Consider the following 72,089-nt stretch of genomic DNA (forward strand, 5'->3'; position numbering starts at 1 on the left):
GCAGCTGAAAGAGGCAGACACTCATATGTCCCTTAACAAAGGGACTGAGCATAACCTGCCTTGATAGCAAGCAGGGAGCAGAGGAGCCCGAAGGAGTGCTGTTGAGCCCAAGAAAGAAAGAGCAGTGATCTCCCTAAGTGTGTAAACGTGTGTGCTTTTCTCGTTTTGTTTCCCAATATCTTAATCAGTATTTATATATTAATTTTAATTACCAATTAATTTAGTTAAATTCCCCAAGTCAAATCTGTTTTGCCTGTGACATCAACTGATCAGTGATTATTTTGACCTGTTAGTCTTGCCTGTCTCATTCTCCCTATGTCTTGCAGGGATGGGTGTGACAGGAGTTTGTTTGGGTGCTTGGCTGCCAGCTGAGGTCAGCCCACCACATTTAGAGTCAGCTATACTTATGGTTTTACATGACTAGATAAATATACATATATACCTAAAACTTTGAATATTGATATAAACTCTAAGCAAGAAGTTTAAACCTCACTGTTAAGTTGTCATGAGTCCTGGTCTTCTGGCCATTTTTGCCAACTTGAAAGTTCTGGTTCAAAGCAGCATAGGCTCCTCTTTTTAATATGGTGTAATTTTTATATTCCCCCAGTCAAATGGAAATTTGTAAGATCCACTGAGAGCATTTCTGAAGCCATAAAATGTTGTTAGTTCAGCACTTCAGTTTCAGCCCCTTGTGAAAATATAAATGTTTAGAATTGAGATGTGAATTGAAACTCCAGCATTAAAAATATTGGGTGAAATCCTAGGGTCACTGAAATCAGGATCAAACTTACTCCACAGAGGCAGCATTTCATGTCTGAAGCTTTACAGCATTTTGCTATTTGCTTAATATAGGATAATGAACCAAAACATTCTGAAATGTCTTCAGTTCAGTTACAGATAAGTTCAAGAGCCAATGGTAATACAACTGATACTAGTGAGGCAAAACTTTCACCACATTCAAGTGAAACCACTGCAAAAGCAGAAAAAGCTTCAACAGACTAAAATTGTTCCTTACACAGTCGTGGTATATAAAGAATACAGAGAAACTAATGTACAGGGCTGTAACAAACCTTCATTATCATGATGAAGGATGAACACAGTTGCAGAGAAATGAAAAAAATGTTTCTCTGAAGGTTGATATGAAGAAATGGAGGGAGAAAAGTACACAGGGACATATTATGCACATATACACACACAGCTGAAACATCAAAATATAGTAAACTCCCCAATGAACATTGCTTGGAAAGGCAGAGTTGTTTGCCTATGTTTGTAGAAAAATCTTTCCCTTTTGCATTAGTAGTAACCTATATCCACAATGGAAAGAAAAAACAAAAGACATTTTTGATTTGAAGGAAGCCCTATGAATAAGTATGTTGCACATTCAGCACTCCGCCATAATCCTCCCCTGATGCTCATCCAGATGAAGATACATAGTCATAGTGTCCTTTCTTGTTGCACCAATAGGCATTGTAATTATCTAGTAATCAAGTCAATTTTAGTCTCATCATGGAAATATAAGGGTTATTTATTTCTTTTTTTTGATAGAGTGACGTTGGTGTAAAGGTACTTTAGAGGCAAATTTAAACCTGGTTTAGGAGACACTGCTGGGGTTTACCCACCAAAGGTTAAAGACTGAAAATGCCTTTTGTATGCCTATCTTCCTGTATGTTCCCTGCCTGTTTGTGGGTGGATAGCATGGTTCTGCTGAAAAGTTATATTTGTTGTAATAACTTTCTTCAGAAATCTCCATTTATAAACATCATAGTTTGGGGCAATATGTCGTATGTTTGGAGAAAGTGGTGCAATGTACAGCATGTCAGAGGGCTCTTGCACTGTGAATGCTGTCTGCTCATTGCTGGGAGCTCTTTCCAGTTAAAACAAGACTGTTGTACCTTGCAGCTCTGAGATGAGTCCTAGATCAGTCAATGATCTAATGCATAAATAGAGGGATCAGCATGGGTCTTTCATTAAGAAGCTGTCTGAGATGCTAGCTGCTGCCCTACCTACCTAGCAATGTCCTGACAGCTAGAGCAATTGCCTAGGAACAGGAGTAAAAAACCAGCTTAGGCAAAGTCCCTGAGCTGCAAGCAGACATCAGAATTTAAAGTTCCTAAAATACAGCAACAAAGTTTGTAAGCAAAGTTCTCAGACTAAAAATAGGAAAGCTGAGTAACTAGGAATATGTGACTCTGCCTTTTAAATCATTGCTGAACAAAATCCCTTAGCAATTGAGCAAGTTTCCATACAGTGTACAGCCCATGCAAAGAAAATTAAGAATAACAAGAGAAAAAAAGGGAAACAATTCATATTTAAGTTGGTCAGAAAGAAAGCCAAATTCTCTCCTTAATAGAGAACTTGAAGAGAAGCCTGACCGCCACAGAGTGTGAGAAAAAGCAAATTTGGCCATCATTTCAAGTGCTAGAGGCACTTTTCTGAAGGTTGCACAAAATAACTTTGCAAACCACTGTGTATAAGGATGTGCCATACTTAATCTAAGCCTTTGGTTGTTTCAAGTTTTCTAGCCTGCAGGCAATGGCAAATCTTTCTGTAACAACTTATGCAAGGTGAAACAGATCATACACAAGAGAGAGTGGCTTACACAAAGGAATGGCTTGTTTGCCATCATTACAATGATATTTCCTGCCTATTTAAGCACACCTATGGTGTCTAGCTAGAATGGGAAATGGACATAGCAATAGAGACTTCTTGCAGAATTGTATGTACAGTCACTCTGCCTTAATTTTTTTAAGTACACTAAGCAGCCCTTAGCAGTGTTTGGCTTCTAGGCATCTCTTAGTAGGCTGACCTCTTTACATTTAAATAAGTTAGTTTGCTTAAAAGTAGGGTGCTCCTTCTATTCAAAGTTCAGCTCATTCCTGCGCCTGATGGCAAATGTCACCAAAAAAATCAGTAAAAGCAAACCCTACATGGACAAGATTTCTACTCAGGTGCTGGTAGCTATTGCTATGTGTCACATTAAAGAGGTTGTGCATAAAAAAATAACAGTTTTGCTTGAATCTTAAAAGCTTTTTTTTCACTCTGTGAAAAACTTACCTTGAAAATCAATACTCATCTGTCAAGCAGACATGATTACTACAGATGAGAAAAGTGGGGGAGAGGAAGAAAATAATGTGGGGAATGGGAGGATGACTACCTGATTTGCAGATATGCACCAATTTTTCACCATTGCCTTTGACTGCTGGTAGCTAGAGTTTCTGGTGTGCCCAGCCAGTGATAGGAAGGAACGGCACAGGATGCAGGACAAAAATCATGACTTCCAAGCAAAACAAGCACCTATAGCAAATTCTGTAGTGCATTTTCAGGAGCAACAATCTCCTCCTCTTTAAAAGCTTTTGAAATTCTATCAGGAAATCAGCCCTTTGATGAAGAGCACCTGGTTCAAATTGAACTGTGGCTGTAAATCGATATTTTCTTTAAAACATGCAGAAACAGTTTGTTTCTGAAAAAATACAGTTCTTTTCATCAAAATATTGAGAATATTTGGATCCTGCTGTAATCTTAGCAGAAACTTGAATGGCCAGGTAGCATCAATTTCTAAAAATATCTTCTTTCTGCCACATCTCAGTTGGAAGGAACATTTCCTCTTTCTGGTATTTAGCAGTGCTTACATACCTACATTCCTTTGAAAGATAGGGCTAAAGCCTATGTTTAATTTAAAACCTAAGTTTAAATAGAAATTATCTAGCTGCAGAGGTGACAGTAATGGTGGTCTGGAGACAGGGTCTTTTCCTACAGTAACACTGTGTCCCCTGAGCTAGCTATTTTACATCTTGGTCTGCCATATGTATAAAAGTTATCTAAAGTTGTCTTTGATTGCAGGCTTGGCAAGCCCAAATGCATAGGAGAGGTGAGGTTCCTTAGGGTTCTGGCTGCTCAGCACTTGTGCTATATGCTCTGTACAGCATCACTCTGCTCCAGATCACTTCAGAGATTTGTCAAGGTATAGTTGCCCACATCTCCACTCTATGCTCAGCTGCTGTTAGCAGCGCTGCTGAAGTAATTGATCTGATTCTGCTTCTGTTACAATACCAAGGAAAATCAAGCTGACTTTATTGGAAGTAGAATCACAGTTGTAATAAAGATAGAAGAGAGGGAAAGTGGCCTGTTAGAAAACTCCTTTTACCAGCTTATGTAGAATTATTTCTGATAGGAAAAGCATAGGTGGCTACACTAATCAAAAATATAAGCTTAGTTTTATTTGCATCCAGGTCTGCAGGAAGAATCTGGGTGAGCGAATAAAACTGCATATGGAGTTTGATGTCTTTATTTAAGTTTGGCTATAGGAATTCTGTAATCTTAATGATCATATAATACTAAGACGAGGTATTAAATCAAATACCTCTTCTAGTTTGCAGTTGTAACAATTTGCCCAGAGGGTCTTACTTTGCATGTGGTAAGTGCATACCATCCTTTCACAGTAGAAACAATGTGTTTGGGAATGAATACTTGAGATCTCCAGAATGTTTATTGAGAGAACAGAAGTAATTGGAGAATCAATATCTCCTTTGAAACTAAAGGTTGTGTTGGTTAATATTCTATACAGAGAAATAGTTATACTGCATAAGAAACCTGATGAGAAGCACAGACCTCTTGTAAATTTAATGAATCAGCCCAAACACCTTGTATTGTCTGAAAATAACATGAAGGATTTAAAAGAGTCTCTGAGCTGAGAAGCACTGAGAAACTAGCATATAGTATTTCAAGCTGAAAATGAAGGCAATAAAAGCACTTTTGGAGTCCTCTTTGGGGGTCAACAGCTATTTGGAACAGATTGGATCCACCTGACTCCGTGGAGCAAAGCTGTCTTTGCCAACAGCCCAGTACGGCTGGTAAGAGACCTGGTAGGGAGAGCTTTATGCTAGGAGTGACTGGGGAGGGAGAGATTCCTCAAAGAGAGAAAAAGCTGTGGGTGGGGTAGGCAAACCAAAAGCCTGGGGTGATGGGAGAAGAAGGGACATAGTAATCAATAAAACAGAGCTGAAGTGCAGTCTCTTTGAGCACAGACATGTAAAGAAGAAAGTGCCTGCAAGAACAGCCTTGCTGGGAAAACTCTCAAGCTTGTACTGGGGAATCAGCACACCTGGGTCCCTTTCTGTGGCGGGTTGACCCTGGTGGGACACCAACTGCCCACCAAGCTGCTCTATCACTCCCAATCCTCAGCTGGACAGTGGGAGAAAACCACAACAAAAAGCTCATGGGTCGAGATAAGGACAGGGAGATCTCTCACCAATTACCATCACAGGCAAAACAGGCTTGACTTGGGGAAATTAATTTATTTATGGCTAATCAAATCAGAGTAGGATAATGAGAAATAATACCAAATCTTAAAAAACTTTCTGCACACCCCTGCCCTCTTCCTGGGCTCTACCTCCTTCTCCTGAGCAGCGCAGAGGGACCAGGAATGAGGGTTGAAGTCATTTCATCACACATTGTGCCACTCCTTCCTCCTCACACTCTTCCCCTGCTCCAGTGTGGGGTCCCTCCCATGAGAGACAGTCCTCCACAAACTTCTCTAAAGTGGGTCCTTCCCATGGGCTGCAGTTCTTCACAAACTGCTCCTGTGTGGGTCCCTTCCATAGGGTGCAGTCCGTCAGGAACAGATTGCTCCAGCATGGGTCCCCCACAGGGTCACAAGTCCTGCCAGCATACCTGCGCCAGTGTGGGCTCCACATGACAGGTCCTGCCAGGAGTCTGCTCCAGCGTGGGCTTCCCACGGGGTCACAGCTTCCTTCGGGCACATCCACCTTCTCCATCATGGGGTGCTCCAGAGGCTGCAGGTGGATATCTGCTCTAGCGCCTGGAGCAACTCCTCACCCTCCTTCTTCACTGACCTTGGTGTCCACAGAGTTGTTTCTCTCACATATTCTCACTCCTCTCTTTTGGCTGCTGTTGTGCAGCAGTTTTCCTCCCTTCTTAAATACAGAGCTTCTACCACCATTGCTGACTGGGTCAGTTTTGGCGAGCAGTGGGTCCATCTTGGAGCCAGCTGGCATTGGCTCTATTGGGCATAGGGGAAGCTTCCATCAGCTTCTCACAGAAGCCAGCCCTGTAGCCCTCCCTGCTACCAAAACCTTGCCATGCAAACCCAATACACTCTCTCAAATGTCTCTAATGCATGCTGAGTGAACAAACAGGAGGCGTTAGAAGTGTGTATGTAGTCACAGGGCTATGACCTCACTGGGTTCAAGCAAGTATAGTGGGACCGCACACAGAACTGCAGTGCTGTGATGGATGGATATAGGCTCCTTAGGAAGGACAGAGCAGGAAGGTGAGGAGGAAGACTTGCCCTTGAGTTGCCCTTTATGTGAGAGAGTAGCTGGAGTTCATGGAGCTCTGCCTGGGGATGGGTAAGGAGCCAGCTAAAAGCTTGTGGGTGAAGTTTAGCAGGCAGACCAACATGGTTTCTCTTGCAGTGTGTATCTGCTATAGACCTCCTGACCAGGAAGAAGTAGTAGCTGAGGCTTTCTTCAGATGACTGGAAGGAACATCACATTCCCAGGCCCTGGTACTTATGGGGACTTTAGCCACCCTGATATCTGCTGGAGGGACAACACAGAAAGGCTCAAGCAATCTTGGAGATTTTCTAGAGTGCATTGATGACAACTTCTTTACACGGGTAATTGAGGACCCAGCAAGGAAGGGCACTCTGCTGGACCTGTTACTTACAAGCAAGGAAGAACTGGTCAGGTTGTGAAGTAAGGGACAGCCTTGGCTGCAGTGACCATACAATGGTAGGGTTCATGATCCTACAAGGAGGGAGCAGTGCAAAAACCAGTACCACCGTGCTGGGTTCAGGAGAGTAGACTTTGGCCTCTTCATGGATCTTCTTGCCCAGTAACATATTATATGTTATTACAGCATTTCTGGTTTTCTGACATAGCCATGTAAATACTAGATTTTTTTTTTTTAAATTTATGTATCTAAGGGTAGCTCACAATACTATGGTAGGAGAGTATTTTGTGGATTTTTGAAAGAGAGAAACACTGAGTTTGTAAGCAGTTTTGTCTTCATTTATGCTTTAATGTCAGAGACTGTGCTCATATGAATAAGTATCTGTATATTCAAATGAATACAGCTGTAATTCACCCCAGTACTCCCCATCCCCCATCCAGCCAGAAGACTTTGAGTATCTGTGTAATGCCTTTATTATTTGCTTTCAAACACTTCCTCAAAAGCCTGATTTGGAGCAGTGCCTATAAAGACGTGTCATGGCTAAAGCACTCATACGTGGTCTCTGCTGCCTGTCACAACAATCAGTTTAGGTTTATTGTTGCCTTAAATTCTTCTGTGTATCTGTGCTCATCTTTTAGTCCTTCCTCATGCTTGCACTGTAGGCTCTTCCAAGCAGGAAAAGTGTTCATACTGGTCAGTTCTTTCATTTTGTATTTCTTTTCTGTGTTTGTATGGGAGATCTTTGCCCTTTGATAATCCTGTCTAAGATAATCTTGTCTAGATACAGTGACAGTACAGTTACTACTGCTAATGCTTTTGCTATTATTACCATTTTTACCAGTGGAGGATCTGACCTGTTTGCATAAACATAGCTCTATTATTTGGCCTGGAACTCTCTTTCCCTAAAAACAGATGACCTGTCAGGAACACATTTTTTAATATTTGGCATCCCACACTCTCCTTTGCTGCTCAGCAGAACTCAAAGCCAAAGTACTGCCTCTTTGAATTTATTTTGCCACAACTGGGCAGGTCTTTTCTGTAACTCACTGCTTAAAGTGCTTCATTTTTTTCTCTCAGTTTTAGGTCTGATGGGAAGAAAATCTCTAACTACTCAAAGGTTTCTGCCTTTGTAATTAATTTAGTAGTAATCAATTTGATGTGACTGTTCAGGAAAAATAAGTGCAGTCTGGTCTTGCTAGAATTAAAATCCCTGGCACTAAGGTAGGTGTTTCAATTCCAGAGATTGACAATAGGCTTACAGTTACAGAAGAAATTACATCAACTTTCTGTTGTTTATTTTCTGTTCTTTGCTCCTTTCTTTTCCTCACAACAAATATCATCTAGTCATAAAATCTAATATATGCTCAGTAGTCTCTAATCAGGAAATAGAAAATACATGATCAGTCCCACTGTGGTTTTGCAGATCAGACATAGTCTTTCTACTCTGCCATGAAACAAGGCTACAGCTCTTGAACATCCCACAGAAACTCTGCTTTTGCCTTTCTCCAGAAAAGAGAAAACAACTGGATAGAAGACAGGAAATATAGTAAAAATAAAATAAAGTCAGGATTTAAATACTTATATGCACAATACATTAGAGAATTTAATATTTACTGAAAAATGTAGGAGAAATTTAATATTCAGTTCCCATTCTGTTTCCTCTGCTTCTTTATGGCTCTCTTGAAACGATGGCACTCTAAATTTGGTTCTGCAGTAACTTATGATAGAAAATACACTGTTGTATCAGTAGTGACTTCAGGCTGCTTTTGTACTCTCTAAAAGCATGTCAATGGAGGTCTGCTTTAACACCAGAAGGTTTTGTTTATCATAATCCAGGGATATATTCTGATAACAGATACCTGATCAGCTAACCAGGCAGCCTGTCTTTCTTTAGGTGAAATACTCCATTTTTCACAACAACATTAAAAATGAGGCTTTTTAAAAATTATTTTTGCAATTGGAAAGATTATGAATCTCAGCAGAAATGAAAAAAAAAGAACACAACATATATTTAAAATACAGCAAAAATTGTTTTAAAAATGAGTCCCCTTATTCAACAACTTCAGTGAGCTTGCATTAATTTAATAATTCATGTCTTGTTAAATGTAACAGAGCAACTGCCTGTTTCCACTTTGTTTCATTTCTTTTCTCATTATTATAATGCATACTATTAAATATCCAACCCTATCCAAACTGACCAAGGGGCTATTCCATACCACATGACGTCATGCTCGGTATATAAACTGGGGGTGGTTGGCTGGGGAGCAGCGATCGCTGCTTGGGAACTGTCTGGGTATCGGTTGGCGGGTGGTGAGCAATTGCATTGTGCATCACTTGCTTTGTATATTATTATTATTATTATTATTATTATTATTATTATATTGTTATTATTATCATTACTATTTTCCTTTATTTCAATTATTAAACTGTTCTTATCTCAACCCAGGAGTGTTTCTCACTCTTACTCCTTCGATTCTCTCCCCCATCCCATCGGAGTAGGGGGAGTGAGTGAGCGGCTGTGTGGTGCTTAGTTGCTGGCTGGGGCTAAACCACAACATGGATATATTTGGTTTTTCATTAGTTTCTGACCCCTCCCAATAGCGCCTGTGCAGAAGATAAAGAACATTCTGGAACAAGAACCATATAAGTCTCCAAGGGGGTAGGATTGGCATGATTGAGAGGCAGGCACTAGCCTACAAAAGACACAACTTTAAGGAGATGTGCACACCCCATCACCGGAGGATTGCCATGTCTACCACTGTCATCGCAGGTTCCAAGGGTGGTGATAACTTTCTCTCTCCCTTTCTCTCTCCTTTTCCTCTTTTTTCTTTCTTCTTATAAGTATTTCAATTAGAACCCACATTGCCTACCATTACGCTTGCCAAGTTCAGGTTGTTATAACCATTAATAAAGTATTTAATTGATTGTTTGGTGTCATTTCATCTTAATTTAGCCCAAGGGAATCACAAAACCTCTGCGACCCTGGGTTGCAACAGTGTCCAGTTTCTCTTCATTTATTTTTCCCCAGTGCAATCATTGAGCTAGCAGAAGAGATCCTCTGGGAAGTGAAAACATAATTTTAAGACCTTTGTTTGCTCAATTTATTTATTTTTTTTTTTTTTTTTATTCTTTTGCTTTGTTTATTTGTTTTATTGTTGATTTTCTTCTCCAAGTGCTTCCTCTATACTTGTCATTCTTCTCTGGACAATTAGTGAGCTCTGAAACGATGTAGCTCTCAGTTATGCCAGAACAGCATGCACTGGGATCACTTCAACCTAACTGAGAACAACACGATCCCTAAAAGTCAAAATGGGTGATTTCTGAGGTGCTGTTTATCTTCTGTGGAAATGTCACACCACACTTTCTCCTTGGTGAAAGAGATTAAGAGAGTTGCATTTTTACATATCACGTGATTACACTAATACGTACCTCACTGACTCAGCCCTATCCTACTTAATAAAGTGAGACCCTTTGAGGAGTTATTTCTATTAATAACATGTTTTGCATGGTTCAAATAAAGTGAGTGATTAAAATGTCTCCAGGAGGACTGTGATTTTCTAGAACAATTCTTACAGAGCAGAGGATGACAGAATTATTTTTCCCCTCCTGAATGTGAAGCAACTTGGATACCTTGAGCTATACTTAAACTTTAAAGCTTGATATTATGGAAGGTATTTTAATTCTGTAAAATGAACCAGTTCATACAGAATACCTTCTTCAAAATGCTAGCAACCCTGATCAAGGACTAAGTTGTTCTAATCAGGTAATTTTTAATGTAATGTCTTAGTTGTTTTCTTTAAATCAGTTTCATTAATCAGGTCTATGATCTATGAAGTCCATACCAGCTAATAAAGTACAATTCATCTTAAATTAAAATGATGCTTTTCTTTGACAATATAATGTTCTTTGTCATGCAATGAATTATATGGGCATACGTGTTGGTATAAATTTGCTGGCCACAGTAATAAACTATTCTATCGTTCATTTTATTGCTGGAGAAAAGAATCTTTTCTTAATCATATCAACATAACATTTCCGTTATTCCTTAAGAAAAACTTGGCAATACTTCAGACTGCCTGTTATTAGAAAACATTCTATTACTGTTCAGTAAATATATTACTTTCTTTTCCAGTACACTTACCAGTTTCCAAAGAAGGGCTTGCTTAGAGTACACTCATCTCCTCTGGCATAGGAGCAGAACTCCCCAGCTTAACTCAGAATCTGTCCATCCACAAAAGTAAGCGGCTTTCCATGGAAGAACCTCTCACATGCACAATGACCTTGCAGTGGCACAGCTCACAATATTTCTCTCACCATCCAGTCCTAGCACCCCTACACATGGTCAAGATAGCACAGAAGTATAATTGTATTTCTAATAAGCAGGTATTAGGCAATTTGCTATAATTGTAAAACTCCCCTAATTTTAATTTATATAAATGAGCATGACATGCTCTGACTGCAGTTTCTTCTCAGTTCTGATTAGACAAGAACTAATAATACTCCAGGGTATTTATTCAGTGTTCAGTTTTCAAAGGATTTTATTATAATTAACAACATATTTAAGATTTGAATTGGTAATATTCTGTCCTGTGTACCAACACCCATTCAAGCCTCAGCTATTCCCTGAAAACTCGGGTATATAGAGTCAATACTACGCTCTGAGATGAACTTCATCTGCAATTCTCCTTCAGCTAACAAAGACAAACATTTAAGTCTTTGCTGATGACATAGTATGCAAAACTGATGCCATAATGAAGACTTTAGAGGTAACATATGTGACCCACAAATTTAGTATTGCTGAGTTAAACATATATTTGGGAAGCTGTAACTTATAAACATGAATTTAATTTCCAGAGAATATGGAGAATAATATATTAGATTGGTGGATCTGTGTTTTTGCTTTATTCTCTTTTATGTTTTTTGAGTGGATGGCAAAAAAGTGCTGGAAACTCAGGAAAAAGAAGACAATGTACAGAAAAGAAAATTCACTGTGCTGTAAAATTCTGTATGTAATCAAAGTAAGACTTTTTGTGCTATGTTGATCAATGTATTATTTTCATTCCCTCCCCTCTGTCATATCTTTCTTCCTGGAAAAAGAGTAGGAAGTAGAAGAGAAATCAGTAAAATTTAAGTCTTGTTTTTGTTCCCCAAAGCCATAGTTTAAAATGGATAATCAATATTAAGTGCTACTGTTCAGTTACTTGGGAGTTCTCTGTTTCATTTTTTTAAAACAGAGATCGAGGGCAGTGGTGGGTCCAAGGGAACACATTTAGGTGTTAAAGAACCATCCATGTTAAGTCTTTGAAACCCAACATGAGATTGCTGTGGCTGATCTCAGCCCATGTTGAGACTGCCATTTGTTTGTTCCTTTGTTTTGCCATAAGTCCCTAATATGGCCAGACTATATCCCGGCACTCTGGAGGGAATGATGCAGCAAAGCAGAATAGCTGAAGGGCTTATGCATTTCTGTTGGATATCCTTTAACACAGAATCTATAAACACTCTTTCATATAGAGGGTTTCATCTACTTGAACATAAAGCGCAGCTTTGACTGCTATGCTTTTTTCTAACTCTTGCTTTTGCTAAGTAGTTGCAAATTTATAAAACAAGTAAGGAAGAATCTCATCCTCCCTGTACGTGCATCTTTAATCCTAGACAGGTCCAGCACTCCAGACAGGGAGGGATGGGAGCTGACTTCCAAGTATCTGTGGTGTCAGCAACCTTCTCTTGCTCTTTCCTAATATCTGTCATAGCTCTTATCATTATTGTCTTTTCACAGGTGTCCTGTTCCTATGTCTTTAACTGTGTCTTCCAAATTAATCTTTCTTAACTGCAATGTGCTTCAAAGCTGAACTGTTTCTTCAGACTTTCCTATGTATATTGATTCTACCTCCAGGACCACAATTCACTTCAGATATATCACCTTAGAACACTCCAGATATATCACCTTAGAATAATTTGTTCCCCAGAAGATGATAATAAACAAGGCATTGAGATCAATATCAGTTAACATGCCTTCATAAATGAATAACAAATCAACCATATTTCTAATGGAAACAAAAATGGAGAATCCATCGAGGACTTCAAGAAGAGTAGAAAGGTTAGGGAAAAATGTAATACTAATTGATGACATTTTCTTCTCTTTCCCCCACCCCTCTCATTTTTGCATTTTTTTGTTATGTGTGATCAACCTTTGTGTTCCTGTTTTGTTGCCTCACTTATATCCAGAACCTTACCAATGGGACTGCAGGAAGGACTGGTTCTCAGACAATAACAATTCTATTATACAATCGTTATTAAGATAACACATCTCACAGAGCTGCAGCTTCTGTAGATTTTTTAGATTACATATTTTTCAGTGTTTGAAAGGAATTGTATCTTTCTCCTTCAGAAAATACCCAGGAGTTTTGGTCTGCTTCTCTGTTAGGAAAATGCCTAGCATATTTGGGCCTCATTAAATAATGAAAATAATCACAAGTATGGTGCGCTCTTAGTATGTTTTTGCTGATTCACACCATAAGCCCTTCAAGAGAATGGAGTTCTCCTAGTCCAGTATAAAGAACATTTTCATTGGCTGTATGAGAAAAGCAGGTAACTGTATATCACCACTGAAATGATTTGGCAGAAAATACCTGTCTTAGGAGAAAAAAAAACCTAGTTTCTATTGAAGTCAACACAAAAGATGCCTCTTTATTTCCTGTATAGGAAGATTCAAAGTGGTAATGTTATTTGGGAACACCAGTCTGATTTCATAAATCTTAAGCGTACTTCCTTATGGAATGCATTAATTACCAGAGATAAGGGGAAATGTTTAGGATGTGAAGCTCCACTTATTCTTACAGTGTCACAACAGTAAATTAATGTCATGGAGAACTCACACTGATATAATCACATATAACTTGGTACTTCAAGTACTGTGCAAATTACCTGTGTGGCTTCTGACTAAGTTTACAAAGAAAAGATGATTCTTTTGTTGTGGCTTAAAATTTGAGAATGTATGAATATAGGAAGCAAGAAGGTGCTAAAAAACAAAGCCATGTTTCAGTGTGGTAGTATTAATGGAATTTGTTTTTCAGAGAATGTGTTATCTTGCATTTTTCATAATTAAAGAAGGAAATGGATTAGAACAAATGTATGGAAGAATGAGAGCGACAAACATAAATAAAAGGTTGCAGGATTCAGATAAGAAATTTGTGAAATAATAACAATATAATTTCATATCTGAATAAATCTAAACCAAGAAATGGAATAGATTAAATTCTTTCAAATTTAGCTGTGTCAACATTTACAAAAGAAAAAAAAAAAAAAACCAGAAAATGAATGTAATTTAAGCAAACAGTAACAACATGGAACAAATAAACATACATATCAAGGAGATCATCTGAAAACATGGTCTTTCTATAGGTGTTTGATTTTCTCTGTATTCCAAAATACAAAGTTAGTTATAATAATAACTAATGAGTTGTTAGTAATCAAATGAAAAATTGAGGTAAATATCACAAACTCCTAATGGTTATATTCTCTTTTGTGAAACTTAATATGTAACAGGAAAACATAATAAAATGCATATAGAATTATATTGGAGTGAATGTGCTACCTGAGCTAAAATTAATTCAGTCAAGATTCATTAGAGGTACTTATCCTCTATAGAAGTTCAAGTATAATGAAAATAGAGGTTTATTTCAGATTATTGTATTCCTTTGTTTCTAATTTATTTCAGCTTCCACTTAGGGCAAAAATGGTCCAAAGTTAAGATGTTTTCTAAAATGCAAACAGATGAGAAATAATTTACTGTTTTCTGAATGGATTAATATTTGTTTTCATAGGTTAAGATGAACATAATCCAGAATGTTGTCTACATGCACTAAGTACAATTAAGGAGACAAAACACAAGGGACTACTACCACATTGGTGTTCGGTGGTGTACACCAGCATCTATACTCAAATAGTTCAGGAAGGCTTCAATGACACTGCACTATACATCTGCAGGACATGGGAAACAGTTCCTGTGTTACCTACCATCAGGATTAAAAATTATAGCTTTGAATTAAAGATGATTCTATGATTCTATGCTACTCTTAGAAAAATCATATAAAGCTTAGTTTCCTATTGTCGATCTTTTGCATCTATAGTGTTGGAGAACGGCCCCAATTATACTTTCCTGGTTTTCCCCAATTAACCTGAGTGAAGAAAGAAAGAAAGAAAGAAAGAAAGAAGGAAAGAAAGAAAGAAAGAAAGAAAGAAAGAAAGAAAGAAAGAAAGAAAGAAAGAAAGAAAGAAAGAAAGATCTTTTGCACCCTGAAAGTTTCTTTGCTACCTAACTGCAGCAGTAATATCATTATATATTGTAAGCTATAGCAAACAAAAACAGGTTGGGAAAAAAGCATTAGTAGTAAACTTAGATACTTTATGAAAAGTCAAGTGAGAGGCCACTTTTATGAAAGTGCTAAATTAACATTTTCTGAGGGAATGTGCCTACTAAAATCAGTCCAACATCTTGTTTAGTGTGAGTGGCAGCTGGGAAAATTTTTAGGATAATTTAAATAATTTGGGCAATTCTTAAGATTGTTTGTAAGGTTTTACCTGTCTTTTTTAAAGCTTAGTAGACTGCAGTTGAACAGCAGACACAGTGCACAAAGGATACCTCTCCAAACCCTCCTCCTTTTTTGAAGTACGCAAGAGAATTTGCTTGAAACAGGTCTCTAGACATCTCCACTACCAAGTAAAACAGGGCCAGGGATTGTTCTGGCTCGTTGTCACAACCTGGCTGTATGCACAGTAATTAGTAATTGGCTTTTGGTCTCTCCTGAGCCTCACATAATGTTCGTAAGGCACGGTTGCAGTTTTTTGTATGTTTTCTTTTCTTTTTTTAAGATCCTGAATACTTGAAATGGTGTGAATGTGGAGATCATATAATCTTAGCATCATTTCTGGGATTCTGGAGAGGAGCAGAGGCATGGTCAATGATAGTCCTTTTTATTGCACCACTGCCCACAAAGGCTATCATTTCATTGCATTAATTTCCTGCCCTGGGATGTTGCATTCCTATGCATAGGAGAGGATTGGAGAGAGCAAAGGTATATTGTTAAAAGACCATGGACAGCTGAAGGAGCCTAATGTGGTAGTTTCATATACACTGCCTGTTGGGAGGATCTGTTGTACTTCACTAAACTTACTTTACAGAACCACGGAATTACTTAGGTTGGAAGTAGACCTCTTGAGATAGTGTCTAGTTCAACGGGTCTTGCAGGGTCCACAAGAGCAGGTTGCCCAGGAATTTGTCTAGTCATGTTTTGAATACCTCCAAGGACTGAGACTCTAAAACCTCTCTGGGCAACTTGTGCCAGTGTTTGACCATCCTCACAATAAAAAAAAAAAAAAAAGTGTTTTCTTGTGTTCAGATGGAATTTCGTGGTGTTTTGATTTGTGATTATTGCCTCTTGTCTTGTAAATGAGAAGAGTCTGGCTACATCTTCTTTGCACCCTCCCTTCAGGTGTTAACAAGATCTCCTGCCAAGACTTCTTTTCTGTAGGCCAAACAGTCCCGCTCTCTCAGCCTTTCCTCATGAGACATACTCCTACCCATTAATCAGCTTTGTGGTCCTTTGCTGGAATTGCTCCCTTGTCCTGGGGAGCCCAGAACTGGGTGCAGCACTCCAGAGGTGTTGTGCTTCCTCTGTTTAGTAGAGAGGAAAGATCACCTCCCTCAAGGTGCTGGTGACGCTTTTCCTAATACAGCACAGTATGCTGCTGGCTGCCTTTGCCAGGAGAAACTTTGCTGGCTCATAATCAAGTTTTTGCCCAACAGGACTCCCAGGGTTTTCTTTACAATCTTGTAAAGAATAGATCATCCCCCAGCGTGTGCTGGTGTCTGGGGTTGTTCCTCTCCAGGTGCAAGACTTGGCACTTCCCCTTGTGCCAAACCCCTTCATGAGCTTTCTGTCAGCCCATTTCTCCAGCCTTTTGGGATCCCTCTGAATCATAGCACAAACATCTTGTCTACCAGCCAGTCCTCCCTGTTTTGTATTGTCTGTCTCCCAAAAATGCTAGCTGGCATGGATCAAAACTATGCCAAGGAATAAGCTAACAGTGGAGCAATATGCATGATCAAATGCTTATGGCTTCAATTCACTCTCCAGCCATCCCTGCTTAATGTATCGATATGCCTGTCACCTAAGCCAGGAAGGCACTGATTTATTTTCCCCTGTTAAGAAATAGTCACAGTATATAGTCTATATGCTGTTCTACAATGCTATAGTAAGAATTTCTTAAAGCTGAAGTACATATACCTGAACTATAAATATTTTTCTTTTACTAGTCAAGAGAACACTGAAGGTTTTCTCTCCTTATCCCTCCCCAGTCCCCTAACTGCCCCAGTTCTATTTTCTATTGTTTGTTACTAAAACAATAGAATACTGTTTAACCTGTGTGTTAAACAGTCAGCCTCCAACATGACTGACATCAGAAATTCCAATCAAACCCCAGTGATTTTAGTAAAGCTAACTGGGAAATAGCACTCATTTGGAACAGTAGCCCAGCTAACAAGGAGTTGTAGAACAAATGTTTACAAATGTAAACATGACAATGAAAGAAGCAAATGCAAAATCAACTTAGAGATAATGACAACATTATGCAAATTATCTCTTTCTTTTCAGTTTAAACTTACGAGCTTAAATAATTGATGTACACATTTGCTTATTTGACAGCCAGGTAGATGTTTTTTCAAATTAATAGGATAGTTTGTGTCAAATTATCTAAATTGTGCCTAGAATTATTTGCATCATCAAAAGGGTTATCTTATAATGACCAGATTAAAACACACTCTACAAATTTAATATCAAAACCAATATCTAGCACTGCAATATTTTCGCTTGATAGAAGTCTGTGATACATACAAAACTTCAAGGAGCTTGCAAAAATTTATTTCCTCTGACTGCTGAGTACTTTTGTACTTCTGTATGCATAATGAAGATGAATATAAAATTTAAACACTCCTCCCCCCCCCAAATTAAACAGTAGACACAAAATTAAGTGTTAGAAGAGAAGCCCTTGTTTAGCTTAGATTAATAATAGAGCATGAGCATTCCAGTAAGTCAGGAAATGAGCTTGTGTGATGTTTTAAGTGCACTAAGTTGCATATCTGCACTTGTGTGAGTTCAAAAGCCAGAAATGCACTGATTTATTTTTCTGTTAGGAAATAGTCACAGCATATAGTCTAGCTGATTTTCCATTGTACAGATAAATAGGAGAAAACATCTAATATGACAGGTTAACGGAAGAAGGAAGATTACTCTGAAGTGCAAGACTGGAGAGCACATGAGAAATGACTAGCCCAAGACTTTGAAGCAAATGGTATGAAACAATCTGCAAAGGATAGTGCCACCCTGTCATGGAAGTAAGCCTGATTCTGATTCATAAAACGTGTATCAGTTTTATGCTACAATTGCTTGACTAATTTCAATTTATTTATAATAAAGGGAGGAATACTTTGCCCAGACACTGATAATGTACACATGCCATAAAGCTGTACCAGTCAGATGTGCTGAAAGCATTTATTTATCTTACACAGTTATGGAAATCCGATTCTTATTCTGAGCAAGATTCTGATATATTAAATCTCTTGCTTTGTAGTTAATATTGAACCAGTGGTTTTAAGCACTCATGTATATAAAATTTTGCAGAACCAAAGCGTCATGATAAAATCAAAGCTTTGTTAAAGTATGTTAAAATCTGAAGATGCTTGTAACAGTTGAAAGGCTGAAATTTCACCAGCAGAACATAACATGAACCCTAATATTTTTTTACGACATTTAAGTAGCAGGATATGAGAGGTTCACATTGTTTTTTGTTTTTTTAAAGGAAGCTTTATAGGACAGTTTTCTGCATATATTAGTACTGGCAGCATGAGTGAAACTACAAGTGATGTTATGTTAGAAAGTGTTTTGGATAAAACTGTCAACCACAGGACTATAGAGTATCAAAGAAAACACTGAAAATGTTTCCAGCCCAAAAGGTGAACTCAATGGCAGTTGAATTCTTCACTGTGATAAATAAACCTTTCCACAATGTATAGGATTTTATAAATACACAGAAAGGTACAAAACTTAGCTCAGGCACATTAACAGGACAAGCTGAAAGACACACATCAAAACCAAATGAACACTAACAATGAAAGAGAAATGAAAAGCATGGTGAGAAAAGCAAAAGAAAAATATCTTAAATAGTCTTCAAAATGTATTTTTACTTCCTTTTAAGAAGAGTACATGCTCTCTGACAAAAGCAATCTTTGCATTGTTTTGGTTGACTTGAAGTGCCATGCTGTAGAAAGGACTGCTCTTTACTTATGAAAATGTGGCAGCCATTCTGAGTACTGCTTAGTGATAAGCACTCAGCATGCTCTGCCTCTGACATGGTCTTCTTCCATCTCACTCAGGCAACAGTTGGAAATCCATAAATATTTCTGATCAAACTGTATATCTATTTTTTCCCTTCTCTCCACTTTTTATTTGTTCACAGATGTATTATAAAATTGTTTTGTATAGTTTTCTAAATAATAATTCAAAATCTTTCACAGACTAGTACCAAAATTTTCAGTCTGTAGTGTTGTTATATACTTGGAATCCTCAAGTGTTGATATACATGCTGTGATTTTATTCCAGCAAATACATTTAAAATACTTCAGTTCCACTCTGGCCACAGTGTTTGTATTTTGGAGTTATGATTACCTCTAACAAATACACTGAATATTGAGAGAAGGAGTATTAAATAAACAAACAGTCTTTTTTGTGCTAAACAGATGAAGACCATTTGTGGGTTTGTGTTTGCTCTTTAATTAGCAGCTTTAAATAATCATAGCGATAGTGCTGTTGCAATGATGATCTAAATATTTTTGCGTAGAGGTAGAAAGGAGACTACATTTCTTTTATTAAACAATCAGATTATATGGAGAAACACAGGTGAGCTTTCAGGTGACTTTCATAACCTTTCCAGGTCATCATTCTGGTTATTTTTCCTGAAAACACTGGTGCTGTTGTGGCCATTCTGATAGTGGCAATTCTTTTGAATCTTAACAATTATTCACAGAGATATTTTCCTTTCATTTGTTCATGTCCAGTAAACAAACAGTAGATTTCAGTTACTTTACTTGTCTGAAAAACAAGCTGAGAAATGTTTAGTCAGACCTTTTATAACTTTTTAATTCTAACAGAAGACTTTCCAGAAGTCTTGTATTTCTGCCACACAGTAGGAAAAGGAACTACAGTATTTCAATTATTTTACTAAGTTGCTGGAGGATGATCAGCAACAGAACTGTTTTTCCTTTGTAGTCTGAATTTACAGTGTACCTGACATGCTGTACCCAGCAAGAATAAATAGGTGTCGGTGCTACTTCTCCCTAAGCAGAATCCTTTTCTGTGCAGAAGTTTGAGCTGTACCACACTATGTCTTTCTTTCTATTATGAAAGCATATGATCTTATATTCTCTGTCCCTACTTAAAAACATGCATTAATACTTGAATGCTTTCATGATCAGGGATAGGTTGTCTTTCTTAGGGTGACATCTACATGCACAATTAAGGGCGATACAACAAGGACTAGTATCTGGAAATTTCTTCAACCACATGTATGGGAGGTTGGTACCATGCTACCCTACAATAGGGTAGTATTTTTTAATTGGCTGTACTAATTTTTCAGTTGAAGCACACATTTTGCTCTATAATTTAGAAGTCACCAGAAACTATTGAAAGCAGCAGGCCTTATATTTTTCACATGTTCAGTAATCACAGTTTTTTAGACCCCACTGGGCCTCTGCAGCCTTGTGATATTAAATTTTTGAACAGAGAGCAAGAAGACAAAACCTCATCCTTTTATACTTAGGGAGTTAACTTTTCTGCTTTCTCTGCTGTGTCTGGCCAACCTCCATTCAAAGATGCAAAGATGAACAGCCAAGTGAAAATGGAGAACATCAGTCTAGGTCAAATATTACCCTATGCAATTCAGATTCAAAGGACATCTATAAGCAGCCATTAAAATTCTAATATCTGAATCTCAGACAAAATTTAAAGAGAGGAGCAAATGACCAAATATTAATCAGGTCTCTTGACGAAGGTTAAAGGAATGGAAAATGATAATAACTCATCCTTGCTATAGTTTGCACATAATCATCTCATGGCCTACTTAGGTTACTGAGCTGTATGTCATCCTAAAGTGCATGGGTAGGGACTGAACCTTTTTGCTCCCTTCTAATAGCTCTTCTTCAAGTTTTAGTACTGTTAATTATATTTTTGTTTTGTGCCTTGCTGTCTTAAAGCTTCCAGTAGGAACTGACAAAAAAACCTCTGGTTGTCATATTCTCTGAGGTCCTTAAACAAAACGTTTTTTCATAGGTCTTGTAATAGACTGGATTTATTGTTGCGTCAGCTTACACTAGGCAAGAGTCTTATTATAATTACTCTTTAATAGCTCGTAGAGAAAGATCTTTGAGAAAATGTAGACAAACTACAGAACACATACAATTATTTATTTACTTGTCTTAAGGGGGCAGCAGCAGCACACTATGCACCTCGAGAGCCACATTTGTCTGCTCTGCCTGTGGACAAGATTAAGTACAACTCTTTATTCAATAGTGGAGCTTAATAGGATCTCAGTGACGTTTGTTGTACCAGGTCTTTATGAAAACAAAGGCCAGTGTTTCAGCCTGATAGTGTTCATTTTTTGACATTTGTTAGAGACATAAACAATTTAATATCATGTTGAAGTACTTGGTATGTGTCACTATAGTTTAGCTGGACAGGTATAAGGCTGTTGCTCTGAGCAGCAGCCACGTATGTGTGTTTTCACAAGCATAACTCATCTGGAATTACTTTCTGTAGTCATTACTAAGGCCTAGGGGACATAATATGGAAATAATAGAACGCAAATTTACTCTGGCACCAGACTTTAAAAGCCACAAGTTTTCTGTACTTTGACATATTGAATTCTAAATGACTTACACACAATGCAATTGATCTAATATGTTCCGAATCACTCTCACGTTCTCCTCGAGTATGACACTTACTAGCCCTTTGCCTGCTTTCTGAAGCCAGTATTTGAACAAGTTAATAGTTGTCCCTCAGGTTTCCTTTATTGCTGTATCTTCTTGACTCCATATCCTATCTATTGTATCAAGTCACACATATGTATTTTCACCTAGGTAAAAAGCTATGAATCAATGGAATTCAGATCAAATACCTGCAATGAGCCTATGCAAGGAGAATCAGTGTTTTAACAAGTATCTTCCCAAAGCAAATGTATTTTTCTTATTTCTTTATCTGCAAAATCTTCAGATGCTTTTAACTACACATATCTGTTACTTAATAAAGTTTTGTAAGACTGAAACTGTATATAAGAATATGCCTAGAGAAGATAACACTCAAATCAATATGTCTCTGCATGTGATGCTGAGAAAAGAAATAGCTGACAATATAGCTAGTTTTTGTTCTTCAGAAAATTTAGCTGTATTCATCAACTATGCATTGTATGCAAATAGGGAAGCTGAAGGGCACAACTATGTTGTCTAAAATTTACTGAGTAATCACTCAATCACAATTTGACATAATGATCAATGACAGTTATTTTAGAATGGCCACTTATAGTAAAAAAACCTGTTGAAAGAAAGGCATGTTTTGTTGTAAAGAGGCAGTTACCAAATTACTGTGAATATCAGATAAATGTAACACTGTTCACTAGGGCTATCACTGGCCCAGAAGGGGGCAATTTTCCTGCCTGTAAAGTTGTTCTTTTTTATGTATGTAGTTATTGTATGCAATTGCATATTGCACGCTGTTGCCATCTTCATGTATGAAAGCAAGTATCATCCAGTTACTATGCCCTGAATAATTTTGATTTTTACAGCAATCATGACAGTAAAGTAAAGGAGAACAAAGTGACATAAGTATATGACATAACTATATGACATAAGTACTTAAAATATCTTGTCTGTCAAGTAATACACCCATTCTGCCTTTGGAAATGGTAGCTGCACCTGCAGGCTCACAGACCTGAGGAAAACAAAAATAGAGAAAAGAAAAAAAAGTTACACTGCTTTCCCTCAGAGAATAAAAACATTAGTCCCTTGCAATAAAAACCTGCAATGGTGTGAGACAAACAAAGCAATGGTAGGAAAAAAGATTTTCCCACATTAGATATCCTGGATCCCATCTTTGTTGTGCAAACCTACTGTACTTCCACCACACAATAGAGAGTTTTCTTTAATTTTAGAGAAGTGGTGAGAAAGAGTGTGTTCCTGAGAGGCATAGTGTGCCACCTATGTGGTAAAAAGCATTATTAATACTCCATGTCTGAAACAAGTTTTCAGAGTATTCTTATCTCACAGAACTGAACACTAAGCTGTAGGCTGTTCAGAAGGGACAGGCGAGGAAGGAGGGGTGGAGGCATTGCCCTTTACGTAAAGAAATCAATACAGTGTGAAGAGCTGTCCCTGAAGAATAGCCACCAGCAGGTCAAAAGCTTATGGGTAAGAATCAGAGACAGAGGCAACAAAGGGAACCTTGTGGTTGGTGGCTACTACAGGCCACCTGATCAAGGGGAGCCTACTGACAAAGCCTTCTTCCTCCAGCTCTGGGAGGCTTCATGCTTGCAGACACTCGTCCTGCTGGGGGACTTCAACCACCCTGACATTTGCTGGAAAAGCAACACAGCAAGCTGTAGGTAATCCAGGATATTCCTAGAATGCATAGACGACAACTTCCTAAGGCAGGTAATAGATACCCCTACCTGAGGGGATGCGATACTGGACTTGATGGTCACCAATACAAGTAAGCTCATTGGTGATGTCAAGACTGGAGGCAGCCTGGGCTGCAGTGATCACACATTGGTGGAGTTCACGCTCCTGAGGGACATGGAAAAAGTGAGTACAGTCAGGACCCTAAATTTTAGAAAAGCAAACCTCCAGCTCTTCAAGGAGTTAGTCAGAAGGACCCCCTAGGAGATGGTCCTCAAGGACAGGGGAACGGAACAGAGCTAGCAGATCTTTAAGGACACCTTCCATAGAGCACAAGAGCTCTCAGTCCCCAAGTGTAAGAAATCAGTCAAGGAAGGGAAGAGACCGGCATGGCTGAGTCAAGACATGCTGGTCAAACTAAAGAGTAAGAGGGAACTGCACAGGCAGTGGAAGCAGGGACAGGTGTCCTGGGAGGAATACAGTGAAACTGCCTGGTTGTGTAGGCAGCGGGTCAGGAAGGCCAAGGCAAGGATGAAGCTGAATTTGGCAAAGGATGTAATGAATAACAAGAAAGGCTTCTACATGTGTATCAACCAGAAAAAGGAAGGTTAAAGAAAACGTACCCCCCCTCCTTGATGAACAAGAATAGCAACCTAGTATCAACAGATGAGGAGAAGGCTGAGGTACTCAACAACTTCTTTGCCTCGGTCTTCACCAGCAACCTCTCTCCTCACCCATCCCGAATTGATGGACCAAAAGATGGGGAGCAGGGGGGTAAAGCCCCTCCCACTGTAAGGGAAGATCAGGTTTGAGACCATCTGAGGAACCTCAATGTACACAAGTCTACGGGACCTGATGAGATGCATCCCAGAGTCCTGAGGGAATTGGCTGATGTAGTTGCCAAGCCACTCTCCATGGCATTTGAAAAGTCATGGCAGTCAGGTGAAGTCCCTGGTGACTGGAAGAAGGGGAATGTTGTGCCCATTTTTAAAAAGGCAAGAAAGGAGGATCCTGGGAACTCCTGACCTGTCAGCCTCACCTCTGTGCCTGGGAAGATCATGGAGCAGATCCTCCTAGAAGCTATGCTCAAGCACATGGAAGACAGGGAGGTGATTCGAGACAGCCAGCATGGATTCACCAAGGGCAGGTCCTGCCTGACCAACCTCATGGCTTTCTATGAAGGAGTGACTGCATCAGTGGACAAGGGAAAAGCAATGGATGTCATCTATTTGGACTTCTGTAAAGCCTTTGACACAGTCCCCCACAACATCCTTCTCTTTAAATTGGGGAGATATGGATTTGATGGGTGGACTATTTGGTGGATAAGGAATTGGCTGTCCCTGCTCATGGCAGGGGGGTTGGGCTAGATGACCTCTAAAGGTCCCTTCCAACCCAAAGCATTCTATGATTCTATGATTCTATGAAAATACAGTCAAATCAGGCTGCCCACATATTGACAGTAGACACATAGCATGCATTGTTACAAGAAGGTTTGTAAGGAAAAGGAAGAAAGATACAAAGGTCACAAAAATGTGAAACAAGAAATCCTACTGAAGATATTTCACTGTTTTAATAGTAATAGGAGGAAAGTTTCAAAGTTGTTCCTCTTTGCACATACATACATTTTTCTGCATATTCTCTCTGTATACATATAAGAAAGGTGAGAACAAATTATGATGTTTAAAGTTTTACCAAAATTCTGCATTGCTAGACAAGATCACACTACGCTGCACTGTCTGAGCTAGATGAGACAGTGATAGCGTAAGGACGCTCTGTTTCTTACCCATCTTTGTCTCTTTGCTCCCCCTTTTTGCATTGTGTCTGAGACTACCTCTGCACCCTTCCACATACCTTAATATGCTTCATATCATCACCTCACACAGTTGTTCTCCTTCATACTATAATAATATATTGGATAGAAAACACTAAGTGGCATGTGATTATGACTATCATTTCAATGATTCTGTAATTTCAAGACCTCTGATCTTTAAAGATTAACTTTCTTTTTAGAAGTTGAGCTAGAGCTAAGACTTTGGGTTCTTTCCTTTGTATTTTCTCTCTCTATGAATTTAGATTCCTTTACAGTTAAATGTAATTCTGATATACCAGCGTTTGTGGTGTAAATATTTATCACTCCTTTTCTTCTTTGTGAACAATTTCACATGATGATATTAAGTTACTCTTGCTTGATAAAGTACCTTACCTACTCTGTAGTGAGCCAGACAATGTGCAGAATACCATAGCTAACACTCAGTAGCTAGGGCTGCAGTGCTGCCCTGCTGCAGGACATATGGTACCATGGGAAAGCAGGAACAAGCATTAAAGGATGGCTACTGGGCTTCCTCCACTCGTGAAGGCTCAGTGCAGCATATGAAGCCACTGTACTTCTTATTCTGGGGATTTCCACCTGTGTGAAGGAACCCCTTCAGGCTAACATATAGATGCAGCTACAGGTGGTATTTATTAAAATGTAATTGGTGCCACAGAGTTCTGAGCTGTCTTCACAATGGTAGTGTTCATTGGTAAGTATGTGTTGTATACACATATGGTAATTCCTATGCACATAGGCATATGTACATACGTTCAGAAGACACAAAACTAACAGAAGTGTTCCACCATTAGTCATAGTTTATAAGAGATTGTAGGTTTTTTTGTTATTTATCAGACTAGTGTATAAATGTTACATGCTTTATATCATATGTACATTCCAGTACACAGATAAACACAGCATGCACATAAATAAAGACAGCATACACTACTGTAGGACCACCAGTCCTTGGCTTGGCATATGACTCTGCTACGAATAAAAGTGCTCTTTATTCATGACAGACCATCGATGCCTGTCATTTTCCTTCAATGAAATCAAACTAGACTATATTGGGTGAAGGGATTCAGAAGACAATATCTACATTGCATATGGATTTCATGGCAGCCCTTGTCCTTTTGTCAGTTTTAAATGTTGATGAAATTCCTCTGGATTTCAGAAATCCTTTCCTCAGCACAGAGTCTTCACAGCACTGGGGTGATAATACTTTGGCTAATACTACACATTAAACTATCCTTTGCATGGGAGCATGTAATAAAAAGTGATTTTGTCAGCCTTTATTCTGATATTTTTTGCTTGTGTTAATTGTCATATTGTTCTTTTTAAAATAAATGATTAGAAAAGGATTGAAAAACTTAAATATTGGTTCCCTCTATCCTTATGCTGGGAAAGAAGAATCATGACATGATATATATGCAGATTACCAAGACAAAAAATGTATCTGGGACCTGTTAAGTGACTGTCAATTTAAGATGCAATAAATGACTGTATGTTGGGAGAAGGGGGAAAGGCAGGGAAAAAGCAGAAGGTGAAGCAGAAGTACTTGCTAATTTTACCGGGTAACATACAGATTATGGGTTTATGCACTTACAATGAATACTGAAGAAATTTTTTGGTGTTAAATCCATGTAAGCACAGAGGTCCTGAACAATGCTCTGTGGAAAACTTAAACTGTCCTTTTAGTCCTGGTGCCTGAAGATGCTGAACACAGAATAGACTCTGCTATAGATATCTAAACTGGTTCATTTATGGCCCTTATATCCTATAATAAAGTTAACCCTGTGTTCTCTGAATTGGGGCAAGAAACCCCAAAACCAATATATGAAAAGGTGCTTATTTTAGAGTAAAGTTGTTTTCATTTATCATGAAAGACGTTTGCTGTATTTGGTAATGAGATAAGAAAACTGTAAAGGTATGTTCCACTTAATGGCAGATCTAGTGTTTTCAGTCTGATCACCCCCTGCTTCAGGTACTGACAGTGATCAGAACATACTGCTTCAAGCTTTTTTTATGCTCCCAGCTCAGATTCTCTCAGTGCACTGTTTGATATACTAATATCTTTTCCACAAACAGTGGCTGACAGAAGAAAATGGGATGTCTTAGGGCTGGCCCTAGAAAGTGGGTGGCTACTTGAGTTAGACAGCTGCTGGGGGCAGCAAAAGACCTGTTGCACCAATGCCCATGGAAACACTGAGCAATAGGTAATGCATAAATACTTACCCTGAATACCCCATATACTGTTGCTAGTGATAAAGGAGTCAGAATGCATTGGGGACTGAAACAGGAGGGATGAAAAAGACACTTGTTTTAACTATCCACAGCCTTCTGTAAACCTCTTCATCTCAAAAAATGGCATGCTGTTGTCCTAAGGATTTTGTCCTCATCCTCAGATGAGGATTTGATTGTGCCTACCCTGCTGAGCAGCTCTGAGACAGCTTTCAAGCTTAGAAACCTACATGTGAGCTTTTAAAGCCCTCTAAAAGTAGCCCTCAGAAATTGCACCTGCAGCAGTAAGAGAAGGTTGGTTTTGTTTAGTTTTGGGTTTTTTTTGGGGGGGTGGGGGGTGGGTTTTTTTCCTCCAAATGCAGGTAGATTGCATTTTGCTTTTATTTTTTATTGTGGGTAATACTGCTCTGAAAACAATTCCCTAAACCAAAAGCTGTCCCTGTGTTTCCAAATATAGTAAATGTAACAGTAGCAATGTTTAGGCTGCAAAAGACTGCAAAATCATTCTGAATCATTTCTAGAAGCTGGGTCCAGACACTAAAGGCACACTTGAAATGTCAGGGTGACAGAATGGGGCTGCGCAAAGAATACACTCCCTCAGATGAAAAAAACCTGCACACAGCTGATGGAAAAAAATAAAGCATATGAAATTGTCCAGGAGAATGCCAAGACACCTGAGATTTGCACAGAGGAAGGATAACTTAACAGTAAAATAAATACAGTTCTCTTTTACTATAGTAGTTTTGACAGTCTATGTTATAGGCTATGTCAAAGACAGTCTATGGGGGAAACCATCAACTTCAAGAAGGTCACAAAGTTAAACTGCCCACCATGCTGATTCAGCCCAGTGGCATTTATCAAAGCACACAGCATTCTCCTATAGCAAACAAAGACTTCCTGGGCATCAGGAGAATTCTGGCATTTTTTTGTTTCCTGCAGGCTCCTGGGTTTTGATGCCAGGAAGGGCATCTGCAGAAGCTGTCCAACAAAGTTGGCAAACCATAAGAAGTGCAAAGGAGAGCGATTTATCTCCTTCTAACCCATTTGTAGGAGATCTGTGCCCAAATGTTTATAGTAAAAATGTCCCTGACATTTCTATAATGAAATGAAACTTTTTTTTAAGAGCTTGTGTTAAAAATAAACACCTCCCCCCCCAAAAAAGAAAAAAAGAAAAAAACAAAAGAAAAAAATTACAAACCCAAACTCAGACATGTGAGAAGCAAGAATGTGAAACCACAGTGAATTCTACCTTTTTTTCCACCAAAAGGAGCATTCAAATCATTCTTTTGAAAATCCAAACTTCATAGGCTGCAGTTTAGGATTTTTTTCCCCCTTATAGAAAGTAATGTGAGATTAATGTGAGAAAAATAATATGAGAAATTTTCTACTTTCTTTCCTATAATTACTTCTACTTTAAAGTAATAACCAATACAATCACATAATAGAAAGTGTGGTTTAATGTGGGATAGTTTGACTTCCTATTTATAAGCAGCTTTGCAACAAAGCCCAATTTATGAGCTATGGTTGTTTCATAATTTATCAATCTGGAAGCTTTAGCTTTATGTATTAGGAAAAAGATCTATGACAAAAGGTTGAAGGTAAGAGCTTTTATTATATTAACAGGATGCAAGAAATATACACAAGCTTCCAGGATCTAATTATACTACCCCTCCTCTGATTTTCACCAGATGTTGAATATGAGACACTACCAGTAAAGTGAGGGGGACATTCTATAGACACCAGAAGAAAATTTGTAAGACTTTAAGCTCATGCAAAGAAGTCTGAAAATCACCACACTCAGTGGGGCTAATAAAACAAATAATATTTTCTCAAGAACATTTCTGGTCACATGGACATCAAGCCCAGGGGTCTTAAGCCATACAAACATCAGTGTATTAAGACTGCTTTTCACCCAAATAAAATCCATATCCCTGTGGAGCAGTTCCTGTTTCTGAACAGCTCATGCAGGCACTGTCATGGCTGCCTCTCCTTCCACACAAACCTTGTGCAAACATTCTCTTTGATCTTTGAGGAATGTGGATTTATCCAGTGGCTCTCCACAGAAAGAAAATGTTGAAATATATCTTAGAGGGTCAAAAAGGTTGGCAATTGCTGTTTCACTAATAATTTTTGGTATGTTAGGAAGATACTTCTTGAAAATAAGTAGTTATTCCTCTGTTCATCTTTTTCTGTGACAGAAGAAGGGTACTGAAAAAAAAATGCAAAGCTCCAAAAACAGAATGACAAAAAAAAAAATTAATTGGACAGACAGACAAGCCCACATTTTTCACTTTCTGAGCAGATAAGAAAAACTATATATGCTGGGAGGGAAGTGAACTACTGCTTTCCTGCCTACCATCTCAGAAAGTGTGAAAAGGCACTATGCAACTCTGATAGTAAATTCATGTTGTACTATCAACAGAGAGAGTATTCTCCAGGACATGTATAGATTATCTTTCAATTTACAAATGAGGAAAAATTTACTGTAATTTTTGCATGTAAGCTCAAAAAAAAAAAAACAAACCCAAAAAACATCAGACAGGGACAGAGAGGACAGCTCAGCATCTGGCCCATCAGGTAACTCAGTAGTTGTTTTAGGAATACCAATTTCACAATCCAATAATTTGATTTCATTCATCCCAATACATTTTCCTACTGACAGTAATTTTGGTAATATGCTGTATATAATGAGTGTAATTCAAGAGAAAGTTATTATTTATAATTTAAAAGGACATATTCTTCATAATGCCATGCATGAGATAATAGAAAAAGAAGGAAATTACTTACGTGAGCAGCAGAAGGACTTCAGTTAGGTAAACTCACATTAGGTGTTCAAATGACGTGTCATCAGCAAAATAAAACATTGAGATACAAACAGAAGTCTTGATAAAAGCTTGGTGTGTTGGAAAGCTGTGCCATACATTACAAAAAATTGCATCCCTAGTTACAGAATTCTTGAGAGAGATTGTATATCTATTACAAAGTAAAACAAGTATATATCAGTTTAGGTTTGTTACCATAGTAAGAAAAAATGTACACTTAAATAGCTCATTATCTAAAGTATTATGCTAGAGGGAGGCACTTGGGAGACTACATACTCTAAAAATAAGGTCTTTCATAATGAAGCTATTGCTACCAGACCCATTGTCTCAAGAGAAACATCAGATCTGTAGCTCATGTGCTTCACAGGTGGTTTAACAGAATTGATCTATTTGGGATGCTGTAAGGTACTGTGCACGTGCAGAAATAATTCTGCAGAGTCTGTATAGGTGTGTGGGATTTCCAATAAATTTTGAACCTATGGACCTTATGATACAGATCATCTGTTTATCAGACATAGATCCAACATATAAGTCCTCCCAATAGATCCACAGCTTCCCAAACTCACTTCACTTGGACTACTTACTGCAAGTGCAAATATTTCCATTTGGAAGAACAAAGCGAAAGAAAACAACCCTTTACAAGAAGCATGTGCAGACACCCTTTATGGGGAGTATGAGAAATAAGAAAGATCTTTTCCTAGTTCTTTATATCAGGTGAAGTTGGCTCCCTAATATGATCTATCTTTCTCTCTTTTTCTCTCTTACACTCTCATAGTCAACAGTAAAGTAGGTATTTTGACTTTGAATGGCAAAAGTTAATTCCATTTGTATGCTTAAAATAGTTTAACTAGCCTCTGCATTGTTTCTGCAGCTTTCTGAAGCTTGCAAAGATATTACTGCAACAGTCTGTAGACAGTTACCGCTGCTAAAAGGTGCATATTCAGCCATGACTAACATATTGTTAAGGAAACGATAGAAGTTACTTATCTAGGTCACTCTAATTTAGACTGATATATTTGTTTCCTATTGCAATGTTCTTGAGTACATATTTCTGACTAGCAATCTATATTCCAAAACCAATAACTGGCCTCACCTAAAAATGTTTTAATTCACCCCCTTGCCAAAACTTGAAGGCATTCAATGAGGTAGGAGTTATAGGAAACATAAAGGGTTACACTTACACATGTAAGCATTGCTCTGGAGACTTTTCCCTTTATCTAGAGTTTTCTTTGTGATATCTGGCATTTGATTTAAGCTCAACCTTTTCACAGGTGGCCACAACTTGTAAATTTTTCTGGCTTCCTCATTTAAGTCCAAGGTGTGTAATTTGCAAGAGGGTCTACGTGCTTGCAGCAGCTGATGTCAGTAGTACAGTGCTCTGATGATATAAGATATTATATGATATGAAGTGTCCAAAGGCAACCCTTTGTGCTATGTCCTAATATGCCCCTCATACAGGTGTGTAAATACACCAATATGATCATAGATATATTTACTCACTATGAAAGCTGCTCCTGTATATCCCAGAATGTCTTGCAGCAATATTTCATGGCAGGCAGGCAATCGGTGTAGACTTTTTTACAGAAAGACTTAACAAAACAGAGCTCTACAGGATATGTATACCCCCAGCTGCTGGCTTCCTAGATTGGGCAGTGTGACAATGTTATATTTTAGTCCGTAATTGCTCCTAGGCTAAACAATGTAGTCTGCATGTAAAACAGGATGAATGCCAGGAGTTGTGCAGATAAGGTAATTAATATTTCCTGTATTTTTTTAATTAATAATACCTGCACTCACATACTTTAGCAATAAATTTTATAGAAAAACTTATTAGGAAGTCAATAATTCAATATATAACACAGTAGTGCAGTAAATATGCCCAGGGCCACACTGAATAAAGATGATAAAACAAATCTTTGCAATAGGGGTACATTAAGTGAGCACGGAACACTGAATGAGGCAAGGAAAAATAGTATGTAATTATGAAATTAACAATTGTATTGTTGTGTAATTAAACAAGGGTGATATTACTGTTTCTGCAACAACTGCCAGCTATTGTCCACCATTGACTGCACCTAAAAGGGTTATTTTCAGTTTCTTGGAGGGCAAAACTGTACTCTACAATGTAGTTGGAAAATTACCTTTCACAGAATAAGAAGATAATTATGATGCAAAATTTGTCCTATGCTCTTCTCATTTTATAATACTGTGTTATTTGTGGATCTAAAGAACAAGTGCCCACCACTGGCAGTGGAAGAAGTCTTAGAGGTGACCACAAGATTTTAGTGTCAGGAATCACTGAAAACTTACGGAAGATAAAAAAAGACTTTTGCTTTCCCTCTGTCTGTACAATTTTGCCCTATAGTTGTGTTAAGCAAAAGTTTGGTAGCCTTTAAGAATAGCAGTAAGTAGTACAAAATGTATTTGATCTCCATCCTCTGTCAAGCTGATTATGTGTCGTGGTTTAGCCCCAGCCAGCAACTAAGCACCATGCAGCCGCTCGCTCGCTCCTCCTGCCCCAGTGGGATGGGGGAGAGAATTGGAAGAGTAAGAGTGAGAAACACTCCTGGGTTGAGATAAGAACAGTTTCATAACTGAGATAAAGTAAAATAGTAATGATTATAATAACAATATAATAATATTAATGAAAAAAATAACAACAGTAATAATAGTATACAAAGCAAGTGATGCACAATGCAATTGCTCACCACCCGCCGACTGATACCCAGACAGTTCCCGAGCAGCGATCGCTGCTCCCAGGCCACCCCCCTCCCCCAGTTTCTATACTGAGCATGACGTCATATGGTATGGAATAGCCCTTTGGTCAGTTTGGATCAACTATTCTGGCTGTGCCCCCTCCCAGTTTCTTGTGCGCCTGGCAGAGCATGGGAAGCTGAAAAGTCCTTGACTGGCATAAGCAGTACTCAGCAACAACTAAAAACATCAGTGTGTTATCAACATTCTTCTCCTACTAAATCCAAAACACAGCACTATGCCTGCTGCTAGGAAGAAAATTAACTCTATCCCAGCTGAAACCAGGACATTATGCAAATTTTTTTGTCTTTTAGTAAAGTGCTTTCCGTCTGAAAACAAGCCCATAGTCTAAACAGATAGTGATATGTGATATTTGATTGACCCATAAACCTACTAAACTAAGTGTCACTCAGGATTATCTGGAGGTTAATTAAAGAAATACATCAAGAGGTTTTTTGGGGTGCTTTGTTTTTTTTTTTTTTTGGTTCATAATGAAAAAAACTTTCTTTAAAAGTTTAAGTCCATTTGATTCAAGATCACTTTTTCAGTCTGTTCTGGAAATAGCTCTGAGTTTTCACTCTCTGGAGGTAACTATTTTTTTGTTACAAACAAATAAATTAAGTTATTATTTATAACTTATCGTCTGATTGATCTAGATTTTCATTTTTATGGTTTGGTATAGCCAATTTCAGAACAATTTGATTTAAACTGTCACTGGTGAGCAGTGCTTTCTGAGTCATGGTTTTGAGTCATCTTATGTGACTGATAAAGGTACTGAGCCAAAGGAAAATATGCATTGGACATATTTTATTGATTGGAGAGTTTACTTATATTTTGGAAAAATTACAACAAGCAGCACTTTACTTCTATGAACTAGAGAACAGAAACTTGCTTTTCCTACCCTTCTATCAACCAGTATTAACTGCTAAAAGCTTACTTTATTATTTCAGTTACACCAATGCAAATCTCAACTGACGTCAGACCAGATTCTCCAAATTTTTACCATGTAACTGGGAGACAAATTCTTTCAGATAGATGACACAGCTGCAAAACTTGTAGAATATCAGAATGAGGGTATGGGTACTACTATTACTCTTGTTGTTTGTAAACATTGCAGGAGCTGCGACTTTGAACTCAGAATTGCTTTGCCTTTTGTTGGAATACTTACAGGGCAATAATTTGAACTCAGAATTGCTTTGCCTTTGGTTGGAATACTTACAGGGCAATAACTTGCTCCTGACACTGATTTTTTGATTAATCAAGTTCTCCTTTTGGACTCTTCATAATGATTAAGGGGAAATCCCTGTCAAAAGGGTATGCCTGAAATGGCACGTATTTATACTTCATTTTTTTTTCTCTGCTCACCAAGACCATCAATTCACTGAAGAGATAAAGATAGCATGGTACTTCCACTGCGGAAAAAGTTCAAAGTTATTTTTCTACAATTTTTTTTTCAAAATAAAATATCTCATGTTACTGCCAGCATAAAGACATCTTAAATTTAAATAATACTTTAAAGGTCTGCAGGTTTTGCTTTGCTGGAACAACATTTTTTTCTGGGAAGGAAGTTGAAAATCAAACTTAATAATTCAGCAGCATTTTTGCTATTTTTGCCTTTCAAGAAACAGTATCTTTATCCATGTATTTTAACTGTGTCTAGAAAAGAACATGCAGAAAACCAAACCACACTTAAGGTTGTGGAAAACATACACACAACATAAAATTAATGCAAACTGGAAACTAAGATGTTAAGAAACCTGTTCTACCACCAACAGCAGTGTTAGGTATGACTGTTTCCTACAGGATGTCCCAAACAATGGATAGCTCAGTCAAATATGCACAATTCCCAAGAATATTTTGTAAGGAAGTTCTACGTTCAGATGCTTTGCTGCTTATTTGAGATACATAATTACTGACTTAATATACTTGACTAAAGGATTTTAAGTCATTCTCACAGAATAAAGTTACACTGATTTCAAATTGATCCTACATACAGTTCAGTGCCCTCATCTCCTGAAGTCTTTAGTGAGATCTGAAAACCTTCTGTAAGTTGCAGGAAGATCTCTTTGGTCATGTTTTTTACTTCTGCCAGACATACAGACAGCTAAATTGTTTAAAGCAAGAAATATAAGAAATTAAGTTGGCACTTATTCTCTTTGTATGCCCTCCATAAGTAGGCTTCAACTTTTAGGAGACACTATTATTCAGAAAAAAATCTACTAAAATTTCATGCAGTTATGTTTCATTGTTATACTCTATTTTAAAACTATTCATGCCACCTGTATCTTTGGTTATTTATGATGTGATCACAGAATGGTTGAACTGGAAGGGACCTCTGGAATTCATCTGGTCCAACCCCCCTGCCCAAGCAGAACCACCTATAGCTAGGTGTCCAGGACCATGTCCAGATGACTTTTCAGTATCTGCAAGGATGGAGATTCCACCACCTCTCTGGGTAACCTGTGCCAGTGCTCCATCACCCTTACAGTGAAAAAATGTTTCCTGATGTTCAGAGGGAACCTTCGGTGTTTCAATTTGTGCCCGTTGCCTCTGATCCCATCACTGGGCACCACTGAAAAAAGCCTGGCACCATCCTCTGTGCACCCTCCCTTAAGATATTTATATACATTGATAAGCTCTTCCTGAGTGTCCTCTTCTCTGGGCTGAGCAGTCCCAGCTGTCTCAGCCTGTCCTCTTAGGAGAAATGCTCCAGTCCCTTCATCATCTTTGTAGCCCTTCCTTCGACTCTCTCCAGTATGTGCATGTCTCTTGTACTGGGGAGCCCAGAACTGGACACAATACTCCAGGTGTGGCCTCACCAGGGCTGAGTAGAAGGGAAGGATCCCCTCCTTCAACCTGCTGGCAACACATCCTCCTAATGCAGCCCAGGACACCATCAGCCTTCTTTGCTGCAAGGGCACATTGTTGGCTCATATGATCAGTCATGTAAATCACATTTTTATCATAATGAGAAATTTGTTAAAGAGGAAAAAGAAAATTAAAGACATTTCTAGAGGATTGACTGAGACTATTTCTGTTAAGAAATGCCATATAAAGAGAGCATGAAAACAACTTAGAAACTCTCATTATGTGTGAACTTTCTTGGAGAACAAAAATCACTGTTATATTTTGCAATTTACAGTTTGTGAAAAAATACTGAAAAGAGTTTTGGGGTTGTCACAGAAAACCAGTTGCTTTTCTGAACAATAATGCTTGCAAATAGTTATTTAGGACTTTCTTTCTCACCCCTCATCAGCAACTTCCTTCTGCTGATAGCCATCAGTTCTCTGAAAAGCAAACATTCTTTTACAGAGTGAATGAATTGCAAGGAAAAATTCAAGCCCACATTACTCATGACAGCTTAATGGGTGCAGTGGAAATGGAAAGCCTGACATCACTCAAGGGGGAAAAAAAAAAGATACTACCCTTCATTTCCCTCCTTTACACTTACCAACAAGACTGAAATCTTGCGGAGAGCTGCCTGTAAATCTGAGCCGTGCATCGTGCTGCCTGGCTCTACTGAGTCCAGTCCCATCCCTGCAGCAGGAAGTGGGTTTGTGCCCAGCCTTTGTGTTGTGATGAGTCACGTTGTCAGCCCTTTAAGCTCCTCATCCACCCCAAATTGAAAAAAAAAAAAATGGTGAATTACTCTGTCCAAACCTTCAATGCTGACAGCAGGCAGCCAGGCCCGAGACCAATTTTTTTCTTGCCCGTGATCCTGAAATTGCAGGCACAGCCTGATGCACAAGGTAGTGGGTCTGCAGTTCTTGGCCTCTCGGCTCCTGCCCCTCTCAGGGGCCCTTGCTGATAATCTGAGGTTCTCTCCATGCCTCCAGCAGTCCCTGCCCCATCACACATCAAGGCTTCTTCAGCAGTCAGAGAGGAAAATAGCTGTTGCAGCAAGGGATAACTGTCTCTTTTTTAACTACGAGTTGGTGGTTTGGTGGGCTGAACCAAGAAGAGGTTAACATTTCAAGTAGTCAGGAACAAAAACTTATATAAAGGTCTTACAGCAAAGCTGAGGTATGATATTTTAGAATTTGCTGCACAGAATTAAAACTGGCCATTATAAAAAATTATGTGTATACTATTTTTTTAAAAGCTGTTAACACTTCTAATACAAAGAATATCTTTTATTAGCACTCGTGCCCACATTTTTATTAGCTTTGGTGTCCACAGTTTCAAAAGTAAGATTAATAATTATTGTGTAGAATTACATTACAGAAATAACCCATATTTAATATGTTCTTGTAGTGAATTGACTATAAAATTTTTCCATTTTCAGGAGTAAAACCAGAAGGAACAACACACATTTAATAACTCTCTGAACTAGAACTAGAATTTCTGAAAACCTCAAAACAAGGAACAAAGAGCTATTTATCAAAAATCATATCTATACCAATGAATGCCTGTGTACAAGCATGCACACATGTGTGCATATACGTGTGGCAAGTAAAACAAAGTCAAACAATAAGGAAATATTATGAAAGTGCCTCTAAGTTAAGGCTTTTGGTCTTCATGCTAATATCCTTAATCTCCCAGATCAGATTAAATTTTCCATTATGTATTGTGATGTTGTTTCGTGATGAAAAGTGGATACAGAGGATGAGTGCTGTCCCAACTGCTTTGCATCAGAGAAGATTCATTCCCATGAGGGGCTCATGTGATATATTTGGATGGAAAGATTTTATTTCTCGTCTATATGTGTGCTCAGCGATCTCTCTCTTTTGTTATTCCCTGTGAAAATGTGCCACACACATTTTCCATGGAAAGCAGAAATTTAAAAATCATTCTGTAATTAAGAACATTTAAGAAAATGCAAGAATTAAAACCATACAATTTTATTTGATAATCATTCTGACTTAGGAAAAGGAACTGGTAGCTAATTAGCTGAATGGATACATATATCTATGTACACATGTGTGTACAGATCCACATATACAAACAAACATACATGTATCTATGTTTGTATATGTAGACCTGTTATCTACTTGTATCTACGTATCAAGAGACAGAAAAGAGAGCTATTTGTTAATTGTTTTTAATACTCTGCCACTACAGTTCACTGGCTTTAGTCCTTCAGTACTGTCACAGTAAAACTACTACCATGCAAATGAAGAGATGTGCTTTTGGAATTACCCCTACATTGCTGCTGGAGTGGCATGCATTAATAGTGGCTCACGTTGCACTGCCATTCTTACCCATGGGCAGGTCTAAGTAGGAACATTTAGTTCTCTGCATCACTTTTAAGCATAAATACCTTTTCACTGGAGACAGGCTAATCTTCTAACTAATTTCTTTCAAGCATTCTACAGGTTTTAAACACCTGTTCTTTATGACGTAAGGTCTATTTCAGTTAACCCTGATTGAAGTGTTCAGTTTTATTGCTAGTTTCTCTGCGGACCCTATTAAATTAGTATTTTGCTGCCTCACAGACTTCAAAGACCATGTTCTTACAATATGTATTTGAAAAAAAGTTTTAATATTTTGTGGACAAATTTAAGGCATAGTTTAAACAATTCACTAAAAGTCGAGTAGGAGAAATGTGTCAAAGGGGTGCTACGCCCCTACCACCTGGTCATTATTCAGTGTCTTGATCACTATATAGTCTTCTGGTGAGTCATAGCTGGCCTGGATCCAGCAATCAACAGAATTGTTCAGGTGCTTAAAATTGGGTAGAAGATGAAATACATTGTCAGATCAAAGGCTCAATGTGCTTGCCAATTTATGGACATAATAGTAGGGAGGCTAGGTATGGATCATGGAGAAATAAAAATCTTCATGACAAGGTGTGATATGTGTGATCCTGAGTCTAATATGGTAATTGATTCTGAATCATGAAGAGTAAGAAAGAGTTACAGCTAAATTCACTATGGAAGAAGACCTACTACTTGAGATTTTTTTTTTTTTTTGCTATTGAGCTCAGTGAACTTTCTGCTACAATTTTAGACATACATATTATTCTTAGACTCTAAGGGAACAATTAAATTTTATTGTGCAATTTGTATCCCCTACATAAGTGGTATAAATCTCTATCTTTTTCTCTTGAAAAGTAGAGGTAATTAAATTTGTAATAAAGAAAGAATTAATTCATTTTAATTGTTGCAAGTTAGTGTTAGAGACCGGTATGAATGGTGTAGACATGAATGGAAACCAAAATGTTTCAGAAAATAGAATACATCAGTAGATGTGGCTGCACAGTGCATCCCAGTGGTGCTGGGAAAACTTCAGAATGTAGAAAAAAGGTCCTATAATAACTGTTCCAGCTTTTCGATCTTCACTGTCATGCCAATTTTTTCCCAACCTCAACACAATGAGATATTGCCAGGATCAGAGAAATGCAAGATGTAAGTCTTGTAATGCACTTTGATAAACTGCCTTTGTTTAAAAATCAAATAAAAGCAAAAAAGTAAATTTTTTTTTTTTTAATCCCTACAAAGTGCTGCTGAAACCTATTTGAATCTCATTGAACTTGATGGAAAATAAAATAAACACTAAGAAAAAGAAAGGGAAAGAGGCTAGATTTTCAACTTTTAAAAAGTGGAATATTTTATATTTTCCAAAATTGTATTGTAGAAATATAATTTAGTGTCTTTTCTCCCTTGTGGAATGCAGACTACTGTTTTGCATAGCCTAGAATTTAAAAAGGACAGGTCTGATGTTTGCAGTGAAATGACTTTTTAAAGTTAATTACACTGAACAAAAGTTACTTATACCAAGCAACAAACTGAAGTACTTCTCCTTCAAAAAAATGATGATAATGATAATGAGAACAATAATTAATTAAAATAATGTGTCAGATTATGTTTAAATGACACTGACTCATGAACACTGTAACTTAGTAGTAAACAGAATTTGAAATTAGTAGAATTTAAGATAGGTAGATTCATTGATATAAGCATGGTTTGGTGCTGAGATATCCAGAAAAATAATTGTAAATTCAACAATATTGGATGGTATTGGACCGATGAATATTTTTTTGAGGTGTTATGTTGTGTATTTTCATGACTAGCAGTGAAAAAAAGGAAAATTATTGTGAAAAATAAATAAGTAAAACAACCTACCAGTAGCTAAGAAGCTCAAGTTGAAGGAATTTAGGAGACATACTTTATTGATTTATTACTATCCAGCCAATGAACTTGAACGACAGTTACCAAGTATAATTTTTCATTTTTTCTAGTAGATGCAATCCTACTTTATTTCTTTTTTTTTTTTTAAATAAGATATGTATTGAAATACCATTACCATTGGCAAGATAAGCAATGCATTGAAATGAGATTATAACAACTAAGAAATATTTTTCTTATCCTGATTCTTTTAGCAAAATCAACTTAACATTTTGGAGCTGAAGTCAACCAAGATAGGCAGTGTCTGATCACTACTGCTGAGACCATAGAGTCACAGCTCTAAAGAAAACCTATTACTGTACATATAGAGATTTTGTGAGGTCAAATTTACCCATGAGTTTAAGTTTAATAAAAATCTGAAATATAACATTAGTAAGAATATTTTATATATATTTTTAATTCTTTTTTCAAAATATCCACTCTCTTGTACTGTTTTCAACATGGAAGTCAATATTGTGTGAGGCCATGAAAATATAAATACTAAACGAAGTGTGAAGCTGGGCAGTTGAAGGAAATTTTGTTCCAGAGATCCTAATATGGAACAGTAGCTGCAGCTATGTTCCAGTTACTGCATTCTTGTCTGGGTCATATGAATTTATCATTCAAAAGAGACTACATATGCAGAGATCTTTGCTATAAAATCCTGAGGTGGGATTAGGCTTCAATCCTGTTGACCTGTATATGAGGCATACTTTTGATTAAACTTACATGGTTTTAATTATTTGGCAAAGTGTGGTTCAAAACTGTTCAACTAATTTGAAGCAATTACAGGTTCTTTATACTAGCAATATAAAATTTCTTTATATTAGCAATATATAAGTTTCTTTATGTTAGCAATATTAACAAATATGGCCTTAATGGAAGGCTTTAAGGGATTATTCAGTTTAATTACCCTCTGTAAAACATGACATGCTGACTTAGTACAATTTTACAGAGGCAAGGCAACATACGCATGATGATGTACTTGTCAAATTCTTCAGCAGAAAAAGACAAAGGTGTGGAAGGTTTAGAGCATGGGAATGAATACACAGAAAAATATTTAGCAAGAGATAGTGCAAGACATAAGACATCAGGAAAAAAGAAAAATAGCAGGACCTGAGGAAGATACCCACACTTTTTTTTTTTCTTTTTGTTTTTTTTTGTTTTATTGCTGCATTTGTGGCTCTTTATTAATATTTCCACATACAAATCAGACACCTGTATGCTAAAAAGGCCTTCCAGGCATCATTTCAACCTATGGGTTTCCGATAGGTACATACAAAATAACATTAAAAAGTACACAAACACATTCAAAAACTGAGTCTTTGCATGGATACATGCAATTACAGAGATTATACACTGTTTCAGAGAAGGAATTTCCTGTTTAGAGGATATATTCATCCAGGAACCTAAATAATGTGATCTCATCACTCAGTACTTTTTGAAACGGTGACATCATTTATATAACAGGATTGGAACAGAGCAAACAGTAGCTCATCGTTGGGAAAGACTGTCATTTTATGCATGATGATATAGGTTTCAAGAAATTATTGTACTCAATTATATGTCTGAAAAAAATGTCATCAGAGATGACATCTTTTATATTACTGAGAGGAGTCTTCAGTCCTTTTTCTACCATTAGCTATCTTTCCTACGTGCACTTCATCATTCACAGGATGATGATAATCTTGGTGCAGCTGGTGACCATTGCTTAGGAAGACTTTGGTTAGGTCAGCTTTCAAGTAGTGCAAAGCAGTAGTAAAGTTATACACTGCACCTTTTTTATTATTATTATTTGGAAAATTCCCTCTGTTAATTTGATTCATTTTTTAAAAATCTAACTACGTAAAACTGGATGTAGTTGCAAACAGAGCATGATTTTAGGAGATTCTGAATGTCTTTGGCTCTTAGTGACATCTGAAAATTACATCACTCCATTTGAATGAATGATCCTAAACATCTGACTCTGGAAATCTGAGCTTAAATTAACATAAATAAGATTTAGCATGTGTCTTGTCTCAGTTCTAAACTGTCATTCTGTGTGAAGAAAATGGCATCTTAAAATGTGAATGTCTGTCTTTTAAGAAGCTGTATTAAGGTTTTAAGATTTCACATCTCCCATTAGAATAAGCATGTACAAACAATTCTTTGCATGTCAGTCTGTGCATGGCTAATACACCTGCACCAGAACTGTCATGCCACGCATAAATCATGAAATCATATAACTGTGCATGTAAATGGCTGGTGGGACTTAAATGACAATTACAGCATTCATTTGTGCCCTTTTCATTTTTCTATCTGTAATTTTAACCCAAATTAAAAAAAGCGACATCTGAATGTAAGGCTTTTAACACACCTAATCACTCAAGCACCATCTTCTAATACCATTCAAAACTGCACAAACAGCTGTAGAACGTATGTAGTTAGATATATTTCATTCCTGAATACTGATGAATTTTCCTCATCTGCTGCCAACACTGCCCAGTTTGGTGTATCTTGCCGGCTGATAAAGTCTCACTAGGTTGGTGAAGAGCTGTCACTTTATGTAAGTGGGATTTTTCAAGTGTCAAATTCTTAAGCACCTGATATTTAAACAGCAACCTATATTGAAGAGTTGATGGACTCAGACTGAGAATGTAATAAATAAGATATGTTTCCAGGCAGAAATAAGTCCTGAACAAAACAACATATTGCGTATATTCAGGCCAGTTGGTTCACTGTTTGCCAGTGGTTTGTCTAGTTTCATTCTTTCTCCATCAGCAATACCCAACTTCTGATCTAGATATTTTCAGAAAACCTTTGATTCAGCTGTAGAAATTAATGCTGTTTTCTTGACCACAAACTGCCTGAACCTTCTTAAATTCAACTCACTGGGAAATTTTTCACAGGAAATAGAGAGATAACATTTGTTAGCAAAATTATTTCAGGTATGCAATAACACTCCTGGACAAACAGGAAGGAAGGAGAGTGAGAGAGAAGCTGCAGAACAGCAAATACACTTGTGATCAGTGCTTATCTTCACGACCTGGTTAGTTCATTCCTGAAGATTCCTGCAGTGTGAATGACCCAGGATTGGCTTCTTGCACCCATTTTAAAGTGTCCAAGCATTCACCAGGCCTGCCCACAAAGTATCAAACCTGAAGCAAGCCTGCAATACCAACAAGCTCTGCAGGATAACAAAGCAGACCTTTTCAACTCTAAGTGGCAACATCTCTTGTCTGCATCATGTAAAACTACCTGTTGCAAGAGACCTGACCCATCAGCATCTAAATTCTTTACCTTGCTTGAGTGGTCCTACTGACTTGTGTCTGTAAGATTTAGAAACTGTCGGCTCCAAAGAGAAACATGTAGGGTGAGACATTGGCCACCTAAAATTTGTTTCAGTGTCTAGTTTACCCCAGGAGGTAAGACAGTTCAGGTAAGCTGCAGAGCCTTTGTAAGCTGTTTAGCAACAAGCAGAGAACATGACAACATCCTTGGCGATTTCATGCCAAACATTTATTTGCTGTTCCCTGGGGTGTGTTTCTAAAGTCACTGATAACACCAAATTGGCCACAAGATGAGAATTTCAGCAGCCTGGGAAGGTTCCTGGGAAAAAAAGATCAAAGACAAAGCCATCCACACACAGCAGTGAAGTCCTCCTTCCCAAAACACTTTATCTATGAAGCCAGGTGCCATGGATTCACATTTCCCTCTTCTTTCTCCTCTTCCTTTCTTTGGTTATTTCCCTTTATTTTCTCTCCACAAAACCACTCCATCTGCTGCTTCCAGAATACCATTCAGCCACATGGCTGTCCAGTGTGGTTATCTGATAATAAAATTCTTTTCTGAGTCAGTAACCTGCTTCCCCATGTGCAAAAATCCCACTGTATACAGTATCCTCTCAGTGTCCTACTTCAGCAAACCTCCTACTGTGCAAAGATATATCAGCTTACCACCTTCTTCCAAAATATGCTCAAAGCACTGCTTCAGAAAACTCATAATGTGTAAAAGCAAAAATCCACCTGACAGTCCTTCCTGGAGGGCTGCTTCACTTCTCCATGCTTTTTTCACACACTCTCATGTCCCCTAATCTCCCCACTCCACATATATCAGTGGGGCACAGTTTTTGTTCTGCCTTGTGCTCATGATTTACTCTCTGTGGGCCTGACCTTGACACTTCCTTAGACCTATCTAAGGCTCTCTCCAGGGATGAGTACCACTGCTTCTGCCCTGCATCTTCCCTTTTCTACTGGCTCCTTAGCCTGAGACTACTCCTCTCCTGGGGAAAGCTAGAGATGCCCATCTGTCGATGAAGCAGTTACCCCCTTCAGCCAGAAGCAGCATTCACATACACATGGCTTCCATACTCAGAAGTAGATGCATTAGAGCTGGCTCCTTCTTAGAGAAATCATGCACTTTTTTTAACATGTCAAAAGAAATTTACTGCTGTCCACTATAAAACATTTAAGATGTGAAGTGTAAACAAACAGGCACTTGGCTATGATTCAGACTGATAAGCCAGTCTATATATCATCACATCAGTCTAGGCACTGTCTGCTCCACTAGGAGATTACCAAATCTGAGGAAAGATTTACAGACAAGCAAATTCATGTGACTATATAAGGTCTGATTAGTTAGGGTCCACAGGTAATTCTTTTTTTTGCTTATAGGTGATCCCTGATTACTGAGGCAAGTTAATTTGGGGCATAGTCCTGCCACAAGTAATTGAAGGACATGTTGTTCTTTCCCGGGAAATCTGGAAGTTGTCAGAGGTCACATAGAATTAAAATACATCTACAGGTCTTCTCCTGGCTTTGGTCAAGGATGGATTGCTGTGAGAAAGATAGAGAACATAATATAGGTTTTGCTCAGCTTTAGAGTCAAATGAGAAATGAAGAGTGCCACTTTAGGACTGAGATGGTCTACATTAAACAAAAAGAAGGATCACTACTGTCTTTTGCTGTAAAGTTCCAGGGCTTAAATCCAGGCCATGATCATGATTTCTACCTGTGGACCTATAAAACATGCCCTGTATTAGAGTCTGTGAATGAAGACAGGACATCCCACCCAATATAAGAACAGATATGACTGCATATATCTACAGAGATGCACATATAAAACATATTCATACACGAGTTATACGTTGATATATGTACTCATGGATGCATATAGATAGACACACACACACATATTTCTTACTTATAGCTAGTGTTCTATTTAATTATTTCAAGGAACGTAATTCTTCTAGTCATTTTGAAATCTGTTCATTTTTGGAATTTTTTGCCCTCTGATGATACCTGTGCAGATCTCATTGGCACTGAGTTAGAATTTACTGTCCATGGACAGTGTGCTTGCTTAAAGACTGTAAATTCTAAGAGAAAACATTTTTACTTTCTTTCTTCCTCTGGATCAGTATTAACATCCTGAAGTTCAACAACGCCAAGTGCAAGGTTCTATGTCAAAGCAATACTCAAATCAATACAGACTGGGGGATGAATAGGTTGAGAGCAGTGCTGCAGATACTTGGGATACTGGGAGACGAAAAACTGCCTATCAGCTGGCAATGTGCACTTGCAGCCCAGAAAGAAGCGTGGTCAAAGGATGTGGTTCTTTCCCTCTATTCTGCTCTGGTGAGACCCCACCTGGAGTACTGTGTCCACCTCTGGGGTCCCCAGTACAAGAAACACATGGACCTGTTTGATGGGTTGAGAGGAGGGCCATGAAAATGATCAGAGGGATGGAACACCTCTGCTATGAAGAAAGACTGAGAGAGTTGTGGTTGTTCAGCCTGGAGAAGAGAAGGCTCTGGGGACACCTTATTGCAGCCTTTCAGTATATAAAGGGGGCTTATAAGAAAGACAGAGAGAGAATTTTTACCAATGTCTGTAGTAACAAGACAAGGGAGAATGGTTTTAAACTTAAAAATTTTTATGATAAGGGTGGTGAGACACTGGAACAGGTTGCCCAGAGAAGATGTGGGTGTCCCATCATAAGTAGTGTCCAGAGTCAGGTTAGATGGGGCTTTGAACAATTTGATCTAGTGAAAGATGTCCCTGCTCATGGCAGGGGGCTTGGACTAGGTGATCTTTAAAGGTCCCTTTGAATCCAAACAATTTTATGGTTCTATAATTTTTTTAAAAATATTAAACATTAAGAAAATATGAGCTTTTCTTTTAAACCTGAAAACATGGGATTTCTAGTGTCTTTGACAGGTGAGTTCCAAGTTTTTGATTATTTTTGTTGGTCTTTTGATGTACTGTTTTTCCTACTTTCTTTTTTTCCCCTCCCACTCTTTCCATATTTTCTTTGAAATTATTTATTTGTGAAAGAAACCTACATATCTTACCTATTCTGATAGTCGCTGTACAAAAGAAAACAATAAGGTTTTTATACATAGATTTTGTAAACCAAGAAAGAATGTGAACCCAGAAGATTGCATCCATGCTACAGATTAAGCTCTTTTTCAAAATGTAGGTGGCCTGGACAGTGCTTTGCACAAGAGCTGGAGGGTATTTCCTTTTTAAGATTTTGTAACACACTCAGAAGAAGCCATCAGATCATAGCCTGGAATCATACCTTCACAAAGAGGTGCCTGGCAGAACTGTGTGGATGTCCATGGAGCAGTAGCTACACTCAGATTAGACAATTACTAACCTAAGATAGTTTGTTTAAATTTAACTTGTGTACCCTTATGCTACAGTGCAGTCACAGAATCATAGGCAAAGAGATGCTAAAGCTCCTCAAACCAAAAATGAAGCAAAACCCAGAACTGGGAGATTGAGGAATTCTGTAAATATGATATGATGTTTGAAAGCAAAAAGGCTATGAGTCCTAATCCATGATTACATATGAAACTTGCCATACCTTCTATTCTGAGCATTTGATGAACATCTTAACTTTAAGCTACCTTCCTGCTATCTGCTCTCAGGTATTTCTATTTTTTGTCACTCCAACTTTTGCTTGTTCATATGTTCATTGTGATATGCTAGTTTTTCTAGACCAGTGTGCTTGTCATCTTGACTTTACAGAGGTGTTTACCAAAGCCCATACCTTGCTTTTTTTTCTTCCTTTATCATGCAGTCTTTGATTTAGATTAGATGGACTCTCTGGGACTACTGAACGTGTCCATATCTTAGTCCATTAGAGAAGCTGTGTGTCATTCCTAATGCATTTTTAAATTAACAGTATTAAATCTAGTTAAAAGAAAGTATTGCCTTAAAATATGTTCCTACCGTCTCCTTGTAGGTTTTTTTGGGTTTTTTGTGTGGTTTTTTTTTTTAATATTTCCATTGATAATCTTAGTATACATAAAGCAGAAACTGGATACAAGGTAACTTTAAAAAAATGTATCACTGTAGGCTAGCTGGCATTGGCTTTTGTTCTTGTGGAAAACCTCACATAACTTTCTGAGGTTGAATCTATACAAGGAACCATCCAAATATGTTTTAAATTTTGTTGAACTCAAATCCCCTTCATTAATCTTTGCACCTTTATTTCCCTGAGAAGCACTATAAATCATTGTATTGTATTGCTGCTATTCAAGAAAGATGCTTTACTTTAAGGTATATAATTCATCATAGAATGGTTGTTCATGCATAACTGTCTCTCCTGGACCAAAGTAATTCAATACCATAAACAAAAAGAGAAAATCAAGTAAAAAACAATACTAGATTAATTACAATGATTTTAAAGGACTATAATATACCACCTTTAACTCAAATTAGGGAACAGTTACTTCTTAACACAGTAATTTCTTCTTATCACAGAAAACCATTCTTTAGTTTATTTTGGCAAATAAATTCATTGATTGTCATCTTTACTAGTCAAAGTAAAAATAGACCCAAAATGAAGCAATGGACCTAGGCTACTCTCTGATACCAAAAATGCTACATCAACTGGAAATCTTTGGTTTTTTTCTTTGCAAAAATCTTTCACTTGACAGTGCTAAGGAAAAAATCCCACTGACTTGCATTATAGACTACAAGCTAGATGTGAGTTGAGAAGTGTTTACTGACTTTAGGGGCATTTTTAAACCTTTTTCCTGGATAAAAGTTCTTCATGCATACAAAATCTGTGTTGTGCATGGAGACTGTGAAGGATACATTAAAGAAGGCTTACAATGATTGATAGACAGGCAGATTGTGGAAGCTTCTCCTCCCTGTGGTTAGTGATATGCAGTTCAACTCCATCAAAGAACAGGAAGTAAATGTCATTACAAATACCAGTTTATTAACAAGGTGCTTTCTAGCCAGTATTTGTCTCAGTCACTTAAGCATGAAGTAAAGCCTGGACTTGATATGATCAAAGTTTTTGGATGTGGTTACTCAAGTGTCATGAATCATGAATATACTGTATATCTCAGTGGATAGTCAGTAGGGACTGTCTATTTTAATTCTTTCTTTTGCAGACAAATATGCCCTTCAAGTCTCTGCTACTGATTCAATGATGCTATCTAACTGACAATTTAAGATTTGCACATGCTATGCCCCTGTACCTAATCCCCAAGCCATATTTATGCTTCCTGTAATTCATAAGCAGGCCAAGGACATTAAGGTCTTAGAGTTTCAACAGCCTGTGGGAGTCTTTTGATATATGCTAGTCTCTTCACATACAACCTGCTCAAAAATTTCATTGGCAATGACACTAAGAAATGTCTGTGTCTTTTGGCTAAGCAATGTTCTTCCTTTTGTAGAAGAAAAATGACACTCTGCAAATCAGTCAAATGTGTTCAGAGCAAGCATTCATGCTCACTGGCACTGTGGTACTGAAGCATGTCTCATGATTTCAGACTTTTGTAGTGACTTCATATGACCTTAAAATAAAGACTAAAAAGAACCTGATTTTGAAAACTACTATTTTTTTCCTATTACTTTTCATACTAAAACATATTTGCCTGAATAATTGTGGCTTAATTTTTCATATATCATGTCTAATTGTAAGTTCTGCATACAGTTAGACTATTTTTGTAGTAATAATTCATAAAATTCATGGTGAACTGTTAGAGATTGTAGCTCTCCTGCTCAAACCAGCAGAAGAATTTACCCCCATCATAAATACTCCGTAACACAGCATGAAACAGCAAAACACAAGATATTTTTGAGGTTTATTACTGAGTCCCTGTGGTACAACTATCAACAAAGCTATTGTAAGCTAGAATTAAATGACAATTTCCCAATGTGCTGCAGAAAAGGTGTGAAAGTTTTTTTTTTAAAAAAATCTCCCTGTGTTTAGACTAAAGTACAGTCTAGTACATTTGATCTTTCAATAGTACATATGAAGGGATCACAGTAGATGTGCTCTTGTCTCAGCTACAATTTTCAGCCATGGTAGGTTTCAAACTGTTGTTTTGTGAAGGAAAACTCACAAAACATGAGTCCCAGTAGAAGTGGAGAGCAGTGTGTTCACTGACAGGTCCAGAACAAGTTCTTACTGAAGGGCTTTTACAAGTCTGGGGAGGATTTGTTGCACACAGGTATGTGGAAGAGTGAGGGATGGATTGTGCATGTTGAAAGGTCTGTTTCTTTCCCAATGCTCTGGAAGTATGGTTGTTTGTGCTCTGTGTTCTGCTGTGTTTCATTTCTTGTTGCTGTATAAAGCATTACAAAGGAACCACAAGACCATATCTATCAAATTCAAATTTCTAAAGCTAAGTTCTGTAGTTAGGTACCAGAATGACTTTTTTTCACTGAACCAACAGCAACAGGAAAAATCATGCTATTTATATGTCTTTAAATATATACTGTAGATGCTTAAATTCAGGTGTGCTCAGATTTGAACAGGCAACCAAGAGGAGGAGAATTTAAAGTAATTCTGCTGATTTCAGTGAGATCTTTTCTGAGAGAATCTGCTCCTTTAGCTTCCACAAAAAACAGTGTCTTCCAAAAGAGGGGAAGCAAAACATGTAATAAATGCAGGTATCTGTGTGGATGCATGAACGTTCACTTCCTTCTGAAAAGTAAGATGGTTGCTGCATCCTTCTCTTCTGACTAGGAGACATCATGTATGCTCTTGTCTCTATACATTTTCTCAGCAAAGAATAAACTTATTACTAGCCCTGATTTCAGAACTATTTTAAAACCTTGTCACAGACATACATAGAATCATAGAATCATAGGATTGTTTAGGTTGGAAAAGACCTTTAAGATCATCCAGTCCAACCATTAACCTACACTACCAAGTCCGCACTAAACCAATCAAGGGTAGACTAGACTAAACCATGTCCCAAAGTGCCACATCTACCCGTTTTTTGAACACTTCCAGGGATGGTGACTCCACCACCTCTCTGGGCAGCCTGTTCCCATTCTTGACCACCCTTTCCGTGAGGAAATTTTTCCTAATTTCCAATCTAAACCTCCCCTGGTGCAGCTTAAGCCCATTTCCTCTCGTCCTATCATTATCTACTTGGGAGAAGAGCGCAACACCCACCTCGCTACAACCTCCTTTTGGGTAGTTGTAGAGAGAGATAAGGTCTCCCCTCAGCCTCCTCTTCTCCACACTAAACAACCCCAGTTCCCTCAGCCACTCCTCAGAAGGCCTGTGCTCCAGACCCTTCACCAGCCTTGTTGCCCTTCTCTGGACACGCTCCAGCACCTCAATGTCTTTCTTGTATTGAGGGGCCCAAAACTGGACACAGTATTCCAGGTACGGCCTCACCAGTGGTGAGTGCAGGGGGACAATCACTTCCCTGCTCCTGCTGGCCACCCTATTCCTGATACAAGCCAGGATGCTGTTGGCCTTCTTGGCCACGTGGGCACACTGCTGGCTCATGTTCAGCCACCTGCCTACCAACACCTCCATGTCCTTTTCAGCCAGGCAGCTTTCCAGACACTCTTCCCCAAGCCTGTAGCATTGCATGGGGTTGTAGTGACCCAACTGCAGGACCCAGCACTTGGCCTTGTTAAACCTCATACAGTTGGCCTCGGCCCATCAATCAAGTCTGTCCAGGTTCCTCTGCAGGGCCATCCTACCCTCGAGCAGATCGACACTCCCACCCAGTTTCGTGTCGTCTGCAAACTTACTGAGGGTGCACTCAATCCCCTCATCCAGATCATTGATAAAGATATTAAACAAGGCTGGCCCCAAAACAGAGCCCTGAGGAACACTGCTCGTGACCGGCTGCCAGCTGGACTTAACTCCATTTACCACTACTTTCTGGGCTCGGCCACCCAACCAGTTTTTTACCCAGCAAAGACTACGCCCGTCTAAGCCATGCACTGCCAGCTTCCTAAGGAGAATATTGTGGGAGACGGTGTCAAAAGCTTTGCTAAAGTCCAGGTAAATGACATCCACAGCCTTTCCATCATCTACCAGGTGGGTCACCAGGCCATAGAAGGAGATCAGGTTAGTTGCGGGCAACCACATATTTTGTAGAAAACTCGAATGATGTCCTCATTCTTGCTATGTCATGTGTACAAGAAGGGGGAGATTCATTTCAGGTTAGTCATTATGAAATAGGTGGATGATATGCTCTACAATCTTCTTCTAGGCTCCATTTCTGATGGATGTACTTGTGCATCAAGAAAATGTATTATCCCGCTAAGAATTGTGAAGTGAATCCACTTTGGACATAGCTGCCCTGCTATCAGATTATAAAGTGGTTTTCATTGCTGACTTCATCCAGAAACTCAGCTTTGGGATGGATAACATTATGTCATACAAATGTCACCTTCAGTTTTCTGGAACTGATGTGTCACAATACCTCACTGTGAGAAGCACTCCCAAGACAATGTTCCATTGCACTGTTATGCCTTTGCTTGTTCTTTAGTTGTGCTAAGTGCTTCCCTGCTGCAGCTGAAAACAGTCCTACAAGTTGCTCAAATTCTCTGAAGGTGAACAATATGTTTATTGAACTAAGAACTAATCATTCTTGTGGAAAATGTTATTTACTATCCATTTTCTACTGTCTACATAACAAATATTGTCATGACTTTAGAGTGTGTAAGGAATATGTATTTGAAGAAGTGCACTATGATTTAGCTATCCAAATCCCATTAATGCCAATGAGAGTCATGCTGCTAAACCTCCACATACTTTTTAGGAAAAGTACAGCTTGTTATCTAATGCTGTAATCCCTCATGCAGGCTGAAGAACTTTGGTGCTGAGAACATCATTCAAAGAATGTATGGATCTGTACAACACCATTAAGTCCCCAGATCATGGCTGACATAGACTGGTTCTGAAAGGAAATAGGCAACAGATATTATGTGAGCAAGAAACAAAGGCATGTTTTGAAAGCACAAAACAAGTCAAACACATTTTGCTTTTTCACCATGTCATTATGTGTTCAGTGTAAACTTCATAGAAATATTTTCTGACAAATATATTGGACATCCCTGGGGATGGGCAAGGATTATTATTACAGCTCTCCAGACAGAGAAACAAAAGCAGAAAAATGAAATTACTTGCTGAGACCTTCCTAGTAAATCATTATCAGAGAAAGGATTAGGATACAGTATCTTCCAACAGTGGTTTTCTGCTCATTTCTCCAAGCCTGGCTGTTCCTTATTTATCATTTTAAAATAATATGGAGACTTATTGGTAAGTATGATGGTTTTGTTTAGCTGCTCCAGCTTTCTCTCTGTGTGAACCAGTGCACAAAATCTTTCAGCTGGGACTATTCATCTGGGAATGAAACACTAAGGAAAAACAGTTATTGGTTGTTGACTACTTCTAAGACAAACCACAAGATACAGTGACCCAAGAGATAGTCACTGACAGAGGTGAATGTAATTTTCATTATATTAGCAATTTAAAGCAAAAATTTAGCTCTTAATGACAGTCAGGGGTGGGGGAGGGGGGGAAGCCTGCATGATACATACTTTATAGTCTGCAGGCATGCATGCCGTATTTATCTGTAAAAGTTTCTGTCAAACCTAGTTACTATTTCTTTCTGCTTGTCCTTCAGTTGACCTTAGAATTCCATTATGGAAAATAAATGTCCATCAAGATATTTCTAATACACTTACAAGTTTAGCTGAAACTTACGGGTATCTTCCCTCCACGCTCTGTGTCAATTTAGAAGGGTAAATCACCAAAGCTATGCTTAAACTATAATATAGTTAAAGAATATAAATCAAAAAACCTGAACTAGGAAAGAATTGAAAATGAAATTTCATTAAAATTGATCCTATAAAAATACTGCAACACAGCAACTGTTTTGAAAATAAAATCTCTTTTAGCATCTTTATTTATGTTCTTGTAGATCATTTCAGGAATTAGAGGAAAAATATTCAGAACATAGTTATAAGTGAATATTTGTGTGCATGTACTTGTATATTAATATCAGTAGATAAATGAAAGGTTGAGCTTGAAATGTGATTGTTGCTGGTAAATGTCATCATGCATGGAATATTAATGTACTTATCCATGGTGATTTTGAGTTGTGACAGAATGACCCATTTCCTAATGATGACAGTCTCTCTGGACTGGATAGCTACTAAAGACATGGGAACACATGTGGTGCTGAAGTCTTTGGTGGAATCAAAAAGCAGAGGGGATAATGATGTGAAAAACCAGTAAGTATGTTTTATTCATCTAGGAAGTAAAAACCACACTTCCTCCAAACTTATGTTTTTTTTATGTAAACAGAGTGGGAAGATATAAGGAAAATATTGAATGGTTTATGGACCAGAGGAAAAATAGGACCTTCTGTTGACAACTTTACATGGGTTTTCTTATTACATTTAGAGATGGCGAGAAGCTTCGAAGAAGCATTTCTCCAGAAACATCCTGGCAAGCTCCAGCCTTTAGGAGATTATGTCCCTCATGATTCCACTGCTGGCTCTCAGGATCACTCGGGTGATGTCAGAGGATGTAAAAGGACTGGGAAGTACAGCCTAGGTGGATGAGATTTATACTACCTCCAGACATTTAAAATACAGATATTTACATCAGAACTAGTTTTCTAGATTCATTTTAACACAAGTGAGGGAGTCTCTTTTACTCTCAGGTGTCTGGATACTGGCAAAACTATTTCCATATTTGGATATGGATCAAACAATTAAGAACTGTAAAAAGTTTAGAAAGAATACTGGAAGTAAGACTTCCTCTCCTTCTCATCCCCTCAGCTGAGATGTATCAGGACTAAACCCCACTTACTAGTTTTAGAAGTTTATTCGAAGTAGAAATATAGATTAAATAATTTCATATTGATTTAAAAAATCCAAAGGAGAGAAATATTTCAGCTGTGTCAATGGCAGTAGCACTACCTCTGTGCATGAGTCAGCCAACGTGTCTCATTGTGTTTTACAGGATCGCTCAACAGCATCGTTACCACTAATGTCCTGAGTGTCTTCAGTCATGGTGACTTCTCTGATTACCTCCCTTGGTAGGCTGTTCTATTCTGCAATTACACTCACTTTTTCTCATTAACTTGGAACTGAACAGCATGAGTTTTCATTTCCAGTGACTTGTTTCCAATGGAGAATAACTATGTGGTTACCATGCACAGACGAAAAGTAATACTACCCATGCACTGCTGTTTATTAAGACATCTCTACTGCAGGAGAAACATGATTATTTTTTTTTTCTTCCCAGTGATATACCACAAAAATATTTTAACTGAAACTCAAAATATATTATAAAAAACTTGGAAAGATAACATCAGGTGCAGTACAAAGACAAGGTTTTCCCTTGACTATGGCATGCACTGCTTGAGAGCATCTGATACCTGCAACACCTTAATTACTCTTATTATTGCATTGTGGTAAAGTGTGATATCACAATTTATGATATATGTTGCTGTGCAAGTATCTGTGTTCCATGATGCACAGAGTTTATGTAAACAGCTGCATAACCTAATGATGATATTCTTTTCTGCCACACCAAATAGTCAGTCTCCCCTTATATCCCAAAACCAGATATTTTTCTCTGGCTTTGAGGGGACTGAAATATTTTAATTTTTTTTTTTAAATTTTTTGTAAGTTCTTAATTTGGTTTTTTGGTCATTAAACCTTTCCCACTGTGACTAAAATTTAGGTAAGTGAGGTCACGTCTAAAGATGCCCAAGTTTTCATCAAAACACCATTGAAATAATTTTTTTTCTGACACGTAAAATTGTGTATTAATTTTTAAAATACTCTCCTGTGATTCATTCCAAATAGAGTTTATATCAGTTCCTGGACAGACTGTTAGAAGATTTCTAGGGACTAGGTGACTTCTATAAGGTCTCTGACTCCACTGACATTCAACCACTGCCTGACTAACTACAGAGCAACATGAGATCCCTTACGTCTTCAGTTATTGTTTGTTATTTTGAGGAATGGTCTTCAACCTAAAGAGAAGATAAAGTAACTCTATACAATTTTTTTATTGGATATCTCTATAGGACTGGAGAGGAGATTGTATGTTTTGTACTACACTTCTTCTCCTTCATTTTTTGTTGTGGTAATATTAGTATTTGCCAGATATTTTTGACACTTGTGGTGAGGTTAGATGACTTTCTGCAGGTTAAGACTGAGGATTAATTTGGACAGTATTATTAATTAAGGGTGAATAACATAAATTATGCAAAGTTATATTAAAAAGTCAATTTTTTGCAAAATTATTGATGTCAAGTCAAGGAAAAGGATAACTCCTGTATGGTGTCACTTCTGGGTTTCCTCAAAACTATAAGCTCTGGAGTTCTGCTTATTGATTGATCATATGATAGCCATGCTGCCAATACAGGACAAAAACTACATCATTTAAAAGATAAATCAATAAGTGAAACCTGTGAGTATTATTTTTTTAATCCAAGCATACACAAAAAATCACATGTATAAATATGTTTTAACATATAGCTATTATTAACTAGTTCATTATGTATGAACTCTTTGCTTATTTGAAAGCATATTGTAAAACTTATATTTATTTAAGGGACAAGGAAAATCTGTCAGAATTATAAGTGTGATTTGACTTCCCTAACCAGTTAGGGAGAAGTTAGGTATATACTCCTCTTCCAGGATTATACTTAATCAAGAAATAACTTTCCCAGGAGGTTGTCACCACAGTTTTTAAAATGTTTATGTTGGTCTGTGCTCTGTGGCTACCCATCTTACTCTACTGATTGAAAAAAAAAAGCCCAGACAACTAGATAGATCACACGTCCAGTTTACAGATGTCTAGCAACTAGGACTGAAGAAGGACAGACTCACTTGACTCTCATGTGTATAGGGTGCCTTTCCTCCAGTGTGAGTAGAATTTTGGTGAATCCATAATCCTACACAGGCCCTCAAAATGATGCTTGTGTTAGAGTCAACTCTATGCATGGATCCAACACTGGCCCTCTGCATTCTGATGAATTTCTTTTTACAGTGGTGTTTTAACATTTTATTCATTTATTTCATGCTTAGCGCACTGAAGCTTTCATGAGTTACATTTTCTTGTATCACTACAATTTCTCATGAAGGAAACAATTCAACATCTTCATACTTTTATACATTGTAAATCAAACAGGTGGGGAAAAACAGAATCCACGCACCAACTAGGGTTTAACAAAACTCTGTAATCTTCAGAGGCAGTGTATTTGCTCATTCACTTGAATGATAAACTCCAAAAGGATCAATTCCAAGGAGCTATGTATGCCAGTGGTCTCACTGTTCAAAATCCTCTTGGCATAAAATAAAGACAAAAGAGGAAAATCTCATCTTCTCCAGAGTTACACCAGTGTAATAATGAGAAGCTTTAACAAGATTAAGACAGGAGTGTCATGAAATCTGTAATCTACATGACTTTTGAACTTTTTATATTTGTAAAACCATTTAGAATATGGTAAAGTTCCTGTGTAATGTCATTGCTGTCTCATAAATGTGCAGCCCTGGAATGTGATACCTCATGCATTGCATCTGGGTAAAATTAAGTTTATGATCTTATTTCATAAATAGTCTTGAGTTGAAAATGATATGTATGCTGCAGCTGTGTGGATGCAAACATTCTGTGTCTGGCAAAACATGGACTTAAAGAAACTATAAAAAGAGACAATGTACAGCCTGGGTTTAGCATGGGGTGGCAAGAGGCTTGTTGTGCCTCTCTACCTACAACTTTTCTCCATTAGCAAGATCTGTTGTGGTACATGCTCTAAGACATGAAATAGAAATTTCCATCACTGTAACCCTTGCTTCCCTTTCCCTCTAATTCCACAAATCTCCTGTAGCTGCTGAAGCATTTATCCAAACATTCTATTTATCCTCCATTTTGAGCATTTTCTCTGAATTGCAAGTTTGAAAAACATTCCAAAAGTATAAAGTTTCTAACTTAAATTCAGTTCTATGCTAATGCATGAGTGTCCTGGTTTCAGCTGCAATAGAGTTAATTTTCTTCGTAGTAGCAGGCATAGTGCTGTGGTTTGGCTTTAATATGAGAAAACTGTTGATAACACACTGATGTTTTAGTTGTTGCTAAGTACTGCTTATGCTAGTCAAGGACTTCTCAGCTTCCCATGCTCTGCCAGGTGCACAAGAAACTGGGAGGGCACACAGCCAGAATAGTTGATCCAAACTGACCAAAAGGGCTATTCCATACCATATGACATCATGCTCAGTATATAAGCTGGTGGAAGTTGGCCGTGGAGCAGTGATCGCTGCTTGGGAACTGTCTGTGTATCATCAGTCAGCGGGTGGTGAGCAATTGCATTGTGCATCATTTGCTTTGTATATTATTATTATTATTATTATTATTATTATTATTATTATTATTATTATTATTATCATTATTATCATTATTATATTGTTATTATCATTACTATTTTACTTGATTTCAATTATTAAACTGTTCTTATCTCAACCCAGGAGTGTTTCTCACTCTTACTCCTCTGATTCTTTCCCCCATCCCATTGGGGTAGGGGGACTGAGTGAGTGGCTGCGTGGTGCTTAGCTGCTGGTTGGAGCTAAACCATGACAATGAGACATCTTTATCAATGACATAGACAGTGGGATCGAGTGCACCCTCTGCAAGTTTGGAGACGACACCAAGCTGAGGGGTGCGGTTGACACGGCAGAAGCACGAGATGTCATCGAGAGGGACCTGGACAAGCTGGAGAGGTGGGCCTGTGTGACCCTCATGAGGCTCAACAAGGCCAAGTGCAAGGTCCTGCACCTGGGACGGGGCAAGCCCTGGTATCAGTACAGGTTGGGGGATGAAGAGATTGAGAGCAGCCCTGCGGAGAAGGACTTGGGAGTACTGGTAGGTGAAAAGCTGGACATGAGCCTGCAATGTGCACTTGCAGCCCAGAAAGCCAACCGTATCCTGGGCTGCATCAAAAGAAGTGTGGCCAGCAGGTTGAGGGAGGTGATTCTGTCCCTCTACTCTGCTCTGGTGAGACCTCCCCTGGAGTACTGCGTCCAACTCTGGGGCACTCAGCACAAGAAGGACATGGACCTGTTGGAGTGGGTCCAGAGGAGGGCCACCAAAATGATCCAAGGGCTGGAACACCTCTCCTGTGAGGCCAGGCTGAGAGAGTTGGGGTTGTTCAACCTGGAGAAGAGAAGGCTGTGAGGACACCTTATTGCGACCTTCCAATACTTAAAGGGGGTCTACAGGAAAGATGGGGAGAATTTTTTTAATAAGGCCTGTTGTGACAGGACAAGGAATAACAGATTTTAACTAAAGAAGAATAGATTTAGACTAGACATTAGAAAGAAGTTTTTTACAATGAGGGTGGTGAAGCACTGGAACAGGTTGCCCAGAGAGGTGGTAGAGGCCCCATCCCTGGCAACATTCAAGGTCAGGTTGGCTGGGGCTCTGAGCAACCTGATCTAGTTAAAGCTGTCCCTGCTCACTGCAGGGGGGTTGGGCTAGATGACCTCTAAAGGTCCCTTCCAACCCAAAGCATTCTATGATTCTATGATTCTATGATCGAACAAAAAGTGTAGTGAGGACTGCCAGTATGCAACCACCCTACAGTCAAAAGACAGGGTGGAAGAGATGTGGTACAGTGGCAGAAACGACATACCCGTGGATACAATATAGCATAAGCAGCAGCATGCATAAATATACAAAATTAGGATTATTAATAAGACCTTCTAGTTTCTACTTCACTGTTGTATAAATATTATTATGGTAGTTTGGGGGAGCTGAGAGGAGAATGGCTTTTCTCAGATTATTTCACACACCTCTTTACGAAGGTCTACCTATTTGTAAGCATTTGGCATTGTGGTACATTGACCTTGGCTGGATGTCAAGTGCCCACCAAAGCCACTCTATCATTCCTTTTCTCAACTGGACAGGGGAGAGAAAATATAATGAAAAACGTGGTTCGAGATAAGGACAGGAAGAAATCACTCAGCAATTACCATCACAGGCAAAACAGACTCAACTTGGGGAAAATCAGTTTAATTTATTACCAGTCAAAACTGAGTAAGGTAATGACAAATAAAAACAAGTCTTAAAACACCTCCCCCCCTGCCCGTCTCTTCTTTCTGGGCTCAACTTCACTCCTAATTTTCTCTGCCTCCTCCCCCTGATGGGGAATGGGGGTTGCGGTCAGTTCACACGTTGTCTCTGCCACTCTTTCCTCCTCAAGGGGAGGACCCCTCACACTCTTCCCCTGCTCCAACACAGGGTCCCTCCCACAGGAAACAGTCCTCCATGAACTCCTCCAACATGGGTCCTTCCCAGAGGCTACAGTTCTTCACAAACTGCTCCTGTGTGGGTCTCTTCCATGGGGTGCAGTCCTTCAGGAGCAGACTGCTCCAGCATGGGTCCCCCATGGGGTCACAAGTCCTGCCAGCAAACCTGCTCCAGTGTGGGCTTCTCTGTCCACAGGTCCACAGGTCCTGCCAGGAACCTGCTCCAGTGTGGGCTTCCACGGGGTCACAGCCTCCTTTGAGCACATCCACCTGCTCCATCTTGGGATCCTCCACAGGCTGCAGATGGATATCTTCTCCTGTGTTAACCTCCATGGGCTGCAGGGGGACAGCCTGCCTCACCATAGTCTTCACCATGGACTGCAGGGGAATCTCTGCTCTCGTGCCTGGAACAGCTTCTTCCCCTCCTTCGTCACTGACCTTGGTGTTTGCATAGTTGTTCCTCTTACATATTCTCACTTTTCATTCCAGCTGCAGTTTGTGTCCCAGTGTTGGTTTGTTTTTTTTTTCCTCCTTCTTAAATATGTTATTACAGAGGTGCTACCACTGTTGTTGATTGTCCCTGCCTTGGCCAATGGTGCTTCTGTCTTGGAGCTGGCTGGCATTGGCTCTGTTGGACATAGGGGAGGCTTCTGGTAGCTTCTCACAGAATCCACCCCTGTAGCCCCCCCGCTACCAAAATCTTGCCACACAAACCCAATACAGACATTTGCCGTGAAGTATTCAATCATTCAACCCAAAATGTCACTGAAAATATCTCCCTCTCTCCTCCACACATCCCTGAAAAATTGCACATCCTTTATATTTAACCCATATCTGTGAAGAATAGAAGTGTATACAGTCATGTTGCCTATATGTCTGAGAACTTCTACTCTTCATTTTGTCAGTTGATTTTGGCCAAATTTGTCACAGAGATCCTCAAAAGTAGCATATATAGTATATCTACACATATATAGATACTATAAAGGTTGTGAAAACAGGAATTTAAATGGTAGAAAGAACAAAATTAGTGCTTCCACTGAGCAAAAAAACTGAAGCATAAACTCAGCTGCATTATTCAGCACTAGGGAACCCCTAGCAGGAAAAAATCCCAGAGTCCAATCATAGGAAGAGCTTTGGCCAGAGCTTGTACTTTTTCAGACATGGGGCTAGTGCAACTATGAGACATGAAGATGGAAGAAAACACTCTTCATAACTTGTTAGTTACAAAAAATTCCTTGGTTATTTTCAATTATTTTTAAATTTTACTAATTCTAAATCTCGTGCAATTTTTATTCAAAATGAATGATGGTCAACTTTCAGCTTTGCTGCTAGTTATTATGGCTTTGCTCATAATCTGAAATGACTGGCTGAAATGTTTCAAGTTAATATAACTGTAAAGCTTTGCAGTGGGAAATGTCCAGTGTAATGAACATGTGGTGGTAAATGGTCTGATAATCTGAATACAGCTGAGAACAATTTCACTGTCACGCTGGAGTGCCTTATGCTGAGTTAGGAATAGGTAGAACTTTAGTAGTTTACAGCTATGAGGAACAGGTAGCCGGCAGTACAGTTTCTTCTTCAGAAATCTTACGCAAAACACAGCTGGATAAGTCTTAATTTGTTGTGAAAAATCATTTTGAGACTAGTGAGATCAGAACCTCTGGCTGTAACTGATTAAGGGAAAATATTTTCTTTCCTGATCTGAAAGTAATACTGAATTAAGGCTGCATGGAATATAGAATTCGATCTATTAGTGGCCCAGTACAGATATGTTAATTTCTTTTTGATGTCAATAATGATGGAACTAGTTCCACAGCTTTTCAGAATAACTGTTTATTTCAAGGTGTAAACATCTCTCTCTTTTTTTTTTTTTTTTTTTTTTTTTGGGTCAATTCTAGACACATTTGACCTATTCAGACATTTTCAAGTGTAGTTCTAAAGATATTAACTGACTTAATCTAATATCTAGTTTTTCTGTAATGGCATGAAGTGCTGCAATGGCTACAATATTCAGACACAGAATAAGGTAGTAATGCCTTCTATTATAGTTCTTTCTATTTGGGAGTTTCACTTTCCACTTTTATTGACTCTTTGAAGATTTTAGTTGCACAGAGAATACTATTGCTAAGAATGTATAGGTAATTTGCACGGTATGAGCTCTTTCTTTTCAAGAAATTATATTTATGAAAACTGGTGATGGGGCAAAAGAAACATAATTTCTCCCTGTAAAAATACACACATTAAAATGAAAAACCTGCACACCACCTCATGGAACATTCTTTCTTACTACAGCACATTAATTTGTTCCACTGTCTGGGTTATTTAGGATATGAATTTTACATCTACCTCATATTGCAGTTTAATGTAGATAGATTGCTGAAAAACTTTATTCCTAAAGGTGGATATCCAGTAATATGTGGCCTTTATGATCTTATTTTGCTTCTCACTTTTTCAAAAACTGATAAGCTAATAGGCCATTTTTACTGGAAGGCTGAGTACTCACAAAATCACTGCCTGCAGGTAAAATTCTGTTTCATAACACTGAAAATCCTGAGCAATATTTTTACGGGTCTTTCTTTTGTTTAATGTTTACAGCTTATGTTCTAACTTTAAAGCAAACAATTCATTTAAAGCAAACAATTCATGTCCAGACTTAGCCCTTAGAATTATTCTGAAAAGTAAGAAATACAGATATCTTATTTCTTCCTGCTCCCTTTGATACATTTCCTTGCCTATCTGAAGCTACCTCTGTGCATACAGAAGGAAAAAAAAAAAACCCCTAAACCAACCAACACTTTCAGAATCTACTAAATATCCAGTGACATAATTTGAAATATTACGTGGTTGGTATTGCCTCTGGCAACCTCGGCACCTGATACTCTTTGCTGTTTCCTGGCAGTTCTTTGGCACCATTTTAAGGCAAGTCACTCATTGTCATAAACATAATTGGTGAGCTGTAGTAAAGTGCACCATTTTCAGCAGATTTTTTAGTCTGGCTTTTTAATGCAAGTATAATGGGTAGCAGTTCATTGCATCTCTAGCTCCTGGCTTACGGCATCCAGGAGAACAAGTCAGCCCATCAGATTAGGCATGTAATAGACCCAGAAGCAGCTTTAGAACTGTAAAACAAAATTGCTTATGGAGTCTGCCAATGTACCAGATGCTGCTGTTGGAATAAATACTTTCCAGTATTTATCACCTGGGCTCTGAGGTTGCCAGAAAAACCTGAAAAAAATTGCTGGCCGCTATTTACCATTTTTGTTTGTATAGGTTTCTTTCATTGTGAGATTTTTATTATTTTCATTATTATTACTACCATTGAAGTTGCAGTTCTTTCTGAATATTTGAAAATGTTTTTATTAGTTGTATTTCATAGTAAAATAGATTTACATTAAAATTCTTCCTCAAAACAATTAATTTAATCTAGTATTTTTTCTCTGATAATGATCAGAAATGTGACCAATAGTGTGTAAAAGTCATTTAAGATATAGTTAGATGAGTAAAGAATATGCCTGACATAGGTATAAAGAAAATGTATTAGGTACCAGCAGAACAAACTAGCTCAAAGATGAAAAGAAAATAGTTAGCACAATATTGCCAAGTGTATATGAAAATTAGCTTTGTACTGGGACAGCACATTTGCCTATATCATGGCAATTCCATGCCATACAGGTATCATAGACATATCTATAATGTAGCAAGCCTGCAAGTTTTATATCCTTCATAGATTTCTGTAATGTATACTTTTTTAACAAGACATGTAAATAGAGCCGCAATTTTTTATCCATTAAAGTATTTGACTTTATAGGGAAGCACTAGAATCCAGAGCCTTAATTATATTTTGTGACAATGAATTTCGTAAGTTTATTATATGCTTAGTGAAATATAGTACCTATGTAACTGATTTAAGTGAACCAGTAGCCGAGTTTATGCTAGGATGGAGCCTCAATCTTTGCACATATCTTTCTAATTACAGAAACAAATAGATCCTGCTTTTACATGTACTGGGACAAATTCTATCCTCAGATGCAAGTTTAGTGTCCCCCTGTCCCCACGTCGCACCCCCCCCCCCCCCCCAAAAAAAAAAAAAAAAAAGGTCTTTTTTCCACTACTAACTGTCCCTTTTATGGGATCTGGAGGTTAATACTGCTATTGGCGTGGCTAACAGCAGTATGTTAAAAATAATACATCTTAATGAAATGCATTGGGTTTGTAAACCAGATTTGGAATAGTCTGTTTTATATTCTCCCTTATGGCATTTTGCATTCAGAATATCTTCATCGACTTCAGCTGAAAGAAGAATAGAAAATAACCTATTTATTAACTTCATATTATGCCTTTAAAAACATGATGTATGAAGAGATGTCATGATTACTTGCTATCAAGCAAACCATCATCCTTATTCATCAAAACTCTGGTACATTACTGTAGCATTGTAAGGCATTATGGCAGATGCCATCCAACTGCTTTGCAGCTGCATGATCGATGACATTTTTGATTGCTGTCTCTGACACTGTGGCATTCAAAACAGAGCAAAACCTTATATGCTTTTGCGAGATGATGAATATAAACTTAAGATGTGAGAAATTATTATGTGGAAGAGCTGCAAATCTTCAGTGAAGGTTCCTGCAACCATTAGGATGTCTTTCATTGAAGGAAAGAAGACACAGAATTCTGGGATGTACAGGAGGTACAAGAGGTAGATGACATTTCTATTTTAGGATACTTTTAGGAAAACAGCTTCTTTCTCATTATTTGACAACACAGAAAACTAGCTTTTGCAATACATAAAAGGGAGGTTTTTTTCATTAAAAAAAAAAATATTTTTGCTGTTCTATATAGATATGGTGTGTTTATCTCAGGGCAGGACTGAGGGCAGCTGGACATAAGCCAGTTCATCAGTTCGACTAGTGAACTGGCATTCTTCAGAGAACTAATAAAAATGAACACTGAATGAGCACCATGGTCACCCCAGATCAATATGGGAGAGCACTGGTAGGATTGTGCCGGGCTTATAAATAAGAAATACGCAGGATATGAACTAGTCTGTGAGCTACTCTTCTATAGTCACCAGATAATCTGCCAGTGTTTTAAATAACCATTTTTTGAATCATGTAAGTAGGTTTTGGATACAGTAAGACAGGGGAAGAAGGCTAGCAGATATAACATGACTTCGACAGAAATGCATCTGAACAATTAACATTAGTCTGACATAGGTTAAGTAAACAAAGGTCTCTGGAAAAATACTGAGTTGAATAAACACTGCAGAAGACCATTATGAATTAACAATATTTGTCATGATTGTTCATTTATTCCTTGTATTTGGCCTTTAAAGGACAATATAAGCACTATTATGGGCACTTATGTAATTTTGTCTGGAGGTGGAATCATGAAGAAAGGTATTAATTTCCCTGAAACAACAAATTCAGGGATAGAAAAGAAACAGTTGTAATGAAACAGAATAAGGATGGAAAAAAAATCGATCTATTTAGCAAGAAAGAAAATAACTCAAAATATTCTCTCAATTAAGCACTTTAAACAGACGGGAAAAATAAAGATATGTTGCTGCTGTTACTGCAGAAATAGCATATACTTCAAAGCCTTTGGTAGCTGATGTACAAAATCTTCACTGATTTTAACAAGTTTCCAGTTCAGGCAATAGATGTAGGTGAAGGAGTAGGAGGAATCAGAGCAACTGTGGGGAGTAGTAGGAATCAGAGCAATTGTGGCAGCAAATACATCAGCAGTAGTGGCTGCTGCTGTTAGTGCTGCACTTTCCTTTGTGTTTGAAGAGAGTCAACAGAGGCAGAAAGTAATTCCCCTACCTGTCTGTGAACATGAAGTTACTTCTCTCTACCACAGTAAGAATCAGCTGTGAGGTACCATCTCTTTCTTCTATTAGTTGGAAAGAAATAAAATCTTGCTACAAGGATGCCACAAATTACTCAATGAAATCATCAGAATTGATGGTTCTTGATTATATGGGTGCACTACAGTGGAATAGAACTGGGAGCAACTTCCAGTAACCCCCACTCTGAAGCTGTTTTCTAATGTGAGTGAAACTATTGGCAGTGTGCAGCGTAAAGAGAAAGTGGGGTTGTCTGATTTGTGGAAGCCAGGAGCAACAAAAGAAAACTGATTAAAGAAGAAATTTAATCAGAAATAATAGAAAGTACCAAGTAGCCATGTTTGGTGTGAATCATTTACATTGTTAATTGTCTTGAACATTTTTTAACTTGAGTGTTTTTTTGAGACTTCATGTGTCTTTTAGACTGCTAACTATGTATCAGACAGTAACTTTGTAAGATTCTTTACACAAATAGCTTGTAAAAAGTAGAATGCAGCTATTCTTCTTTATCATCTTCCCCTGGTTCCATCTTTGAAAATGGTACTGGCAAATTCAGCATGAGATGTAAATTAAGAAGAAACAAAACTGTAAATTGACACAGAAGAACAACTGAGTTCTGGACTTGTCCAAACCTAATATTTTCTATTGGCCTACTCAAAGTGACAACTCTGCAGTGCATCTGTGGTGAAGATAATTTTCTGTAATATGGTCATGTCTTCCTCAGGCTCTATAGTGAATTATTGTCTTACTGTGCTCTGCAGTGGTCAAATACTGAGAAACTGCAATGCAATGCAACTACAATGAAATTTCAATACATTATAATAATGTACCCATTGAAGAACTTTGCCCCTAGCACCTTAGGCAATGCAAAATTTTGATCTTTCCTCCCCATATTCAAAGAGGGATAAGACACACATTCAGATTGGTCACTGGCAAAACAAAATTCCAGGTAAATCACAAATTTTGTATTTCAAAGAAATGAGAAGCTGGCAAATATACTCACTGAATTAGACTTGCCATTGCCAATAATCACCGTGATTCAGTCTGTCTTAATTGACTGAGTTTAACATACTCTACAGTAGGCTTAGTTAACTAAGGCCCTTTGTGATGGATAGTATAGACAACTTTAATCCCGATGACACTGTAGTATCCCAGCTACCCATCCTAAAAAACTACGCAGGAAGCTTTCTGGAGCTGCTAGAAAATGTATATTTTTGCTGCAGATAATCTCTGAATAAATAACATGGCCAATGCTTCTAATTCCTTAAAATCAACATAAAAGCCTTGCAAGCTATTTCATGCCAGCTTTGACAGGTGGTGATAATGTTTTAGAAGGCACAGGATATATTGTGGTGATAGCAGCAAATGGTGACAGATTTAAGGTGTGCTAGAGAAGGGAGCTGAACAAGCTTGGGTAAGTGAAATCAAAATGTTTCATAACACAGCAGGTTTTTTTTAACTGACTTTAGAACTATGTCTGGGATTACTTTTAAATTCTTACAAGTTTTAAGGATGAGAAATGGATATGATGATAGCAGGGAAAATGAACTCTACTCATTCAGGATTATGGAAGACTGAAGGAATGAGAGATTGCCTTACAGAAATGAAGATGTTTCAATCCAGGAGTTCGTTAGGTTTAATGTATTTTTTGCTTGTTTGTTTTATTTTATAGCTTCATAATTTCCCCTAATTACAGGTTCTTTCACTGTCTGCATTTTTACCTTTACAATGTCAACACATGGATCAAAATATTTGTATGTGTTTTGTTCTGTTTAGAAACATTTCCAAAACAAGACGTTTCTTTCTCTTCTCCAGTGATATAGCAAATTGTCTGTCTTTCTATCAAATTATAATGCAAACCGCTTCTGAGGAAATGTGTGTTAATGCAAATAAGAAAATGTAACACAGCATTGCTATGCCTCACTTCAACAGAAAGAATAATTACGCAGTATCAATATTCAGGGGGGCAAAGAAAAGAATCTCAGAAGAGCAACATACTGCCAGGCCTGAGGACTCCTCTTACTTATTCCCTTCTGGCTGAGATTCATTGGCCTTTCCCTGTGCAAAACTTTGGTTGAAGAAGAGAGTGCGGCTGTCAGAACTGTATTAAGCACAGGATGAAATGGGAGGGGAGCCTCTCCTGAACAGATGTACTGGTTTCAGAGAAGGTGTTTAACCAATTGTATTCCAACAAGGCATACAGTTTTAACACCAGTCCAGAATTACAGGGGAAATGAAAGGCAGCAACTTCGTGGCATCCTTCTTGTCCTTCCCAGATTCCCAAGAGATACAAAAAGAAGAGAGGCCACAGCTAGGCAAAATATCATTCTTCAACCAGAATACTTTTGCTGCCAGATTCTATACTAAAAAACTTTTTTTCTGGCTGAAATTCTCCATGTAGGACAAATATGACTGTGGAAAGGGTGGGAATGTGAGCAAAAGATTAATTATCAGTGGGAGGAAATAGCAGGCAAATAGAAGAAGAAGTGGATGAAGTCTGCCAAAAAGATGGTATGAATGAGAGAGAAAAGCTGAAAAGCAGGGTCTATTACACAGAAAAAGAAAAAAAAATAGGACAATATAAGAAATGACACAGTTATGAGGAATAAGAACTAAAGATTATAAAAAATGGAAATAAAGTTCTTGGGGAGGGACAAAAACAATCAATTAAGAAAAAAAATAAGACCAAGAAAATTATTGGGAAAACAGGGATGGGAAAAAGATGACTGAAACAAAAGGAAACAAATCCAAGCAAATTAATTAAAATAATTATATCAGTGTCATTATATAGCAACAAAGGTGATCCACGAATGGCTACATCCCAAATATGAAAGGCTGGTACTTCTGCTGTTCTCAATCATTTAAATCATTTAATTCAAAATATACTTGTATGTTGACTTTGTATCTTAGAAAGATAGAGGCAAACTCCCTGTCCTTAGCAGTGCACAGAAAAACAACAGTTAGCAAGCTTTGGGTTTCATGTTGTAGTTTTTATTGGAGATGAGCAATGAAACTTTTAGGATGCTAAGTAGTGAATTTTCTTCATGTGTCACAAGCACTGGGATGGCTCCTGTGGTGGGGACATATGTCTGGGTTTAAAACTGCTGTTCTGAAATTGCATCCCCTAATATTTTCTAATTCATAACTGCTTTTAATAACTTTTCCATCTATGTTTCTAAAACAAACAAACAAAAAAATTAAGTGAACTAGTTAAGGGAAAAGTTTAGGATTGACAGTACTGTTTGCTAAAGGCCTATTTAATGATAGGGGGGAGAAGACAGCCCTGGCTTCACACAACCTATTCTCTGACTGTGTGCCAAAGCCCTCTTTTGGCTAGACTGCAATGTTGATCTCATTTCACACTGATTATAACCTTGGTGGCACAATCAGCAGAGATTTTCTTGATTCATTGTGTTGCAAGACAAAATTCATACCTTAATTTTGGAAAATTTTTCTCCCTGTCTCTTAAGTCTTAAAGACTTAAAGTGATCCAAGTCAATTAAATCAGAGAACATTAAGTTTTTACATCAATTATTTTTTACATTTACAATGTAAATATTTGTAGATTCTTAATATGATGTACAACACAGTGTTTTAGTATACACACGTACATTTCACATAAGAAGTAATGAAAATAACCAGCTAACAGCATGAAACAACAGAATTTTACATTGCTCATTATCACTGTAATTCAGGAGTGAATAGTGGGAATGTGTGAAATTAATGAAATAAGATAAAGGCAAAAACTTTGTGTCAGTACAATTAAGTATAAAGCCTAGACATACATGACTAGGGGTAAGATTTCACTGGTTTGGTTTTTCATATGAAAGTAGAGAGAAATCTGTTCCAAGCATGAAAACTGATGAAATCTATATTGTGTTTGATGTCATTAATCACATTTGGTTCTTGGACAATATCTTGCATGTAATTTTGACAGTCTACCACCTAAAAAACTTGCTGAATTATATATTGGTTTGTTTTATATATACACATTATTTATTCTTTATAAGAATATATATTTATATTTATACTCTTAAGCTTATATTTTCAGAATATATATATATGCATATAATGCTACTATGCATACATATCATGTCTCTCTACATAATGCCATTCCAGTTTATTTTTTTAAGTACTGAGGAGTCTGCCCTGTACTGCACAACCAGATCAAGGTAACAAGGTAGGCTTCATAAACAGGCATATCTTAATTGGGTTCTGTTATTTGCAGAAGCAAATTTACTTATTTCAGTAAAAAAACTGGATCCAAACTGACTGCTTAGTTGGAATGGACAGAACTGGTATAAACAGTGAAACCTTTGAAGGAAAACACTGTGGTCTACTGACTAGGTGAATTATACTGGAGCAATTTACTGAGACGTGCCAAAGGTTCATACAGCTGTGGAATTTCGTTTTCATATTTATGTTCACAGGAGAGATGGTCTGCTATTAAAATACTCTATGTATTGCCCTCTAGCCACTGGTAGCACCAGAGAACATGGAGTATAAGCCAAAATGACATTTTTAGTGGTACAGTCAGCTGCCTATACTTCCTAAACACAGTTTTAGGGATCAAGACCAATAATTATATCTGATGGGCATTTTTTGTATTCTCTTTTGTTCTCATTGAAATTAATGGCAAAATTCTAAAATGTTTCCTTTCTTGCCTACTTGTCTATTTGCTTGATTTGAATACCATAATGTCTTAATGGAGCAGTACTTCCATTTGATTAATATCTCTCTTGTGAGACAGTTTCCTTTAAGCTGTCTTGTATGTTGAACAGTTTCTGACACATGGGAATATGAATTTTACACTTTAGTTTTGCCCTGAAACAAAGCAAAAGAAAATGGTTTTAAAAAATGAGGCATTCAAAACATAGTGTTTCAATATGATCAGGTCATTTAATTTTTGTGAGATATTTCACTTTTGTAAGACGTAAGATGAATCCTTCTTCCAGTATTGTGGTATGACTGACAACACAAAATGTGGTTTAAATTCAAACATGACCATAATGTCTTAATATTATCTAAATCCATATTCCAGTTATAGACCAGCATGGGCTTCAGATTAAAAGACACACACTGTGTCTTGCAGTAGAATTAAATGGTATCAAACAACACACAGAAATGCTAGAAGGTACTGTTTCATACAGTGGGTGCTGCAACTGTGGAGCTCCCTGCCAAAGAAGATTGTGGATGCTAAAAGTTTAAACAAATTTAAGGGGAGACTGGAGAGATTCATGGAAGACACATCCACTCAGTGTTGCCATATAGATAAAAGCTACATTTGGCTCAGGAGTACCAGGGGAAAGTAATGCATATGCTTGTCCTGTTTTTTACCTTTCCTCAGGCATTCTCTTGAGAGGAATGTTGAAGTCAGGGTCCTGGTCTGGTCTGACAAATTACAGTCATATTTATATTCTCACTGCAGGAGAGAACAGAAATTGTACAGTTTCTCACATCTCTCCATGACATCAGTGGCTGGCACAGACTGAAACAAAATTCCCTTGTTTTTGTGTTCTTGGTAGGGTGGTAAGAGCCAGATGAGAGTGCTGAGAAGTTAATTGTGGTTGCTGGCTGTGGAGTGATTGCTGGAGGTGATTTAGAGATTAAACTTAGACTCACAATTTTAGGAAAGGCACAGCATTGAAGAAGCTTCCAGGGTGGAGTACGGCTGGCATGCAAGGAATCCATTTCACGGAAGTTCCTGAGGCCTGCGACCTTAGACGCCGGCAACACCATGGGAACTTGGTGTGTTGGCTCTGAGATGAACTGCCCGGAGGTGGAGTGATGTGGAGACACCGCGGCCAGGCTCTGTGTGGCACCCCAGATGGGACTGCTGTGAAGCATTCTGCCCAGCCGGGGCAAATCCTGTGCCCTTGGATTCCCCAGTACACTCTGTCAAGCCCCGAGACTTGGTCTATCTATGGACATGAAAAGACGAAGCATTTGTCACCTTATTGCTGCTGCTTTTAGTCCCTGTATAGTCCTGACTGTGCCCGAACATGGCAAACAGTTTATTGTAGATGTACTTACCAAAGGAACAGAGTGCAGTATAATGGAACACGGCGAGAACTTGGGCAAACGATGGATGGATGAATGAAGAAGGACAATAGGAAAGGGTATAATATGAGACCCTGGGCCAACAGCCTGTCATGGTTTTGACAAAATGCTGTACTTTGGTAAACTTTGCTCATTATAATATCATTACAATACCAAACCACACCTCCATCCCAAAACCTACCCGCCTCTAAGGTGCAACCACTCCTCACTGAGCTTGCGCTTTGAAACTTTTCCTAGCCTATACCTTTAAAGTGAAGCGAGAAAGTTTTACACCAATCATAACACAGTATGTATGACTAGAGTCACTCTAGCTCCACCTGAAAGGTAAAAAATAGTATGAACTAGCCTAAGAGAGAGGGGATGTTAGGGAAGATACCATCGCGTGCTACTCTGACTTCTGGGATCAGTCGACAGGATGAGCCTCTCTTCCACCCCCATCGGGATGCCTTTGGGTAAGATTTGAACACCTGGTTATACCAAGTGCCTCCCTGGGAAACTTAGAAACCTCT

This window comes from Pelecanus crispus, chromosome Z (genome assembly GCF_030463565.1).
Source record: "Pelecanus crispus isolate bPelCri1 chromosome Z, bPelCri1.pri, whole genome shotgun sequence".
Taxonomy (NCBI): Eukaryota; Metazoa; Chordata; class Aves; order Pelecaniformes; family Pelecanidae; genus Pelecanus; species Pelecanus crispus.